The sequence below is a fragment of the Moschus berezovskii genome, chromosome 9 (assembly GCF_049115385.1).
Source record: "Moschus berezovskii isolate FMDL1 chromosome 9, NW_MosBer_1.0, whole genome shotgun sequence".
NCBI classification, from domain to species: domain Eukaryota; kingdom Metazoa; phylum Chordata; class Mammalia; order Artiodactyla; family Moschidae; genus Moschus; species Moschus berezovskii.
Window position 1 is genome coordinate 29,649,846 of NC_142468.1, and position 63,513 is coordinate 29,713,358.

A 63,513-nucleotide genomic window follows, 5' to 3' on the forward strand; every position below is an offset into this window, starting at 1 on the left:
TCAGTCATGTTTGACTCTTTGTGACCCCATGGACCACAGCTCGCCAGGCCTCCCTGTCCATCACCAACTCCCGGAGTCTACCCAAACTCACGTCCACTGAGTCAGTGATACCATCTAACCATCTAATCCTCTATCGTCCCCTTCTCTTCCCACCCTCAATCTTTTCTAGCATCAAGGTCTTTTCAAATGAGTCAGCTCTTCGCATCAGGTGGCCAAAGTATTGGAGTTTCATCTTCAACATCAGTCCTTCCAGTGAACACTCAGGAAATTACCCATGACATTTTTCACAGAACTAGAACAAATAATCCTAAAATTTACATGGAACCATATGTTTTGATTTGCAAATTTACAGAAGACTTGGAAGAATAGTACAAAGAACTCCTAGATTCACCAAATGCTAAGATCTGGCACATTTTCTCTCCTTTCTTGTATAACACACATACAAGTGCTCACATACACCTGAACATTTTTCTCCTAAACCATTTGAGATTTTGTTGCAGACATCATGTCCCTTTATCCCGAAAGACTCCAGTCTCTCCTAAGATGGTCCCTTCCAAACTGCAGTAAAAACATCCTATTTAAGGAATTTAACACTGATACAAGGCTATTTTAATGGCAGAAAGTAAACAGGAACTAAAGAGCCTCTTGATAAAGGCGAAAGAGGAGAGGGAAAAAGCTGACTTAAAGCTCAACTTTCAAAAACTGAAGATCATGGCATCTAGTCCCATCACTTCATGGAAAATAGATAGGGAAACAGTGGCAGATTTCATTTTCTTGGACTCCAAAATCACTACAGACTGTGACTGCAGCCACGAAATTAAAAGATGCTTGCTCCTTGGAAGAAAAGCTATGACAAATCTAGACAGTGTATTGAAAAGCAGGGACATCACTTTGCTGTCAAAGGTCCATTGAGTCAAAGCTATGGTTTTTCCAGTAGTCATGTATGGATGTGAGTGTTGGACCATAAAGAAAGAGGAGTGCCAAAGAATTGATGCTTTCGAACTGTGGTGCTAGAAAAGACTCTTGAGAGTCCCCTGGAAAGGAAGGAGATCAAACCAGTCAATCCGAAAGGAAATCAACCCTGAATATTCATTGGAAAGACTGGTGCTGAAGCTATGATACTTTGGCCACCTGATGTGAAGAGCCAACTCTGGAAAAGACCCTGATACCGGGAAAGACTGAGGAGAAGCGGAGACAGAGGAGGGTGACAGAGGATGAGATGGTTGGATGGCATCACTGATTCAATGGACATGAGTTTCAGCACACTCCAGGAGATAGTGAAGGACAGGGAAGCCTGGTGGGCTACAGTCCATGGGGTCACAAAGAGTCGGACATGACTTAGTGACTATACAACAATGAGGCTATTATCCAACATACAATCCATACTCAGAGTTCTCCAATTATCACAGTATTGTCCTTGGTAGCATTTTTTCCTGATTTGGGTCTGATCCAAACCATCGATTGCATTTACTTATCTTTTTAGTCTCCTTCATTCTAGAATAGTGCCTCGCCATCTTTTATGACACTGACTTTCGTGGAATGTCTCCAAATGTGGGTTTGTCTGATATTTCCCCCTGATGAGAACCAGAGTACCCATTTTTGGCATAAGTAACTATCCTTCTCAAGGTTTCAGATCAGGCAGCACAGGTTACCAGCTTGCCCTATCACTAACTAGTCATGCTAACTTTGATGGTTTGGTTAAGGTAGTGAACCCCACGTTTCTGCACTATAACATTACCACTTCCCCTGTGCAATTAATAAGAAATATGTGGGGAAATTACCCCAAAATGTAAATATTCTGGTCTTCAGGTTTTCACACAATAGTTTAGCATCCATGGATGATTCTTGAATGAATCAGCCATTACTATGATGGCTACAAGGGCTTCCCTTGTAGCTCGGTTGGTAAAGAATCTTCCTGCAGTGCAGGAGACCTGGGTTCGATCCCTGGGTTGGGAAGATCCCCTGGAGAAGGAAATGGCAACCCACTCCAGTATCCTTGCCTGAAAAATCTCATGGACAGAGGAGTCTGGTGGGCTGCAGTCCACAGGGTTGCAAAGAGTCAGGTACAACTGACCGACTAACACTTACTTATGATGGTGGCAAAGTAGTCATTTTCTAACTCTTTTTGTCTCTGTTTTTTAGTTGGCATTATTTGTAAGCTGTTTAATAATAATTATGAGTGTAAATAATTTTACTTAAGAATTTGAGTTCCTTTTCACTAAAATCAAGCAATTTCCTTTTAAATACTCAACATCCTAAGTCCTAAACATCTTGAGTAGCTATTTGGCAGAGCTTGCTAACCTTCACCTGTGTAGGGCCTAAATTTGATTTTTCCCTCTCCTGCTGTCTCTTCCTTCTATCCTCCAGGACTAGTCACAGAGTGGAAATCACTTCTGGGATAAGTAGGATGGGGAAGAAGTAAAGTGCTGGTTGTTGACCAGTAAGCAGGAGGAGGAATGGCCTGTGGGATAGTAACCTGCAGATATACCCAGCCAAAATGATACACAACCAACCAGTAAACCAGGAGCAAGCAGATGGGGACTAGAAGTTTTCCTGATGAAACCAAATATTCATCCACAGCAGCCCCAAAGATCCATCTGCTCAAGAAGGGCCTGAAATTGCCAGGGCATAATACAATTACATATTTCCAACATTGCCCAAATATGCCTGGCTGTTCCTAAGAAATTACACTAAACAGATTACAGTGACTTTAACAATAAAGACTCATAAGGGCAAGCACTAATAATGGAACAAGTGACACAAACGGAAGAAAAAGAGAAAAATACTTCACTATGGTCTGAAAACACAAAACTACCTGGAATACTTGTTACTGAGAAAATCAAGAAACATAGGTCAAATAAGTACCACCACTTTATACAATAACCAAACTGCTCATACTAACAGAGTTTGGGTTTGTTTTTTTCTCCCCTACTAGTCTCCTTTTTTATCTATTATAGTTCCTCCCAATTGTTTCAACCTTTTAAGATCTCATAAACCTGAGTTATACAAATAAAAATATGAATTGCCCAAGGGGAGTTCAGTTTGATGGTCTCAAAGATCCTTCCCATTTCACCATACCTCTCTGAAAACCAAGATGAGGCCCTCAGAGCCTCCATTCTTCCTCTGGAATCTGCCCTCAGAGGGCATGTTGTCTGGGCATTCTTCTTGAGAACATTGTAAGTTGCCAGGCAAATATCTTTAAAATATCTGTGTATTTTATATACATTTACATACCACATTAAAAAAAAAAATGTCCTTCTGGATTACTTCCAGGAATGACTGGAGAGGATTCTGGTTTTGCTCAACTTCAGAACCAATTTTTCTCTCAAGAGTAAATTTCTTTGGGGACAAAAATAGAGAAAGCAGTCCACTGTAGCCCAAAGGTAACACTGCCCAGGTTTGATATATGTTCACTGTACCTGCTGCACATTGACAGGACTGAAGAAGTGACCGTACCTGTCATTCCCATATCTACAGAGAGAAGACAGGGAGCATAGTAGCTTCAGTAACACCTGAAGCGTGATAAAAACATCAATTCTCAGACTACAACACAGATTGCAGATTTCGGAAGTGGGGGCCAGCAACCTGTGATAACAAGCCCTCCAGGAGCTTCTGATTCAGATTAAAATCTGAGATATATTACTTTAAAAAAAATAAAAATACTGATGCTCAAGGATTTTTGAAAGCTCTGGGAGTAATTCTAAAATGCAGGCAAGCTGAGAACTGACCAAAGAACTCTGCATCTAGGAGAAGCCCTTTCCAGGATCACCTTTACACTAACAGTACAGGAACTGTGGATCTTTAAGCTACAGACATGGTCAAGATCTGGAGAGAATTTTTCAAGACACTGGCTGAGAATACTTTCTTTTCATTTCCCTGGTAGGGACACACAGTAAGTCTCTTACCCTACTTCTGAATAAGAACAAACTAATTATCCTCTACATTCTGGAAACCTTTCATAGTTTCAGGTCCATGCCAACTGAAAACAAACATAATTAAGGTCGTAATTAAAAATCAGCTCAAAAGCTAAGCTGGTAGAAAATCATTACCATTTTTCCATAAACAAAACCAATGGGCTAAAGTTTTATTCTTCAATCAGTAGAGTTGAATATGGGGCTTCCCAGGTGTCCTAGTGATAAGGCATCTGCCTGCCAATGCAGGAGAAGCAAGAGACGCCAGTTCTATCCCTGGATCGGAAAGATCCCCTGGAGGAGGAAATGGCAACCCACTCTAGTATTCTTGCCTCGAAAATTCCAAGGACAGAGGAACCTGGTGGGCTACAGTTCATAGGGTCGCAGAGTTGGACATGACTAAGCACACACACGCATGCACACACACACTCCCTTTGAGGCTCCACTAATACGCATCCAGCTTCTGACACATCTAACTTAACCAGCTTTCGTAGACGTGATTCCATTTCCAAAAGCACTACGCCAATAAAGCAGTGATGCCAAGATGCCCAAAGCAGGCCAACCCAGCCTCTTCCAACACTTCCATTCAGTAGTTTTAACCTGACATCCACGCGCTCACCTGGTTCGCTGTCCATGGTGACCAGATAAGGTGTCTGGCCCCTGGGAACATGGCCCGAGTGGGCACATGGGGCAGCCGAGCAGTCAAGCCACCCTCATCCCCAGAAGGCGAACACGCAAAACCAGCCCCAGAACTCGGGGCGAACCTTAAATTCAACGCTAAAAGCCCCCGGCGCCTGGATGTCAAGGTTCCCCAAAGGCCGGCTCTGGGCCCTGGGGCACCCCCACAGGGGCAGCGATGGCAGGGCCCGCTGTCCGCGGCATCGAGCGTCCCCTTCACCTCGGCGCCCGCCGCTCGCCCCTCCACCGCATCCCTCCAGGACCGGGCTGCCAGGGCCGCCTGCGCCTCTCCGATCCTGCCGGCTGCAGAGGGTGATGGGCAGAGGGGCGCGGGGGCACCCGGCAGCGGCCCCCGCGAGCCCGGCACAAAGGCGGGCATCGCAAAGAGGAAAACTTCCCGCCCCCGGGCCCCGCGGCCTCCCACCCGGGGCCCCCGCCGCCCGAGCGCACTTACTGTCGGTCGCCATGGTCCAGCCCGGGGCTGCGGGGCGGCCGCCCGCGCCTGGGGTACCGGCGCAGAGCCGGGCCGGCGCGCTCCTCGCCAGGCCCCGCGCGCTCGGGGGCCGCGCCGCGCACAGCCCCTCCCGCCGCGCGCCCCCGCCGCGCCGCCCCGCGCCCCGCCAGCGCCCCGAGAACCCCAGGCTAGCTGGCAGAGCCGGCCGAGCCCCTGCGCCCGGCCGCTGGCCCACCCTTCTCCGCCTCGAAGTATCTGTCTTCCCTCCTGGACCCTCTCCCTAAGACAATGAGGGTAGCCACTTGGATAAATGCTCCTGGCCACGCTCCTTTCCCACTGCACTCCCCGCTATGTTCTTGTTTTTGTCTCTCCTGTTCCCAGTGGCCACCTCATCCTTGCCTCGACCTTCCTACCTGTGGCTTGGGAGCTCCAGCCACCAAAAGGTGCAAAGAGGAAGAGTTGAAGAGTGGGAAGTGACGCTCAGCCAGGTGCCTGACATTGATCTCCAGGCCCCAGTACTCCTGAGAATCCGCCCAAACCAGCCTGGTAGGTTTCAAGGGTCCAGTGTTCCTTGTGTTATCATCCGTTTTGTCTCCTGTGTGAAGACAATGTCTGGCACTTAGTAGGCTCTCAGTAAATATCTGTTGGGTGACTGGTTCTGTGACAGAGGCCTGCAGGAATAAATGAAGGATTGAATAAAATGCCCAACTAACTGGATGCCACCTGGGTGAGCTGATTAACTGATGACCACTGGGAACATAGCCCTACCAGCTGACTGCGTGGATCCTTGAGTCCTGAATCAGCCTGAATGAGGGAGCCAGTGAATGAGTTTTGTGCCTCAGGGACCCTTCCTAGTTCAGGAGGGCTCCCAGCTGAAGCCACCTGTAAGAGCTGTATACATGCCCCTGAAGTGCAAAAACCAGTTTCTGATGGACTCGATTTGTCAGAGGGAGTGGTACACGAGACCCCGGAGCCCTGATGTAAAGAATCAAAATGGCTCAAACACGTGTTCTGAAGCATTGTGGTGGCTCTTGACTTCTTATAGGTACATCTGTTTGTTGTATTTGGGAAGCATCCTCCACCCAATCATAGGGAACCCAGTAGGCTTCATTCCAGCCCTGGGCTGGACACCAGGAAGACCATGGCGTAAGGCAGGGCAGAGCAGCTCCTGTTTGGCTGGGCAGACACAGGAAGCAACTGGAGAACAAGGCAGGAGTCCCCTCTGATCCATCCACAGAGCACAGATGAGGGAGCCTTTGATATTGATTGGGCCCCACATTCAGAGTAAGCCCATCTGAGGTGGGACTGGGGGCATCATTTTTAGGTTGTTTGTTTTTGATCTTTGTGTTTAACACAGGTGATTCTGAAGCACACTTTTAGTTAACAACCACAGAGATCTGACTTACTGGGCTTTCACTTACTTACCCTCTGTGGTAGGCCTCAAAGTAAAGAGACTTGAAATGAGTTAGATGGAGATCAGGATGTGGGAGGGGATTAAAGGTGACCCAGGAGTTTTGACCTTGTTGGAGGCTCACAGACCAGGAGGTTAAGCTGATTGTGGGGCCAGGGGGAGATAGTGATTTGGGTTTGGACTCATTTGAAGGGTCAGTAGAACATTGGTGAGGTTCTTTAATCATCAATTGAACCTACTTATGTAAGTCAGAAAGAGGAAAAGTCATAACTCAAGATATAAGTTCAATAATTGTTTTCTGAATGACTGACCAGTTTGACTAGACAGACCTTTGTTGGCAAAGTAATGTCTCTGCTTTTTAATATACTATCTAGGTTGGTCATAACTTTTCTTCCAAGGAGTAAGCGTCTTTTAATTTCATGGCTGCAATCAGCATCCGCAGTGATTTTAGAGCCCAAAAAAATAAAGTCTGACACTGTTTCCACTGTTTTCCCATCTATTTCCCATGAAGTGATGGGCCAGATGCCATGATCTTTGTTTTCTGAATGTTGAGCTTCAAGCCAACCTTTTCACTCTCCTCTTTCACTTTCCTCAAGAGGCTTTTGAGTTCCTCTTCACTTTCTGCCATAAGGGTGGTATCATCTGCATATCTGAGGTTATTGATATTTCTCCCAGCAATCTTGAGTCCAGCTTGTGCTTCCTCCAGCACAGTGTTCCTCATGATGTACTCTGCATATAAGTTAAATAAGCAGGGTGACAATATACAACCTTGATGTACTCCTTTTCATATGTGGAACCAGTCTGTTGTTCCATGTACAGTTCTGACTGTTGCTTCCTGACCTAAAGGAGATCATTACTGGGTGTTCATTGGAAGGACTGATGCTAAAGCTGAAGGTCCAATACTTTGGCCACCTCATGCGACAAGTAGACTCACTGGAAAAGACTCTGATGCTGGGAAGGATTGGGGGCAGGAGGAGAAGGGGATAACAGAGAATGAGATGGCTGGATGGCATCACTGACTCGACGGACATGAGTCTGAGTGAACTCCGGGAGTTGGTGATGGACAGGGAGGCCTGGCGTGCTGTGATTCATGGGGTCACAAAGAGACGGACACAACTGAGCGACTGAACTGAACTGACCAGTTTGACAGCAAGTTTATTAGCCTGGAGCCAGATGTCAGATGAGGAGGGGTTAAGCAACAGGTAGATCTCAAAGAACAGAGGCGCCAGTATAGACCATTTTCTCCGTAAGTTTGGCAGTTCAGAGAAAAAGGGATGGAGAGCTACAGAGGAGAGTCGGATTGAGGTGAGAATGGTTTTTTGTTTTGTATTTTGAGATAGAGGATTGTTCAGAAGGAAAGGTACTTCTGTCCATATATTCAAATATGTAAAAAAAGAAATAATGTGCTTTTCTATGTTAGCTTTCTGGGCCACCTCCCAATTCCACGTATTGTTGAGTCAGTTCAGGGTAAACTCCCTCAGTTCACAGGCAATTCTGAGATTACCCTCCCCACTTTCTCTTGCGGTCATGTCCATGTTTAAAGGAAACGATTGGATTGCTTCAGGGATGTGAAGAGGTATTGGCACATCTCCCCGTGAGGGACAGCTTGTCTGGACTTCAGAGCTCATCAGACCTTCTCAGTCATGACTGGCCCCTACTTATTCGTCCACAAGCGTGGCATCCACTGCTCTGTCCTGTCACCCACACCCAAAGCCTCTCCAGGTCTGACTTTTTGTCCTTGAGGGGAGGGATGGCTATGTGCCCATGCCATTCTGAAATCCAAAGGTGGGTGGCCCCATGGTTAATGTAGCATCTCCACAATGTCAGGGGAAACTCAGACTCCTTCCATCTGTCACCTGGAGTCCCTGGGCAGCAGTCACCCCTCATGATCACAATAATATAAAATCTCATATCCTCAAATGACAACTTTCCAAAAGTGTGGAGGAGGAGCTATTCCTTCTCATCTCTCTCTCTGCAGACAGTAAGGACACTCTTTGTAAAAGCTCCCTCCATCAACTCTTTCAGGACAGGGAGGAGACTGGACCAAGCATTCATTCATAAAATGCTTTAGTTAGATTTCTAAAGTATGAGGGCTTTTCTGACTTTGCTGTAATTGTGACTCAAACATCCCCATCCATGTTGCTTGAGTTCATTTCCAGGATAAGAAAGGACAAATACCTCTTAAATACACACTGCATGAAAACCACTATATAGTCCCTCTGACCCTTGACCTGTGACCACATCCTATTGACTTTATCACCACCCTGGCTATAAACAAACCTGAGGGCAGGGAGTGGGGAGGAGCTGCAGCCACTTGCTGTGGGTCTGCATCACAATAGAGGTTATTTTTGGTTGAAATAGCTATTGCTTTGTCTCTTTGTTAGAGTAGATAAAAGTAGAAAAATTATTTTAACTATGACTTGTGCATGTAGCCTGTGAGCTTCTAAGCAATTTATCTGATAAGAGCAGAGAGGAGCTTTATTTTATATAAAATTTGCCTTTGATTTTCATTTGGACTCTGCATCTGTCCTAAGCATCTGAACTCAAATACCTCAGAACATTCAGATATAATATGGATGATGCTAACAAACAGCGTGGAGAAGGAAATGGCAACCCACTCCAGTATTCTTGCCTAGAGAATCCCATGGACAGAGGAGCCTGGTGGGCTGCTGTCCATAGGATCGCACAGAGTCGGACACGACTGAAGCGAATTAGCAGCAGCAGCAGCAGCAACAACAAACAGTGAAAGCTTTTTCAAAATAGCTGTTAGGTAATAAACATCATGCTCTCATTTAACCCTTGAGGGTCACACAGGGAAGGGCAGAAGAGAGACAGGGCTAATAGGTACAAGTCTGGTCCAGAAAAGTAGAGGGCAAGGGCCTGGGGCTTGGCCCCACTGGTGATTAAGTTTCCAGCAGTCATTGGAGAGAATCAGTGGCTTAAAATTAGAAAATTAGGTTAGGGAGAAAAAGTAAGGAAGAGTCTGGGAACCAGGAAAACAAATAGGTCAAAATGGTGGCTTTGCTCTTCAAAACTCTTATGAACTCAACATTAATTTCTTTTTCTTAATAAGGATAAAAGGCAGCATATTTGTTAAAGAACATTCTAGCAGTTATTTTTCTTTAAAGTAAAAAATACACAATTATAGAAATAATACTAAAAATCTCAAGCCATATATGCTTACCCTACAATCAAGTAATCTTGGAGTAGGAGGAGGCAGGGGCCAGGGAATGCAGCCTTGTTGTTATTCAGTTTCTAAATCCAGTCCGACTCTTCAGGACCCCATGAACTGCAGCACACCATGCTTCCCTGTCCTTCACTAACTCCCTGAGTTTGCTCAAATTCATGTCCATTGAGTCAGTAATGCCATCCAACAATCTCATCCTCTGATGCCCGCTTCTCCTCCTGCCCTCAATCTTTCCCGGCATCAAGGTCTTTTCCAGTGAGTTGTCTTTTCACATCACATACCCAAAGATACAAGACGCCGACTCCGGCGGCGCAGATGCGAGAGGCGCCAGCTCCGGCGGCTGCGGCGGAACCGACGGCGCAGAAGGGCGGCCAAGAAGAGCTACCCAACGCCGGAGGCCAGGGGCGGCGGCCAAGAGGAGCTACCCCACGCCCGAGGCCAGGGGCGGCGGCCGAGAGGAGATACCCCTTGTCCAAGGTAAGGTGCAGCGGCTGCGCTTTGCTGAAGCAGCTGTGAGGATATCCCACGACCAAGGTAAGAGAAACCCAAATAAGAAGGTAGGTATTGGAGGGGGCATCAGAGGGCAGACACACTGAAATCATAATCACAGAAAACTAGTCGATCTGATCACATGGACCACAGCCGAATGTGGTCCACTGGAGAAGGGAATGGCAAACCACTTCAGTATTCTTGCCTTGAGAACCCCATGAACAGTAACAAAGGGCAAAATGATAGGATACTGAATGAGGAATTCCCCAGGTCGGTAGGTGCCCAGTATGCTACTGGAGATCAGTGGAGAAATAACTCTAGAAGGAATGAAGGGATGGAGCAAAAGCAAAACCAATACCAGGTGTGGATGTGACTGGTGACAGAAGCAAGGTCCGATGCTGTAAAGAGCAATACTGCATAGGAACCTGGAATGTTAGGTCCATGAATCAAGGCAAATTGGAAGTGGTCAAACAGGAGATGGCAAGAATGAACGTAGACATTCTAGGAATCAGTGAACTAAAATGGACTGGAATGGGTGAATTTAACTCAGATGACCATTATATCTACTACTGTGGACAGGAATCCCTTAGAAGAAATGGAGTAGCTATCATGGTCAACAAAAGAGTCCGAAATGCAGTACTTGGATGCAATCTTAAAAACGACAGAATGATTTCTGTTCGTTTCCAAGGCAAACCATTCAATATTACAGTAATCCAGGCCTATGCCCCAACCAGTAATGCTGAAGAAGCCGAAGTTGAACGGTTCTATGAAGAACTACAAGACCTTTTAAAACTAACACCCAAAAAAGATGTCCTTTTCATTATAGGGGACTGGAATGCAAAAGTAGGAAGTCAAGAAGCCCCTGGAGTAACAGGCAAATTTGGCCTTGGAGCACGGAATTAAGCAGGGCAAAGGCTAATAGAGTTTTGCCAAGAGAATGCACTGGTCATAGCAAACACCCTTTTCCAACAACACAAGAGAAGACTCTACACATGGACATCACCAGATGGTCAACACCAAAATCAGATTGATTATATTCTTTGCAGCCAAAGATGGAGATGCTCTATACAGTTAGCAAAAACAAGACCAGGAGCTGACTGTGGCTCAGATCATGAACTCCTTATTGCCAAATTCAGACTTAAATTGAAGAAAGTAGGGAAAACCACGAGGCCATTCAGATATGACCTAAATCAAATCCCTTATGATTATACAGTGGAAGTAAGAAATAGATTTAAGAGACTAGATCTGATAGAGTGCCTGATGAACTCTGGACGGAGGTTCGTGACATTGTACAGGAGACAGGGACCAAGACCATCCCCATGGAAAAGAAATGCAAAAAAGCAAAATGGCTGCCTGAGGAGGCCTTACAAATAGCTGTGAAAAGAAGAGAAGTGAAAAGCAAAGGAGAAAAGGAAAGATATACGCATCTGAATGCAGAGTTCCAAAGAAGAGCAAGGAGAGATAAGAAAGCCTTCCTCAGCGATCAATGCAAAGAAATAGAGGAAAACAACAGAATAGGAAAAACAAGAGATCTCTTCAAGAAAATTAGGGATTCCAAGGGAATATTTCATGCAAAGATAGGCTCGATAAAGGACAGAAATGGTATGGACCTAACAGAAGCAGAAGATATTAAGAAGAGGTGGCAAGAATACACAGAAGAACTGTACAAAATAGATCTTCACGACCAAGATAATCACGATGGCATGATCACTCACCTAGAGCCAGACATCTTGGAATGTGAAGTCAAATGGGCCTTAGAAAGCATCACTACAAACAAAGCTAGTGGAGGTGATGGAATTCTAGTTGAGCTATTTCAATTCCTGAAACATGGTGCTGTGAAAGTGCTGCACTCAATATGCCAGCAGATTTGGAAAACTCAGCAGTGGCCACAGGACTGGAAAAGGTCAGTCTTCATTCCAATCCCAAAGAAAGGCAATGCCAAAGAATGCTCAAACTACCGCACAATTGCCCTCATCTCACATGCTAGTAAAGTCATGCTCAAAATTCTCCAAGCCAGGCTTCAGCAATATGTGAACCGTGAACTTCCAGATGTACAAGCAGGTTTTAGAAAAGGCAGAGGCACCAGAGATCAAATTGCCAACATCCGCTGGATCATGGAGAAAGCAAGGGAGTTTCAGAAAAACTATTTCTGCTTCATTGACTATGCTAAAGCCTTTGACTTGTGGATCACAACAAACTGTGGAAAATTCTGAAAGAGATGGGAATACCAGACCACCTGACCTGCCTCTTGAGAAACCTTTATGCAGATCAGGAAGCAACAGTTAGAACCGGACATGGAACAACAGACTGGAAAAGGAGTACGTCAAGATTGTATATTGTCACCTTTCTTATTTAACTTATATGCAGAGTACACCATGAGGAACGCTGGGCTGGAAGAAGCACAAGCTGGACTCAAGATTGCTGGGAGAAATATCAATAACCTCAGATATACAGATGACACCACCCTTATGGCAGAAAGTGAAGAGGAACTCAAAAGCCTCTTGAGGAAATTGAAAGAGGAGAGTGAAAAGGTTGGCTTGAAGCTCAACATTCAGAAAACAAAGATCATGGCATCTGGTCCCATCACTTCATGGGATATAGATGGGGAAACAGTGGAAACAGTGTCGGACTTTATTTTGGGGGGCTCCAAAATCACTGTGGATGCTGATTGCAGCCATGAAATTAAAAGACGCTTACTCCTTGGAAGGAAAGTTATGACCAACCTAGATAGCATATTAAAAAGCAGAGACATTACTTTGCCAACCAAGGTCCGTCTAGTCAAGGCTATGGTTTTTCCAGTGGTCATGTATGGATGCAAGAGTTGGACTGTGAAGAAAGCTGATCACCGAAGAATTGATGCTTTTGAACTGTGGTGTTGGAGAAGACTCTTGAGAGTCCCTTGGACTGCAAGGAGATACAACTAGTTCATTCTAAAGGAGATCAATCCTGGGTGTTCACTGGAGAGACTGATGCTAAAGCTGAAACTCCAATACTTGGGCCACCTCATGTGACGAGTTGACTCACTGGAAAATACTCTGATGCTGGGAAGGATTGGGGGCGGGAGGAGAAGGGGACGACAGAGTGAGATGGCTGGATGGCATCACCGACTCGGTGGACATGAGTTTGAGTAAACTCTGGGAGTTGGTGATGGACAGGGAGGCCTGGCATGCTGTGATTCATGGGGTTGCAAAGAGTCGGACACGACTGAGTGACTGAACTCAACTGAACTGAACCCAAAGAATTGTTCAGCTTCAGCACCAGTCCTTACAATGAATATTCAGGGTTGATTTCCTTTAGGATTGGCTGGTTGGATCTCTTTGCTGTCCAAGGAACTCTTATCAAGAGTCTTCTCCAGCACAATTGGAAGGCATTAATTCTTCGGCGCTCAGCCTTTTTTATGGTCCAACTCACACCTGTACATGACTACTGGAAAAATTATGGCTTTGACTATACGGACCTTTGTCGGCAAAGTGATGTCTCTGCTTTTTAATAAGCTGTCTAGGTTTGTCATAGCTTTCCTTCTAAGGAGCAAGTGTCTTAATTTCATGGTTGCAGTAACTGTTCACAGTGATTTTGGAGCCCAGGAAAATAAACCCTGCCACTGTTTCCAGTAATTCACCGTCTCAATATGGCAGTGGTTGCAAAGCTGAGAGGCGGTGGGTTAGTGCTTCTCTTTGTGTGTGTCTGCCCTCCCAGGTCCCTTGGCCCTGCTTCTGTCTCTTTCAGGCCTTCTCTTGCAGGTGTACTTTCTCTTGGGGAATGAAACTGCATGGCTACAGAGAGAACTAGGCAAAGGCAAATGTTTTTCTTTATCATTGTTCCTTATAATGATGCCCGATTGGTCTGACTCATCTGCTGTCCCTGCGCCTGTCACTGTGTCCATCCCCATGGAAAAGAAATGCAAAAGAGCGAAATGGCTGTCTGAGGCCTTTCAAATAGCTGTGAAAAGAAGAGAGGTGAAAAGCAAAGGAGAAAAGGAAAGATATAAGCATCTGAATGCAGAGTTCCAAAGAAGAGCAAGGAGAGATAAGAAAGACTTCCTCAGTGATCAATGCAAAGAAATAGAGAAAAACAACAGAATAGGAAAATCAAGAGACCTCTTCAAGAAAATTAGAGATTCCAAGGGAACATTTCATGCAAAGATGGGCGCGATAAAGGACAAAATGGTATGGACCTAACAGAAGCAGAAGATATTAAGAAGAGGTGGCAGGAATACACAGAAGAACTGTACAAAAAAGATCTTCACGACCAAGATAGTCACGATAACATGATCACTGACCTAGAGCCAGACATCTTGGAATCTGAAGTCAAGTGGGCCTTAGAAAGCATCACTACGAACAAAGCTAGTGGAGGTGATGGAATTCCAGTTGAGCTATTTCAAGTCTTGAAAGATGATGCTGTGAAAGTGCTGCACTCAATATGCCAGCAGATTTGGAAAACTCAGCAGTGGCCACAGGACTGGAAGAGGTCAGTCTTCATTCCAATCCCAAAGAAAGGCAATGCCAAAGAATGCTCAAACGACCGCACAATTGCCCTCATCTCACATGCTAGTAAAGTCATGCTCAAAATTCTCCAAGCCAGGCTTCAGCAGTATGTGAACCGTGAACTCCCAGATGTTCAAGCAGGTTTTAGAAAAGGCAGAGGCACCAGAGATCAAATTGCCAACATCCGCTGGATGATGGAGAAAGCAAGAGAGTTTCAGAAAAACATCTATTTCTGCTTCATTGACTATGCCAAAGCCTTTGACTGTGTGGATCACAATAAACTGTGGAACATTCTGAAAGAGATGGGAATCCCAGACCACCTGACCTGCCTCTTGAGAAACCTGTATGCAGGTCAGGAAGCAACAGTTAGAACTGGACATGGAACAACAGACTGGTTCCAAATAGGAAAAGGTGTACGTCAAGGTTGTATATTGTCACCTTGCTTATTTAACTTATATGCAGAGTACATCATGAGGAACGCTGGGCTGGAAGAAGCACAAGCTGGAATCAAGATTGCTGGGAGAAATATCAATAACCTCAGATATGCAGATGACACTACCCTTATGGCAGAAAGTGAAGAGGAACTCAAAAGCCTCTTGATGAAAGTGAAAGAGGAGAGTGAAAAGGTTGGCTTGAAGCTCAACATTCAGAAAACAAAGATCATGGCATCTGGTCCCATCACTTCATGGGATATAGATGGAAAAACAGTGGAAACAGTGTCAGACTTTATTTTTTTGGGCTCCAAAATCACTGCAGATGCTGATTGCAGCCATGAAATTAAAAGACGCTTGCTCCTTGGAAGGAAAGTTATGACCAACCTTGATAGTATATTAAAAAGCAGAGACATTACTTTGCCAACCAAGGTCCGTCTAGTCAAGGCAATGGTTTTTCCCGTGGTCATGTATGGATGTGAGAGTTGGACTGTGAAGAAGGCTGATCGCCAAAGAATCGATGCTTTTGAACTGTGGTGTTGGAGAAGACTCTTGAGAATCCCTTATACTGCAAGGAGATCCAACCAGTCCATTCTAAGGGAGATCAGTCCTGGATGTTCATTGGAGGGACTGATGCTAAAGCTGAAACTCCAATACTTTGGCCACCTCATGCGACGAGTTGACTCACTGGAAAAGACTCTGATGCTGGGAAAGGTTGGGGGCAGGAGGAGAAGGGGACGACCAAGAATGAGATGGCTGGATGGCATCACTGACTCTGTGGACATGAGTTTGAGTGTACTCCGGGAGTTGGTGATGGACAGGGAGGCCTGGCGTGCTGTGATTCATGGGGTCGCGGAGAGTCGGACACGACTGAGAGACTGAACTGAACTGATTTGTCATGAAGTGATGGGACCAGATGCCACGATCTTAGTTTTTCGAATGCTGAGTTTTAAGCCAGTTTTTTCACTCTCCTCTTTCTCCATCATTCAAGAGACTCTTTAGTTCCACTTCACTTTCTGCCATTACAGTGGCATCATCTGTGTATCTGAGGTTGTTATTTCCCCCAGCAATCATGATTCCAGCTTGTGTTTCATCCAGCCTTACATTTTGCATGATGCACTCTGCATTTAAGTTAAATAAGCTCTGTGACAATATACAGCCTTGAGGTACTCCTTTCCCAATTTTGAACCAGTCCGTTGTTCTATGACCAGTTCTGCTGCTTCTTGTGTTGCATACAGGTTTCTCAGAACGCATCCTAATAGCTCTCAATTTTTGCCAAAGGTAAGCATATACTATCATTCACCAAGTATGGGCCTCAGGGCACCTGGTCTAGAATCACTTCAAGAACTTGCTAAAAATGCATATCCTCTGAACCTTATCAACACTTGCTGGATCAGAAGCTGTAACAATGGGACCCTAGAATCTGCCTGTTAAATGAGGTACCCTGATAGTGTTTCCAACACAGTCTAAAATTGGAGAACCTCTAACTCAAGAAAGAGTAGTTCTTCACAGGGTAATAAAACTGTCTGAAGATCTAGAACTTCAGACCCGGGAATTTCTGCTTTGCTCTTCTCTGACAGTGAAGAGTGGAGATATTGGTAAGCTACTAAATGCTGAGATGAGCCACTAAGAACTGCTTTTTGTTAAATGAGATCCAGCCTAACAAGCCTACAAGGAAACCTCTCCAAGTTCTAATGCTCTGCTCTAATTTAACTGCCTTCTAGAACAAAATTCAACACTCTGGAGGTAGATAATAGAATCCAGAGTCTCTAAGATGCATCTTCATACAATAAAAATAATTACTAGACATAAAAAGAAATAGAAAAATGTACCCACAGTCAACAGGGGAAAAAAACAGCCAATAGAAACACATACACTGATGACCCCAATATTGGACCTAGCAAAGGTGTCAAAATATGAATAACTAGCTAAGTGTATACTGAATAATCTGTAGTAAAAGATGGATATAATGGGCAAAAAAAAAAGGAGAACTCCAGTGGAGATATAAAAACCATAAAAAAGAACCAAGAAGACTCCTAAAATTGGTCAGACTCCTACTGGATGAGATTAACAGCAGACTGAATAACGAAAGAAGGGATTTGTGAACCTGAAGTCAAAAGGAATTCTTCAGTTTGAAGCACAGAGAGAAAATTAGTAGGGGCAAAATGCCACAATGATGGGACAGTACAAGCAGTCAATACACATATACCCGGAGTCCTGGAAATAGAAGAGACTGCTGCAGAAAAACACAGATGATACACTGAGAAAATAAGCCATGATAGGCACATATCAAACTGCTGAAAACCAAAAATAAAGAGAAACCTCAAAAGCAGCCAGAGAAAAAGGGCACATCATACACAAGGGAAAAGATGAATGAAAACTGGCTTCTCATCAGAGACAATGCAGGCTGAAGATAAAAAGTAGAATAGTCTTTAAAGTGCTAAAGGAATAAAAAGGAAAAAAAAATTTCCTACCTAGGATTCTAAACCCAGTAAAAATATCTTTCAAAATAAAAGGTGAAATAAAGACATTTTCAGACAAACAGAAGCTGAAAGAATTTGTCTCCAACAGAGCTGAGATACAAGCAATGAATATTAAAAGAAGTTCTTCAGGCTGAAGGAAAATCATTCCACAGGAAAGCAAAGACTTGCATGACAGAAAAGAACAGTGCAAAAGTTCCCATCTGGGTAACTGGAATACGCTTTTTTATGTTTTCTTTGTTTAAATCGAGAAAAAAATGTATAATGAGATTTATAACATACAGAAGTAAAATATGTAACAGGACGACAAAGGATGAAAGGGGGCTTTAAATGGAATTATACTGAGTCAAAGATCCACATCCCTAACTTATTACAGGCAGGTTCTACTAATTCACAGATGCATATTGTAATCCCAGAGCAAACCCAGGTTGTCTGGCCCCAGAGCAGCTTCTCTCAAGTGCTGTGCAATGCTGCTATTTGTCAAGTGTACATTTTGCCACTATGATTTCTTCCTGAAATTGCAATACTGACAATAATGGAGAGCTTCATTATCATTTTATTTTTTTTTAATTTTTTAAAATTTTTATTTAATAAATGGTACAAAGCACAATGCCAAAACCATTAACAGTTAAAATTTCACCAAATGGAAAAAAATACTATAGAATACACAGTTGCAAAAAGTTACATTAAGTTATTTTACAACTGCCTCAAGCTGCAAAAAGAAAAAAAACCCAATGCTATACCTAAGTTATCCCTCTCTCAAAATAATGCCATTTATATTATGAACCATGAGCTCCCCATCAAAAGACAGGAACTGCTTTTGTTAATTCATATATATATATATGACTGTATCACTTTGCTATATACCTGAAACAAACACAACACTGTAAATAAAATATAGTACAATATAAAATAAAAATAAATAACAGATCTTTGGGGCTTTACACTGAGTTAGAGTTCCTATCAGAGGGATAACAGCACCACAGCCGCACTGGATCCTCATGAAGGAAGCACACAAATGACTGGGTTACAAGAGTTACAGGAATGAGAGCCGCTCACTTCCCAGAAACTACAGCTCACAGAAAACCAACAAAGGCACGAAATACAGACCATTCACTTATGAATGTGTAAACTCAAGAAAGTCCACCACATCACTCCGACAATATGTCGAAAGTGCCTCAGAATTCACACAATACCAACTTTCTCATGGTTCTGGTTAAATTACATATACCAGTTAATAACAAATGCAAAATCTGTAACTCTGTTCAAAGTTTTAAAAGATTACTTAAGAATAGTTTCTTGTATTTCTATGCCACCTTTATAGTTCTGGTTTCTCATTTCTTAATTAGTAAATTCAGCATGCAGGTTCTATCCCAGGCTAATTTATATACTTCCGGAAGGAACGGCCTCTTAAATCCACAGAGTGTTGAGGTGGGGAGCCCCCAACCACGTCAGATTCGTTTCACATATGATAATATACATGTTTCAATCCATTCTCCCAAATTATCCCACCCTTGCCCTCTCCCACAGAGTCCAAAGACTGCTCCACACATCCGAGTCTTTGCTGTTGTCTCGTATACAGGGTTATCATTATCCTCTTGCTATATTCCACATATATGTGTTAATATACTGTATTGGTATTTTTGTTTCTGGCTTACTTCACTTTGTATAATAGGCTCCAGTTTCGTCCACCTCATTAGAACTAATTCAAATGTATTCTTTTTAATCGCTGAGTAGGACTCCATTGTGTAAATGTACCACAGCTTTTTTATCCATTCATCTGCGGATGAACATCTAGGTTGCTTCCATGTCCTGGCTATTATAAACAGTGCTGTGATGAACATTGGAGTACATGTGTCTCTTTCAATTCTGGTTTCCTCAGTGTGTATGCCAGCAGTGGGATTGCTGGGTCGTATGGCAGTTCTATTTCCAGTTTTTTAAGGAATCTCCACACTGTTCTCCATAGTGGCTGTACTAGTTTGCATTCCCACCAACAGTGTAAGAGGGTTCCCTTTTCTCCACATCCTCTCCAGCATTTATTGCTTGTAGACTTTTGGATAGCAGCCATTCTGACTGGCGTGAAATGGTACCTCATTGTGGTTTTAATTTGCATTTCTCTAATTATGAGGGATGTTGAGCATCTTTTCATGTGTTTGTTAGCCATCTGTACGTCTTCTTTGGAGAAATGTCTGTTTAGTTCTTTAGCCCATTTTTTGATTGGGTCGTTTATTTTTCTGGAATTGAGCTGCAGGAGTTGCTTGTATATTTTTGAGATTAATCCTTTATCAGTTGCTTCATTTGCTATTATTTTCTCCCATTCTGAAGGCTGTCTTTTCACCTTGCTTAGAGTTTCCTTTGCTGTGCAGAAGCTTTTAATTTTAATTAGGTCCCATTTGTTTATTTTTGCTTTTATTTCCAATATTCTGGGAGGTGGGTCATGGAGGATCCTGCTGTGATTTATGTCGGAGAGTGTTTTGCCTACGTTCTCCTCTAGGAGTTTTATAGTTTCTGGTCTTACATTTAGATCTTTAATCCATTTTGAGCTTATTTTTGTGTATGGTGTTAGGGAGTGTTCTAGTTTCATTCTTTTACAAGTGGTTGACCAGTTTTCCCTGCACCACTTGTTAAAGAGATTGTCTTTTCTCCATTGAATATTCTTGCCTCCCTTGTCAAAGATAAAGTGTCCATAGGTGTGTGGATTTATCTCTGGGCTTTCTATTTTGTTCCATTGATCTATATTTCTGTCTTTATGCCAGTACCATACTGTCTTGATGACTGTGGCTTTGTAGTAGAGCCTGAAGTCCGGCAGATTGATTCCCCCAGTTCCATTCTTTTTTCTCAAGATTGCTTTGGCTATGCGAGGTTTTTTGTATTTCCATACAAATTGTGAAATTATTTGTTCTAGCTCTGTGAAAAACACCGTTGGTAGCTTGATAGGGATTGCATTGAACTTATAAATTACTTTAGGTAATATATTCATTTTCACAATATTTATTCTTCCAATCCATGAACATGGTATGTTTCTCCATCTATTAGTGTCCTCTCTGATTTCTTTCACCAATGTTTTATAGTTTTCTATATACAGGTCTTTTGTTTCTTTAGGTAGATATATTCCTAAGTATTTTATTCTTTTCGTTGCAACAGTGAATGGAATTGTTTCCTTAATTTCTCTATTTTCTCATTATTAGTGTATAGGAATGCAAGGAATTTCTGTGTGTTGATTTTATATCCTGCAACTTTACTATATTCATTGATTAGCTCTAGTAATTTTCTGGTAGAGTCTTTAGGGTTTTCTGTGTAGAGGATCATGTCATCTGCAAACAGTGAGAGTTTTACTTCTTTTCCTATTTGAATTCCTTTTATGTCTTTTTCTGCTCTGATTGCTGTGGCCAAAACTATGTTGAATAGTAGTGGTGAGAGTGGGCACCCTTGTCTTGTTCCTGACTTTAGGGGAAACACTTTCAATTTTTCACCATTGAGGATAATGTTTGCTGTGGGTTTGTCATATATAGCTTTTATTACGTTGAGGAATGTTCCTTCTATTCCCGCCTTCTGGAGGGTTTTGATCACAAATGGATGTTGAATTTTGTCAAGGCTTTCTCTGCATCTATTGAAATAATCATATGGTTTTTATTTTCAATTTGTTAATGTGTATTACATTGATTGATTTGCGGATATTGAAGAATCCTTGCATTCCTGGGATAAAGCCCACTTGGTCATGATGTATGATCTTTTTAATGTGTTGTTGGATTCTGTTTGCTAGAATTTTGTTAAGGATTTTTGTATCTATGTTCATCAGTGATATTGGCCTGTAGTTCTCTTTTTTTGTGGCATCTTTGTCAGGTTTTGGTATTAGGGTGATGGTGGCCTCATAGAATGAGTTACCTTCCTCTGCAATTTTCTGGAAGAGTTTGAGTAGGATAGGTGTTAGCTCTTCTCTAAATTTTTGGTAGAATTCAGCTGTGAAGCCATCTGGACCTGGGCTTTTGTTTGCTGGAAGATTTCTGATTACAGTTTCAATTTCCATGCTTGTGATGGGTCTGTTAAGATTTTCTATATATTCCTGGTTCAGTTTTGGAAAGTTATACTTATCTAAGAATTTGTCCATTTCTTGCACGTTGTCCATTTTATTGGCATATAATTGCTGATAATAGTCTCTTATGATCCTTTGTATTTCTGTATTGTCTGTTGTGATCTCTCCCTTTTCATTTCTAATTTTATTGATTTGGTTTTTCTCCCTTTGTTTCTTGATGAGTCTGGCTAGTGGTTTGTCAATTTTATTTACCCTCTCAAAGAACCAACTTTTGGCTTTGTTGATTTTTGCTATGGTCTCTTTTGTTTCTTTTGTATTTATTTCTGCCCTAATTTTTAATATCTCTTTCCTTCTACTGACCCTAGGGTTCTTCATTTTTTCCTTTTCTATTTGCTTTAGGTGTAGAGTTAGGTTATTTAGTTGGCTTTTTTCTTGTTTCTTGAGGCATGCCTGTATTGCTATGAACCTTCCCCTTAGCACTGCTTTTACAGTATCCCACAGGTTTTGGGTTGTTGTGTTTTCATTTTCATTCATTTCTATGCATATTTTGATTTCTTCATTGATTTGTTCGTTATTCAGCAGCGTGTTTTTCACATGTTGGAATTTTTAATAGTTTTTCTCCTGTAATTGAGATCGTCTTACTGCATTGTGGTCAGAAAAGATGCTTGGAATGATTTCAATTTTTTTGAATTTACCAAGGCTAGATTTATGGCCCAGGATGTGATCTATCCTGGAGAAGGTTCCGTGTGCACTTGAGAAGAAGGTGAAATTCATTGTTTTGGGGTGAAATGTCCTATAGATATCTATTAGGTCTAACTGGTCTATTGTATCATTTAACTTTTGTGATTCCTTGTTAATTTTCTGTTTAGTTGATCTATCCATAGGTGTGAGTGGGGTATTAAAGTCTCCCACTATTATTGTGTTATTGTTGATTTCCCCTTTCATACTTGTTAGTATTAGTCTCACTTATTGTGGTGCTCCTATGTTGGGTGCATATATATTTATAATTGTTATATCTTCTTCTTGGATTGAGCCAATGTAGTGTCCTTCATTGTCTCTTTTCATAGCTTTTGTCTTAAAGTCTATTTTATCTGATATGAGTATTCCTACTCCTGCTTTCTTTTGATCTCTATTTGCATGGATTATGTTTTTACTTTGAATCTGTATGTGTCCCTCGTTTTGAGGAGGGTCTCTTGTAGACAACATATATAGGGGTCTTGTTTTTGTATCCATTCAGCCAGCCTTTGTCTTTTGGTTGGGGCGTTCAACCCATTTACGTTTAAGGTAATTATTGATAAGTATGATCCCGTTGCCATTTTCTTTATTGTTTTGGGTTCGAGTTTATACACTCATTCTGTGTTTCCTGTCTAGAGAAGGTCCTTTAGCATTTGTTGGAGAGCTGGTTTGGTAATGCTGAATTCTCTCAGCTTTTGCCTGTCTGTAAAGCTTTTGATTTCACCTTCATACTTGAATGAGATCCTTGCTGGGTACAGTAATCTGGGCTGTAGGTTATTTTCTTTCATCACTTTAAGTATGCCCTGCCATTCCCTCCTGGCCTGAAGAGTTTCTGTTGAAAGATCAGCTGTTATCCTTATGGGGATCCCCTTGTGTGTTATTTGTTGCTTTTCCCTTGCTGCTTTTAATATTTGTTCTTTGTGTTTGATCTTTGTTAATTTGATTAATATGTGTCTTGGGGTATTTCACCTTGGGTTTACCCTGTTTGGGACTCTCTGGGATTCTTGAACTTGGGTGATTATTTCCTTCCCCATTTTAGGGAAATTTTCAACTATTATCTCCTCAAGTATTTTCTCATAGTCTTTCTTCTTGTCTTCTTCTTCTGGGACTCCTATGATTCGGATATTGGGGCGTTTAAAATTGTCCCAGAGGTCTCTGAGATTGTCCTCATTTCTTTTAATTCGTTTTTATTTTTTCCTCTCTGCTTCATTTATTACTACCATTCCATCTTCTCACTTATTCTGTCTTCTGCCTCCGTTATTCTACTGTTGGTTCCCTCCAGAGTGTTTCTGATCTCATCTATTGCATTATTCATTGTATATTGACTTTTTTATTTATTCTAGATCCTTATTAAACCTTTCTTGCATCTTCTCAATCCTCGTCTCCAGATTATTTATCTGTAACTCTAATTTGCTTTCAAGATTTTGGATCAATTTCACTATCATTATTTGGAATTCTTTATCAGGTAGATTCCCTGTCTCTTACTCTTTTGTTTGGGTTGGTGGGCATTTATCCTCTTCCTTTATCTGCTGGGTATTTCTCTGCCTCTTCATCTTGCTTATACTGCTGTGTTTGGGGTGGTCTTTCCGTCTTCTGGCAGTTTGTGGAGTTCTCTTTATTGTGAAGTTTCCTTGCTATGGGTGAGGTTGGACGGGTGGCTTGTCAAGATTCCCTGGTTGGGGAAGCTTGTGTCAGTGTTCTGATGGGTGGAGCTGGATTTCTTCTCTCTGGAGTGCAATGAAGTGACTAGTAATGAGTTATGAGATGTCAATAGGTTTGGAGTGACTTTGGACAACCCGTATAGTCACTTCCAAGGTGGTTCCCTCTGTTTTAGCTTCTGTTTGCTGGTCTCTTGAGTGTTTAATTTCCGCTCTGACACTAGGGGGTTGTGGTGGACTTTTTAAAGCTCACTTGTTCAGTCCTGTTCTGGGAAGGGAGGAACACTGCAGAGAAATATCTCTGGAGTCTGTGGGGAGTGCTCGCAGTGTCCCAGCCACACTGGGTTTGCCCCCACTCACGGCGTGTGTGCTGTCCTAGTCTACACTGCACAGGCTCTAAGTTGCTCTGCCGATAACTGTCTGAGGCCGGAGCTGGGTTGCATGCACGTCCCAGGTCTAAGCCACTCAGGTTCAGGTACTCGGGTACTCCACAAAGGCGCAGACTTGGTTGGGCCTGCGTTTTGTGCCTTCCCTGGACCGAGCAGCTCAAGTGACCAGGTGTTTGGCAAGTGCAGTCACTGCGACTTATCACCTCTCCAGTCCCTCCTGCTCGGTTTTCTGTGTATACAACCGGTGCACCTTCTCAGGCGGATGTTAACCAGCCAGAAACCCAAAAAGTCTTGGTTAACACTGAAGCCTGCCTGCAGATTGGTATCGGATGCCTCTCTGGGACCGCGATTGCCCCCTTCTGGCTCTGACTGCCCTCCCCTGCCTGTCTCGGCGGGGGATGGGCCGTCTGCAGCCGGCTAGCTCTGCTCAGTCTTTTGTTCTGTGAGTGGGGCTGGCAGAGTCTTAAGTTAGGGCTTTTCACCTTTTCGCGGGGTAGCTACCCCACAGTCTGCTCTGCTATCTCCAGTCAGCTCCCCCAGGCGGCCCTCGCGGCATTCAGGCCCGGTCCTCTCTCTAAGCAGTTCAGCTGGCTCCTCCCTGCCCAGGCCCTGCTTGTTAATGGCGGATGCGGGCGTCTGCCCTGCTTCTCCGCTGGGCGTTACCTTTGGACTCGTAAGCTGTGAGGTTTAATTATTTATTTTTCTCCCGGTTGGTTGTGTTGTCCTCTGAGGGTCCAAGGCTCGCCACAGACTCGCCTGTGAGAGTGTTTCCTGGTTTCAGAAACTTCTCTCTTTTTTTATGCCTCCCTTCCCGGGATGGAGCTCCATCCCTACTTCGTCTCTCTTTTTATCTTTTATGGTTTTTCCTACCTTCTTTTGAAGACAATGGGCTGCTTTTCTGGGTGCCTGATGTCCTCTGCCAGCATTCAGAAGTTGTTTTATGGACTTTACTCAGTGTTCAAATGTTCTTTTGATGAATTTGTGGGGGAGAAAGTGGTCTCGCTATCCTATTCCTCCACCATCTTGTTCAGCCTCTCTTCATTATCATTTTAAACTCATCATGATTGCACTGAGAAATCCATGATTTTCTAAAGGCCTGCCTGTCCTGCTCACAGCCTCTTTAAGGAAGGCTGTCTAGGTTGGGTCTTTCCACATAATTGGCTGTGCCCTCTGGCTTGTGGGGCTTCCCTGATAGCTCAGTTGGTAAAGAATGTGCCTGCAATGCAGGAGACCTGGGTTCTGTCCCTGGGTTGGGAAGATCCCCTGGAGAAGGGAAAGGCTGCCCACTCCAGTATTCTGGCCTGGAGAATTCCATGGAGTGTATAGTCCATGGGGTCGCAAAGAGTTGGACACAAATGAGCAACTTTTACTTTTCCGGCTTTGACCTATTACATTGGCCACAGTCAGTTGTACCTGGGGTCTCTGCCCTAGTTAAGGGCAGCCATCCTTTGGCTGGACATGACTTAGAAGGCCAGAATGATTTAGAAGAAAAGAGTCAGGAGGCTCTCTTTTGGATTATAAGTAACAATCAATCAGAACCTCTTTCAGGAACAATGGAAGCTGCAGAGGGAGAAATGTGCAGGGAGAAGTTGGGAAACACAAGTAAGAGTAGGTACATGATGACTACTGAGCAGTGGACATAGATCTCAAAGTTGAGGGCACTACCCAGCTATGAGAGCTGCTGTGCCCACTACAAGACAGTTATTTTCCCAGCCATGCCTTCGATGAGGCCTTACTGTCCTCTGTAGTCTTAAAATAAGCCTCCAGCATTTAAGATAATATGAGTGTGCCTTGAAACCTAAAGGAGTATGTCTAAACTGTTCTTTAAAAACTCCAGGCCTGCAGTATATAGCATATTAAACTGAATAATCCAAGCATAAAAAATACCACATAAAAGGAGGTTATACAGCCTGAGACTGTATTACTTTAATACAGGGAATTTTTTTTAATATGCAATAAAAATTACTACACAGTTGTTCAAAAGATAAATGAAAATGTGACTAGTTAAGCACCCACAGTCTTCTCAATGCCATTTAAAAAGCAGGCATTCTTCAAACTGTAATTTAATTCAAGAATCAAGGGTGGGTTGGGAAGCCTTTAACAACACTGCTTATTTTCCTAGGCTCTTATGTGAAACCTAGAGTAATTTTCAGTTCATTTTTAAAGATACCTAAATGTATTTGCTCTATATATATTAATATATAGGCTTGTATATCAAGCCTTTATGTTATCCCTGAAATAGGTTATTAGAAGAGCCTATATAAGGAAAGCTGAGCGCTGAAGAATTGATGCTTTTGAACTGTGGTGTTGGAGAAGACTCTTGAGAGTCCCTTGGACTGCAAGGGGATCCAACCAGTCCATCCTAAAGGAAATAAGTCCTGAATGTTCATTGGAAGGACTGATGTTGAAGCTGAAACTCCAATACCTTGGCCACCTAATGCGAAGAGCTGACTCATTGGAAAAGACCCTGATGCTGGGAAAGACTGAAGGCAGAAGGTGAAGGGGACGACAGAGAATGAGATGGTTGGATGGCATCAAAGACTAGATGGACATGAGTTTGAGCATGCTCCGGGAGTTGGTGATGGACAGGGAGGCCTGGCATGCTGCAATCCATGGGGTCGCAAAGAGTCTGACACGACTGAGCAACTGAACTGACTGACTGATACAGTGTACCTAATTCAACTTGAAAAAACTAACTCTTCCTTGTCAGTTGAGTCATGAGAGCTTTGTTTCACATCAATCTGAAGATCTGTGTAAACACATAAGCTTTCAATTATTACTTCTTAAGAAAATCACCTCAAAAATCATCACATTCACCACTAATAATCACTTTCATTTCCTTGACATCCAAATACTTTCTAAAATCTTAAATTTCTAAAATTTCCAGCTGTAATTATTTTGAAGTTCAGTATTCATATCTTTGCATTTCTCAATATTTTGAAGTTAGTAAATGGTTCTCAAGTATCTTGAATTTACAGCTAAGAAAAGGATTTAAACATAATGAATTTATTAAGGACAATGAATCAATGGCAGAACTAGGATAGAAATGTTTTACTTTCTAGCTTTTAGATTGAAGAATTGTAAGTTTTCAAACCAGTTGGATAAAGTTGTTAATGCATTTCCTTATATGTTCAAACTATCGTACAGTTATGCTTATTTCACATACTAGCACAGTGATGTTCAAAATCCTTTAAGCTAGGTTTCAACAGTACGTGAACCAAGAACTTCCAGATGTACAAGCTAGATTTAGAAAAGGCAGAAAAACCAGAGATCAAATTGCTAAAATCTACGAAGAGTTGACTCATTGGAAAAGACTGATGCTGGGAGGGATTGGGGGCAGGAGGAGATGGGGACGACAGAGAATGAGATGGCTAGATGGCATCACCGACTCGATGGACATGAGTTTGAGTGAACTCCAGGAGTTGGTGATGGACAGGGAGGCCTGGCGTGCTGTGATTCATGGGGTCGCAAAGAGACAGACACGACTGAGCAACTGAACTGAACTGAACTGAACTGATTAGATCATAGATAAAGAAAGGAAATTCCAAAAGAACATCTACTACTGCTTCATTGACTATGTTAAAGCGTTTGACTATGTGAATCACAACAAACTGTGGAAAATTCTAAAAGACGTGGGAATACAAGCCACCTTACCTATATCCTGAGAAACCTGTATGCGAGATAAGAAACAACAGTTAGAACTGGACGTGGAAAAACAGACTGGTTCAAAATTGGGAAAGGAGTATGTCAAGGCTGTATATTATTGTCCTGCATATTGAACTTATATGCAGAGTACATCATGTGAAATGCCAGGCTGGATGAACACAAGCTGGAATCAAGACTCCAGGAGAAATATCAACTACCTGATATGCAGATGACACCATCCCAATGGCAGAAAGTGAAGAACTAAAGAGCCTCTTAATGAGGGTGAAAGAGGAGAATGAAAAAGCTGGCTTAAGACTTAACATTCAAAAAACGAAGACCATGGCATCTGGTCCCATCACTTCATGGCAAATAGATGGGGGAAAACTGGAAACAGTGACAGATTTTATTTTCCTGGGCTCCAAAATCACAGTAGACAGTGACTGCAGCCATGAAATGAAAAGATGCTTACTCCTTGGAAGAAAAGCTACGGCAAACCTGGACAGGTGTTCAAAAGCAAAAATATCACTTGGTCCATTATAGTCAAAGCTATGGTTTTTCCAGTAGTCACATAGCTATGGTTTTTCCAGTAGTCATGTATGGTTGTAAGAGTTGGACCATAAAGAAAGCTGAGCGCCAAAGAATTGATGCTTTCAGATTGTGATGCTGGAGAAGACTCTTGAGAGTCCCTTGGACTGCAAGGAGATCAAACCAGTCCATCTTAAAGAAAATCAACCCTGAATATTCACTGGAAGGACTGATGCTGAAGCTCCAATACTTTGGCCACCTGATACAAAGAGCCAACTCATTGATAAAGACCCTGAGGCTGGGAAAGACTGAGGGCAGGAGAAGAGGGCAACAGAGAATGAGATGGTTGGACGGCATCACTGATTCAATGGACAGGAGTTTGAGCAAACTCAGGGAGATAGTGAAGGGCAGGGAAGCCTGGCGTGCTATAGTTCAGGGATCTCAAAAACTTGGACACGACTTAGAAGCTGAACAACCATCATATCACTATTCTGGAAATCTCTATAGAAGACAAAATCTTTGCCTAAAGCTCGTTCCGTATCTCTCCCTTGGCAGTATAAAATAACTTACAGATGGTACAACTCTGTCTGTCTCTTTAACTGGGTATTAAGCACTGAGAAACCTGTATGCGAGATAAGAAACAACAGTTAGAACTGGACGTGGAAAAACAGACTGGTTCAAAATTGGGAAAGGAGTATGTCAAGGCTGTATATTATTGTCCTGCATATTGAACTTATATGCAGAGTACATCATGTGAAATGCCAGGCTGGATGAACACAAGCTGGAATCAAGACTCCAGGAGAAATATCAACTACCTGATATGCAGATGACACCATCCCAATGGCAGAAAGTGAAGAACTAAAGAGCCTCTTAATGAGGGTGAAAGAGGAGAATGAAAAAGCTGGCTTAAGACTTAACATTCAAAAAACGAAGACCATGGCATCTGGTCCCATCACTTCATGGCAAATAGATGGGGGAAAACTGGAAACAGTGACAGATTTTATTTTCCTGGGCTCCAAAATCACAGTAGACAGTGACTGCAGCCATGAAATGAAAAGATGCTTACTCCTTGGAGCACTTTAACTGGGTATTAAGAAGATTGGGAATGTTTCCTCATTTTAAACGTACATCCACTCACAGTTAGAACATTTGAGGCATCAAGAGAAAAGGGTTATAAACCCAGACGGGATCTTAGATGGGCTTGTTGTTGCTATTCAGTCGCTCATTCATGTCTGACTCTTTGTGACCCCATGGACTGCAGCACACCAGGCTTCCCTGTCCCTTCCTATCTCCCAGAGTTTGCGCAAACTCATGTCCATTGAGTTGGTGATGCCGTCCAACCACCTTATCCTCTGACGCCCACTTCTCCTCCTGCCCTCAATTTTTCCAAGCATCAGGGTCTTTTCCAATGAGTTGGCTCTGCATCTGGTGGCCAAAGAACTGGAGCTTCAGCTTTAGCATCAGTCCTTCCGATGAATATTCAGGCAGGGTTGCTTTCCTTTAGGACTGACTGGTTTGATCTCCTTGCTGTCCAGGGCACTCTCAAGTCTTTTCTGGACCACAGATCGAAAGAATCAATTATTTGGCGCTCAGCCTTCTTTATGGTCCAACTCTCACATCCATACATGACTACTGGAAAAACCATAGCTTTGATTATGTGGACTTTGGTCGACAAAGTGATGTCTCTGCTTTTGACTACACTGTCTGGGTTTGTCATAGCCTTTCTTCCAAGGAGCAAGCGGCTTTTAATTTCATGGTTACAGTCACCGTCCGCAATGATTTTGGAGCCTAAGAAAATGAAGTCTGTCACTACTTCCATTGTTTCCCCATCTATTTGTCATTAAGTGATGGAACTGGATGCCAAGGTCTTCATTTTTTAAACGTTGAGTTTGAAGCCAGCTGTTTCACTCTCCTCTCTCACTTTCATCAAGAGCATCTTTAGTTCCTCTTCCCTTTCTACCATAAGGGTGGTGTCATCTGCATGTCTGAGGTTATTGGTATTTCTTCCGGCAGTCTTGATTCTAGTTTGTGCTTTATTCAGCCTGGCATTTCACATGATGTACTCTGTACTCCAATTTTGTTACTTTTTATCTGTCTTTCTACATTTTCTGCTCTTAAGATTCTGCTGCATTCAATTGACAAAGACTGATAATCAACGTAATGGAGAAAGTGTTAGTCATTCAGTCATGTCTGACTCTTTGCAAATTCATGGACTAGTTTGCCAAGTTCCTCTATCCATGGAATTCTCTAGGCTAGAATACTGGCGTGGGTAGCCACTCCCTTCTCCAGGGTGATCTTCACAACCTAGTGACTGAACCCAGGTCTCCTGCACTGCAGGCAGATTTTTTACCATCTGAGCCACCAGGGAAATCCAAGGGTCCTTTGCAAATACTGTTAGTAGGAATGTAAATTGGCAAGCTTTTTACAATTCAATTTGGCATAATTACCAAAATTTTATATATACACAGTGTTCAACAAATTCATGTGTAGATCAGATTGATACGGCAGAAACACCAGTGTAAGTGAGTCAAGATACATACACAAAGATCAATGCAGCATTGTTTGAAATAGTGAAAAGTGAACCTATGCATTAGAGGTAACAGAGCAGGCCTGAGACTACTGTCCTAAAAAGGCTTGCTTTGCAAGGTTGCCCCTCAGTTGGAGTCTGGGAATCCAGCAGGTAAACAGTTCTCCACACTGATATAAAGCTTTCCCTAAAGATCCCCACCTGGGTAAATGAAGCCATCATGGCACTGAGACACGACATAACCCAGAGCCACCATACTGAAGGTCAACTGGTTTCAAACAAACTTTCCTTACCGTTTAAGCCATCTCAAGTGGGATTTTACTGCTTTCAGTCCGTCTGGATTTCCACCTGTGTTGGCTTATATAAAACTGACTCTGAAATTATAAGCCAGAGCCCTATATATGGATCGCAGATGCATCACTAACTTTGTGAATGTGGGCAAGGTGTTTATCATCCACAGGTACAGTTTTATCATTGTATAACTGACATCACACCTCTTAAAAGTACTGTAGTGAAAAAATAAGAAGGAAACTCACTGTTTTGGTTATACAATGTTTATAAAGTTTAATGATCAGAAAAAGCCTAGCAATAACCTGGTGTATAAGTCGCCAGGTAATGGATCCACATCTCTGCACGCCCCAATGCTAGAATATTTAAACCCTAGCAGCTCTGTCCAATATACACATCATAGAAACTGTCCATCAATAATCAGAAAAATTTGAAATCAGCCAAGGGGAACGATTCTGTTTCACAGCTAACATTATAGCACAGATTCTAATAAATGAAATTTTTATCTGGGCTAGCATTAGTTATTTTCACTCACGTAGCATTTGCAGAATTCCTGAACATACCACACAGGAAAACAACATGGAATATAATCAACTTTAAGACAGGCTGAGGCAGCCACATGATGTGGAGGTGGTCTGCTACTGGCAGCAATTCAAACGGTATTGCTGAAGCAATCTCCATCTAAATCTCTCAAATGAGAAATTAACAGAGAGGCACATTCACAAAGCTACAGAATTTTTTTGTGAGTACCAACTTTCTGTACCACAGATATGTTCTGAAATATATATTACCACTCTTAAAGGTTTTACTAGAAAAAATCAGTATTTAAATGTTGTACCCAGTGTATTGACTAATCATATTATATGCATAAATGGACACATACATAGATGTATCTATACATACACAAACATATTACATACTGACATGTTAGGCCAAAGGGAGTTTTAAAACAAACACCAAAGGATACTTAATTGATTACAGAAGTAGAAACTGAGGTTCCTAAGTTATCAATCATATAAGTTACTGACCATATATGTCTCAAATATTAAAAAATAAAGCAAATAAGGCAAAAACTTTAGTGTACTTTACAACATAATATATAAAATAGTTAACATACATCATAAACTAATCTATTACCCAACTGTAGATATAAAATAACTAACCATTTACATGTGAGTAAGTGAGTAGGTCAAAGTCGCTCAGTCGAGTCCGACTCTTTGTGACCCCATGACTATACAGTCCATGGAATTCTCCAGGCCAGAATACTAGAGTGGGCAGCCTTTCCCTTCTTCAGGAGATCTTCCCAACCCAGGGATCGAACCCAGATTTCCCGCTTTGCAGGTGGATTCTTTACCAGCTTAGCTACCAGGAAAGTCCAAGGAAGCCTAGCTTTTTGTTCTCTGTTTTCTTCTCCTCTTGGGTGCAGTGAACTCTAAAGACAAAAAAGTAAGGTGCCTGTCAGATCTAAAAAAGAAAACTTAATTGATAACACACATTAAACTAAATAGGTTGGTATAACAGTAAGAACACCTTCACCACAAAGATACAAGGAATCTTAAACATGACATATACATGATTTTTTCCCTTCAAAATGACATTGCAGTTATAGACTTACTAATGTAGATCCCTATCATCCTAAATGCTACTTGATAATAAGCTACTCGGAGCTTGTTTCCTATGGGTATGCCCTCCCTATAGTTAGTATGGGCCCAGCATGCCAGATCGGAACAGTATCTGGGCCAGTGCTAACAGAAAGTGACTGAGGTGTCAACTGCTTTCCAACTGACATCTCAGTCACTTTCTGTTAGCACTGGCCCAAAACACTAGCACCATACATCTTTTTGGCTACCATAGCACATGCCATGACCAATATCCAAGTTAAGTCTCCATCTAGAAACAGTCGAGAGCCCAAAGTCACTGATTATTAAAAACAAAGCAAATAACAAAAGATACAGAACATGAAAATTATGGAAGACATAGAAGAAAGAAATATTCCCCATCAATGAAAACTAAAAGAAGATGACAGAAAAAGGAATGAGAAAAGACAAAGACAAAATTAAGAAGAAAAAGAAAACAGATTCCTGGAAGGTGGCAGCAGCATCAGGCCAAGGGTATATAAAGCAAGCCTGAGACCTGGTGGAGACCTCCTTAAAAAGCTGACAATGATGAAATGCCTAATGTGCTCAAGCGTTTCAAGGGGAAGGCTTATACACTGAGCAGTAGTCTGAGGATAAATTAGTGATAAGTACATAAAGAAACAAATTAATAAGGCAAAAAAATTATTAACTCTCTAAGGCCAACAATAAATGCTCAGATTAAGGAAGAATCACAGATTACGTTAGATGGCCCGGCTGCTAACAATGTTTCACAAATGCTGAATACTCATGTAACTAAAATAATGACTATACTTGGAGGGTGGGGGATAGGAAGTATCAAGTGTTTGGGTTGGGAGGTGAAGAATATATAAAATTACTATACTGTAACATCTTTGCATGGTAACAGAGGTAACCAGGCATATATACATATATCTCTCTCTCATGGTGATCGCTTTGTAGCATACAGAAATAGCCATTATGTTGTGCACCTGTTACATTAAGGAGAACTAAATCCTCGCCCGCCTCAGTGTGGAAAGTCAACAGGTAATTCATAGCACTGAAATGTGAATGAGTGACAATATAAACATGCTATTTAGAAACATGGAGGTCAATACCAAAATAATTATGAAAGAGTCAAAAGTGGTTGTCTCAGGGAACAAGAAATGGGAGTCAGAGTCAGAAGTCCATGGTTTCTTATAATCAGTATTATAAAATTGTTAATTATTAAATTATATGCTTATGTATTTAATAAAAACCAAATTTTGAAAACTCACACTCTGATAGATTTTAGAATGTGACTCACCAGGTAGCCATAAAAGTGTACATGTGTTTGTTTACTTGCAATAAAAGCCACTAGACCCAACTAGAAAGCAACTATAGTCTGAAACTATACAGGACTATATAGGATTATAAAGAACTCTTGTATGCTGACACAAGCAACTCACAGAAGCACTCAAGACTTCTGAAGGAACAAATACTCTCTTGGCTTTGTCTTCTGTATGGTTCCGTAGCACCCTGTCTCTTTACCATAATGTACTGGGTCATTTTTTTTTTCACACTAAGCCATAAGGTTCTTTGGGGCTTGGACTGATCTGATTTATTAAATAGTAACTTAGGCCCAACAGGACCCACTCACTGTCCTCAGATCTATTCACTGTGATCAAAATAAAACAGTTCTTAAAACTCTTGTACTATATATCTTTATATTCCCATACCGAGCTAACTACTGTAAACATAATAGGCACTAAATAAATGTTTGCTGAATGAATACAGCACCAAAATGGAAAAGTCATTAGGCAGATTCTTGAAATGTATTATATTCATTATCATTGATGGATTACCATAAATCAAGCCTAGCCAGCTAATTATGACTTATTCTCTGTTACTGTAATTATTATTAGAGATAGTTAAACTACTGTTTAATAAATATTAAAAATTATGAAAACTACAGCAACACAAAAAGATACAGCCATTTTAACTCACACTGCAATTTACCACTTAGTTACAATCATCATCGCATAGGTGAAAATTTTACGTTGACTAGAATTTGAAATGAGAAATTTTTAGCAATAAAATATTTTTTTAATAGTTATATCCAGTAACTCACTTGGTGAACTTTGCCCTTTGTTAGGGATACATTTCAGAAACCCTCACGATTACAGATATTCACTTACTAACAACGATGTATTCCCTCTCCTTCGCTGACCACTGCCGCTCCATGTCTGTTCATTTACTGCATTATCACTTACTTTCAAGTGTCAGGATTAATGGTGTGATTAATGGTAAAATTCTCCAGTGTACCAAAGATAAAAACATCACAGGGACACACAGTTGTCATGCTCTTCTGGGTTCTAAACCTTGATGCTCTACAAGGAGTCTGACAAAATTTCATCTGTACCTGTTTCACTAAAACTTTCATTCTCCTCTTCCTCTTCTGTAACCACAGGCATGCTCAGACTTAAAGATTTATCTTCCATATGTATCTTCTGCAGGTCACCTGGAAATAGTTAAACAAGTAATTTTATATGAAAACAAAGAATGTTAATCTTTGAGAAAAATTTTACACAAATTATGACAATACTATAATAGCACATATTAGGTGTTTAAAAGCTAAAATTGTAATGGTGAACAGAAATATGCATTTTAAAATACATATCATTTTTTAAAGTATTAATATATTTATACCTATGTTTTGAAAATAGCCTCTAATTCTTCCATTAAAGAAAACAGAGGAAAAGGGAAGAAACAAAATTAGCCAGACACTGATACAGGATTCAATCCTTATCACACACAGCATGGGTTATATCTGCAGACACCACGGAATAATCATGTGTTACTTCAAGTTAATCACAAATGTAATCATAAAGTTAACAGTCTTTTGTACTTAAGACTGATAGGAACTTAATGACAAATATTCTATATTGGTTGCTGAACACCAGAATGCCGTCCAAGAACCATTATTAAATAAAACAACCTGAAAATAAGGCAATTCTCACATACACAAGCACACACACAAAACCTGTTCCTTTTAGGATCATTATTCACTAATTTAACAAACAATTGTTAAGACCACATTATAGTGAAGGAAAATGTGCACAAACTTCAGAAACACAGTTAAGATTGGAGGTTTTCTATAGCAACCTCTGTTGCCTGAAGAAATATCCTCATCAAATTATCAAATACCATTGTCATATCAGGTCTCATTCAGCATATTGTTTTCTGGTCATGGCAACCCCTTGACAGAGTCACTCTTTATTTCTTATGCTTCCTGATTCTTCTCCACAACACTTATTCCACCTATTATCTGTAATAATTTATCTCTTTATAGCCTGCCTCTTCCCACTAGAATGTAAACTTCACAAGGACAGATTCTGGTTTGTTTAGGCTGATGTATCCCCAGCACTTAGAAAAGTGCCTGGCATAGAGGAGGGCCTCAATAAACCGTGAATAATCAAATATGGATTCAAGTATTTTATAACACAGTATTTCACAGAGTATATATGTTACTAAGTATCTGCCAGTACAGAAGGCAACAAATTCAATGAAAATGAGTTTAAGGTTTCTGCTCTGAACACACATAATGCTGGCATCTTAATGGGATGCAGATTTTATGGAATGAAGAGACTGCTCTAGATGAAGTTAACTAGTAAAAAGCTTCCATTTTAAACACAATTCAAACCAAGATTATAATCAGTACAATCTATCCCAAATTACTAATACTCTTCTTAACAATCTTGCGCCACGTCCATCCATATCAACTATTAATGATTTTTTCAAACCCACATTTATAACCTATGAGAATCTAGGCAACAATGTCAAGGGAAGGATTTCTGAGTTTACAACTGTCAGCTGTGCAAGAAAACCTTCATCTAGTCACATGATGATTAACTACATTTTTACAAAATAAAATGCTTCATCCAGTTATGCAGCTAGGAACCAAGAAGTGAACACACAAAACTTCAGGATGTTTATCTCAAGAGTCAATAAAGTAAATAAAAGCTATAAAAGCTCACGATATGTTCCTCAGGCCTTTATCCAAAACCTAATTATTTTACAAAAAACTGAAACAAATAGCCAACCTGCTTCTTAAAACCCACTAGTTAATGAAGCAGCAAAAGGGAAAAAAACTGCTATGTTTGCACACTGAGAACATAAAGACACCGACCACAACAAAGGTGACAGAAAAATAAGGACAGTCCTGCATCCCGAAGCCACAGTATAATGATCAACTCAAGATATCTGATAGGATTACTATATTACAAATCCAGTAAAAAGAATATGCTCATGATGAAAACCCTGAATTATAAAGCGAAAACTAAATTATGTCCAGTATACACTGTTCAAGAAAATAGCATAAAATACATGTAAAAATGATAAATGCACGCTGCAGAAAACAAGACCCATATACAGAAGCATGCAGTATGCTTTAGAAAGATATCAACCAGAATAATGAACTGTTTAAAAAGTAAATTTTGACATTTAAATCATTAACCTCAGTTATCCACAAAACTAACTTCCTAGAGGGTGTCAGGTTGATAGTTTTCCTCTGCTCCAAGCTCATCACGTGGGATGCAATTATAAGTCACAGATTATTGCTCCATCTCAACACATATGATTACAGGACATGCAGCTAGAATATGACAATTACTTAAGTGCATGTCTAATCTGAGCTCCAGAGCCACATTTCCAATTACCTAAGAGATAGCAAGTATGGCAGTTAAGGACTCAGGCTTTGATTCAAGCAGACTGCCACTCAAGTCTCAGCTCTAAATGTTAGTTATGTGACCTTGGACGTGGGAAAAAAGTTCAGCAGAAAATGAGTGTTACACTGCTATATTTAAAATGGATAACCAACAAAAACCTCTTGTATAGCACATGGAACCCTGCTCAATTTTATGTGCCAGGATGGATGGGAGGTGGAGTTTGGGGGAGAATGGATACATGTATATGTATGGCTGAGTCCCTTCACTGTTCACCTGAAACTATCACAACACTGTTAATTGGCTATACCCCGGTACAAAATGTTTTTGGTGTTAAAAAAAAATTAATTAAAATTTTTAAAAGATTAAAAAGGAAGAGTGTTACATAAGTAATAGTTGTTATCATCTTCACCATCATGTATCGCCATTACTATTAACTGATGTTCTTCCAGAAGCCTGCATGTTATGTTCTAGGAATGGTGAACAGGTATAGCTAAAGCTTAAATAATACAAACGTGGGTAAATCCAATCAATATACGTGAGCACCTATTTATGCACTAGACACCCTTTACAAGAATTGAGCCTGGAAAGGCAGATTGCGGCAAATTCTTCCCCCAAATGAAATCTTCATCCTGTGATCCCTACTCTGTTAAAGTCACCAACATTCCCCCAGTTGCTGAGGCTGTAAGCGTCCCTGTCTCCTCTCTCTCCACCAGCCTGTGTGTGTGGTTACCTGGAGATATCCACTGGCTCTCCTAATTGTCAGTCTGCTTGTCTAATTCCTACAACCAGCTGGCCAGATCCTCATTACTCCTCAACAGCCTTTTACTTAGAGCTCCTATTTTCAGTTTGTTCCCACCTAACTACCATACTACTCCCAGACTGATCTTCTTCAAAGAAAATTGGTCATACCACTTGCTTGCTCAGAAGTCTCACAAAACTCCCTTTGGCCTACTACATGAAGTCCAAATTTCTTGGTTCCACACTTCAGGCCTGCTCACAATCCAATTCTCAATATATCTTTCTATATTAATAGTAACTCTTCAATACAGCCGCCATAATCCACATAAAATGGAACCTTCGTATCCTGTACTTCCAACCACCTTGCCTTTTTTCATGTCAATCTTGTCTTAGTCTAAGGAATTATTTTACATTTGTTTGCTTTTTAATCTTTGGATTTTTCCTGATTACTAAACATGGTTATCATCTAAAAGTCAAACATCATGGAAATTTCTAAGTAAATTTCCATGATCCCATCCCAGAGAATTAACCTCTGTTACATGCATCCAGTTTTCTTCAAAGATAAATATATATATATATATATAAAACTTCTGTCTACATATTTTTTATTAAAGTATAGTTCACTTACAGTGTAGTTTTTCGTATACAAAAAAGTGATTTAGTTTATACATATATATATATATGTGTGTGTGTGTGTGTGTATGTATAGTGTTGTTGCTCAGTCGTGTCCAATTCTTTGCAACCCCGTGGACTATACAGCCTGGTACGCTCCTCTGTCCATGGAATTCTCTAGACAAGAATACTGGAGTAAGTAGCCATTCCCTTTTCTAGGGATCTTCCTGACCCAGGGATCAAACCGGAGACTCCTACATTGCGGGCAGATTCTTTATCATCTGAGCCATCAGGGAAGCCTTGATTACTTGATTACACATATTACTCTTGTTCAGGTTCTTTTCTATTATAGTTTATCATAAGATATTGAATATGCTTTCCTGTGCTATACAGTAGGACCTTGTTGTTTATCTATTTTATATTATAGTAGCTTTGTGTCTACATATGTATTTATTAACAAATGCATCATACTCTTCTTTAAAAAAACATTTTCACTAAGCAATGTATCAATATATTTTGGACATATTTCCATGTCAGTATAAAGAAAACTTTCTCCAGCTTTTTAGGAACAGCAAAATATTCCTTTATATGGACAAAAATTTTATGTACCCAATTTTTCAATGTTACACATTTGAGTTGTTAACAGTCTTTGCCATTTCAAATAATCCTGCACTTGGACAAATCCCCAAAAATCAAAAATACTTTTCTACTTTAATGAACTTTTTGATTAAAGAGAATCTTTTTAGTAAGCACTTGAATCTTTCTTAAGGTGAAGAATAACAAATTACCTCTGCTTCAAAGTATTTACAATACCTGCTGAGCTACAAAGCTGGGGTTAGCTGGAATAGCTGAGTTATAATTAAAGATCTTAATTCAGATCACATTTTACTGTACTTTCTTTTTCATGGATTAAATCCTCCCTAATACACCCAGGTAAATTCAATAACAAACCTCAGCCATCTTTAAAAGTTAATTTCAGAGTTTATAAAAATGTTTTAGATAACTACATGAAGTAAAAAAAAAATATGGCTAGTGAAGGAAGTGATCTTTCACAAATTACATGTGTCAAACGTTTCAGATGAAAAGGTACTTTCATTTAATTTCTTTCCTAGCTTGCATTTGGCTCCTTCTTTGCTCTTCAACTGCATAAAAAGACTGTTTTCCTGAAAGGAAAGAATATTATATTTTTCCACTGATCTATCTATCTTCCCACTTTTCTGGGTCTGAAGCTGCTGTCTCTAATAAAAATGCCATCTCACTGTGCTTTCCAGCAGCTAGTGCTGGAGAAATCTTCAATAGTTTATGTACAAAACTGTTTTAAAATTTTATTTTGGTGAGGTTTCAGTGAGATCTACTAGGTATGCATCCTAAAGCTTAATTTGCTTAAAATGGACTCTCCTTTGGTGTGGTCTCTTTGGAGGCTGATTGAGAGAAAGAAAAACCAAGAAACTAATTGTTTTGATCTGAAAATTGATGTGTCTTTGTCTTTCTGAAATAAAAAAGCAGTCTCTCCAAAAAAAAAAAAAAATTGCTTTCCTGATGTTTAAGAAAGTAGCTTGACCACTCTGCTGCACTTAAATGAAATAAGATCAACTATTAATAAAAACTGCCTGTGCAGGCTTCTAAAACTAAGTATCTTTGCCGATACCTTACAAAAAGCAATCAAATCTACCAAAAGTTAACTTTTTAAGTATAATCAAACGAATCCATCTTTATCTCATGTCCTCTGCTTTGATTTGAATTAATACATAATAAAATTCACCATTTTTAAGGTAGTACAGATCTAGTTTAGATAAACAGTCATGTAAGTACCACTGCAATCAAACTACAGAACAGATCATCACACCAAAAATTTCCTTCGTGCCCTTTTGCAGTCATCACTTCTCTCCACCCCTGGTTCCGAGGAATCAACAATCATTTTTATGTCCCTGTAGACTCACCTTTTCCAGAATATCTTATAAATGGAGCCATATTGTATACAGCTTTTCTTGTGTCTCACTTCTTTCACTTAGCACAGTACACTGAGATTTATCTGTTATTAGATGCATAGATAGTTCTTTTATTCCTGAGTAGTAGTAAACTGTATGGTATATCACGTTTGTTTACATAATGTCCAGCTGAAAACATTTAGGCTGATTGCAATCTTTTGTAATTTGAATGAAACTGCTATAAACTTACATATACAAATTTTTGTGTGAATGTAAGTTTTCATTTCTCTTGGGTAAATATCAAGGAGTGGGACTGCTGTGTCATATGGTCAGTATATGTTTAACTTTATGAGAAACTGACAGTTTTCCACAGTCAGTATATGTTTAACTTTATGAGAAACCGCCAGTCTTCCAGAGTGACTATACCATTCTGAATTCCCACAAAAAATGTATGAAAGTTCCACTTAGCTCTAAAATATTTACTGTCTGGCCCTTTGCAGAAAGTCTGTTGACTCCCAACAGCTAGAGAATATTTTTTTAAATCAAGAATGGATGCTAGATTTAATGAAATGTTTTCTTGGGTAACTATTAAAATGAATTCACATCTTCCCCTTTAACCTATTTACACAGCAAATCATATTGACAGATTCCCAACTGCACGATCCCTGCATCATAGAAAGAGTGTGCACAGTCAAGCTGTTCTGTATCTGAGATTCTTCTGGTACATATAACTTAGAAGTTTTTCGTTAATACTTATGAGACTGGCCTAACAGCTTTCTTCACAATACATGCTGGCCCTGTAAAGAAAACTTAAAAAAAAAAATTCTCCTTCGGAAGTATTTCTTAAATTATCCTTAACAAATGTAGTATTTCTGCCTCTGAATTCTCAAAGCACTTCATGCATTAATTGATGGAACTTATCATATCTAAACTCTATTAAAGGTACTGAACTTTAATTCTCCCTCTACTATCTCAATATAGGAAAAAAACATGCTAAAAGGCTATTAACATATCTTCATATACTGCTGCAGTGGCTTTCTGTATGCTTCTTATATTAGGTACTAAATATTTAGTATGTTTTTAATACTTTTTTTCCCTTGAGCCTCCTAATCAGATTCCAACTTTATGTATGTTGAATATATTTCTGCAGTGCTTAAAAATTAAACTACTTGAGTACATATTCATGTTTTTAAAAACCAAACAGCAAAGTTAACTTTATAGATAAACTATTTCAAAAGAAAAGCAGGTACAGCTTAGTTAGTACATCTAACGCAAAATATGTTTTATAGAATGTGCTACTTATCATAACTTATTCTACATGTAAGTTTGATTCACACACAAAAATTACTAATGAAGTATAATATGGATAATTCTAAACTGATTCTATAATTAACCATATCACTTGGACAAGTTATTTAATCTGTACGTATCTAAACTTTATGTTTAATTTAATCTGTATGTTATCTAAATTTTATCATCTTTGAAATGACCGATTTTATGACTTCTAGGGTCCCTTTCAGTAGTAAGACTCCAAGAATCTAAGATAATTTATTTTTAATATTAATCTCACAAGGTTCTTAAACAAGTATCTAATGCTTTTTAATAAAGAAAACAGGGTGAGGGAAGACAGTACATAAGACCCATTCTCCCTTTTTAAGGTTCTCAAAAGGTACCTCTGTCTCTGGAAGACACTTTCCTTCCTGCTGGTTTCAATGTTTCTTTGTTTCTTCTTTTCCTAGTTGTTTTGGTTTGTACTTGGCCGGATTCAGAATCAGAAAAGTCAACTTTGACCTGACGGTGCCTTCTTGACTTCGATGCCTAAATAGTTAGAAATCTAATTAATCACAAAATGAATCCAACAATACGTCATTTAGGGAATGGCAAAACATTACTGCTTGGCAAATAGAAGGGGAAAAAGTGGAAGGAGTGACAGACTCCCTCTTCTTGGGTTGTAAAATCATTGCGGATGGTGACTGCAGCCATGAAATAAGAAGACGATTGTTTCTTGGCAGGAAAGTGATGACAGACCTAGACACTGTGTTGAAAAGCAGAGACATTACTCTGCCAACAAAGGTCCATCTAGTCAAGGCTATGGTCTTCCCACTGGTCATGTATGGTTGTGAAAGCTGGACCATAAAGAAGGCAGAACACCAAAGAATTGATGTCTTTGAACTGTGGTGCTGGAGAAGACCCCTGAGAATCCCCTGGACAGCAAGGAGATCAAACCAGTCGATCTTAAGGGAGATCAACCCTGAATATTCACCAGAAGGACTGATGATGAAGCTGAAGCTCCAGTCCTTTGGTCATCTGCTGTGAACAGACGACTCACTGGAAAAGTCCCTAATGCTGGGAAAGATTGAGGGCAGAAGGAGAAGAGGGCGTCAGAGGATGAGATGTCTGGAGGGCATCACCAATGCAACAAACATGAACTTGGGCAAGCTCAAGGAGATGGTGAGGGACAGGGAAGCTTGAGGTGCTGTAGTCCATGTGGTTGCAAAGAGTCAGACATGACGGGGCAACTGAACAACAGGTCATTTAGGGAATGACAAAAGAGATAGACAAAGATGAGGAAAGATTTACGGAAATACTTGTCATAAAGTACTTTACCATGATACTTGCTTGCTTAATATTTGTCACAGGTGTATATACCCTTTTATCTTTATAACAGGAAGAGGTCCCTGCAGCTGTCATCATCATCTATTCAAACTGGGTTAAAATTTCCTTATTGGGTTAAACTGTTGGAGATGCATGGTTAGAAGTGGAGGTAAAAAGGACAAGTATATTTTTCCCAGCTAACAACCTATTCTCCTTTTCTTCTAAAAACATTTTATTTTCCTTTGTTAGCACCACGTATTTCAAGTGAAACTACTTTATGCCTGGCTCTCCATATGGTCATGTGGTCCCAATCTAGTCAAAATAAGCTTCACATCCCCAAGGCCACCAGGGGATGGGCGTGTGATCTGCCATACCTGATATAACTCAAGTTTTGAAATCTGTTTAACTATTAGAAAGAAAAATTCTCCCTTTCCACTGAACTGAAAGCTGGGAAGGCTGGAGTTGTCACGAATAGCACTTGAAGATAGTGAAAGCAACATAAGAGATGAGAAATAGAGGTAGAGTCCTAGGACTTTTTAGTTACGTCAGTCAATAAATTCCCTTACTTGCTTAAGCAGAGCACTAACTATCAATGTCATCTATGTAGTACATGTATTATCAACAGTTTAAAAGCTAGCTTGTACTACATGTTAACTGTACCTCAATAATTAAAAAAAGAATCACAACCATGCAATGACACCTTCATATAAAACCTTATGGGGATTATAATTTAATTATTTAATAATTTTTAAAGTATTTCATAATATCTTAAGATATTCAACAACAGCTATGGAAATAGTTCTGGTTTAAAAGAATTTGGAATAATTAATTTATTGTCCTGATGCTTTCATTCAAAACTGCAGTAAAGCAAATTGATAACACTTAACTAATATATAGTCACTTTCAGTTTTTCCATTTATTCCTTTTTATTTCAACAACCAGAGAATTATAGTAGTTTCCCACAGAATAAAGACACTTTCAGATTCATGAGAAACCCAAGAAAGAAATCCCAGGAAAAAATATGAGATGAAGCACATAAGTTTATCGGTGCTCCTTCCTGAAACCTCTCTAAAATTAAAGGAGAGGAATAAAAATGAATGAACTCACAGAATGGAGATAATAGGAAACAATATAGCTCTAAACAAAACAACAGTCTGGAGGTGGAAAAGTGACGGCTGACTTAGAATGAAGAAAGGTGAACAAGGAAAGCTGGTCCACGTGGATCAGGAACTGGGGTCATTAAAAAATGTGTAGATGTGTGGAAAATGTACAGAAGGAATAGTATACCACTTTCCAGCCTCAAAGCTGAACAACTGACCTCTTCCTGTACAAAACAGGTGAGCTCTCTGGAAAGACCAAGCCAGAGCAGTTGAAGGCTTTTGACAGCACTTGAAAACCTAAGGAAGGGGTAAAGCCTCTTACTGGAAGCAGGGGTGTTGAATGAAGTCTCTGGAAGGAATGAATGGTGAGCTTGTCAGTGGATTCTCTGTAGGCACCCAAAACACTGCCAGCTGGGCTTACGTTCTACTTTCCTCCCCCAGCTTGCTCTCTGATAAAAATGGCTAGATTCAGGAAAAACATGGAGGCTAAAAGGCTGTATCTCAATATGGTGGTTTAGTCACTAAGTTGTGTCTGACTAATGCGACCCCATGGACTGTAACCCACCAGGCTCCTCTGTCCATGGGGCTTTCCAGGCAAGAATATTGGACTGGGTTGCCATTTCCTTCTCCAGGGGATCTTCCTGACCCAGGGATTGAATCCAGGTCTCCTGCATTTGCAGGCAGTTTCTTTACTGACTGAGCTACCAGGGTATCCCTATATGACCACTCTTAAATATGATCTCAAGATCTTCAAATGTTTGCAAAAAGTCACCAAAATGAAAGACAGAGAACAAACAAAAATAAGAACTCTGGGGGAAAAGGAAGAAACCTCAAAAAACTGTAATTAACATCCTCAAACAGATAAACATACTGCCGCCAGGGGAAAAAAAAATAAGAAATCCATTTTTTAATTAATAACAGATTCAGAGAAAAGAAAAAAGAATCTTAGTAATGAAAAAATGTCAGCAGAAATTTTAAAAGTCCATTATAATAGTTCAGAAGATAAAGCTCTCTGAAAATAGATAAAAACAAAGAAGAAGAAAAGTTCCAGAAAATAAAAAAAGCAAAACTGCAGCAAAGAATTCAATCAGAGAAGCATTTATAGAAAAATACCTCAGAACTGAAGGCTATCAGATCAAAAGGACGTCAATCATAAGAGCCCAGGGGATTGGTGGGAAAAAAAAGACCTAAACCAAGGTACATTATCACGAAAATCCAGAGCTCTGGGGATAAAGATAAAATTCTAAAACGTTTCATAATTAGGAACACTAGAAGCTGGAAGACTACTAATAAAGAACAATGGCATCAAAATTCCAGGTAAATACCAGGAAAAAAATAACTAAAAGAGAAAAAGGTGCAGATAGCTGCCTTTTGAGATCACAAGTCCAGGGGCAGGAAGTGGTGGAGCAGGACTGCTGAATTGTATAAGCTACATAGTATTATTAGATTTTTTAAATTATGCAGAGGTGTTACTCTGATGAAAAAATAAAAATGTGATTAAAAGAGCATCAAGTAAATTTCTAAATTACCTTATTAAATAAATAACTTACCTGAACAACAACTGAAAAGGCCTTTGATTTTATTTTCGCTAATGATTCTGCCCTTTCACATCTCTGGAAGTAAAAACAAACCGGAAGGGGACAAAGTTAAAACACACAAACATTACGTAAAATTACAAATAATTAAGTATTTTTTTTTTATCAGAAATAACATTCAAGACAGAAGGTAGGGTAAAAGAAACTAACATTTATTGGACACATATTAAGTAAAGACACATAAACATGCTTTCTAACATGGGCCATGATAACAACCCCATGGCAACTGATTGTTTTCATTCAAGATTTAAAAAGGGTAAGAATGAAAGCCCTGAGCCCTAGTGCCTATGCCACTCCCTCTTCATCTGCCTATGCCCAAAGATGGCTCTTTGCCTCATCCACTGAGATGGATGAAAACCTTGAAGGCAGAAAGCAGTAAATAGTAGCTTAACCTAGGTGAAAGGCTGACAAGCAGGGAGAAAAGACACAGCATTACAACAGTCTCCCTCTGCCCCTTAAGGACTGAGGGCGCCTTCCACCATCATCCCCCTTTCCCACTGAAAACGGTGAACATTCTCCTGCCCAGTCTATACCTGACGTGGTCTTTCACAAGGTTTCCAGTAAAGAACAGACTAGCTCTTCACAGAACCCATGTTACAGAATTTTCTAATGTTTATGTATCAATATTATAATATTGACCATAGGATGTTATGGTCAATACACAGAATCACAGCCACACATAAAATGAAAAGAAGCTAACCAAACCTTTGCCCCGTAAGCAAGCATATAATGAATTTTTCTGACCTCTGATTGTTGTGAATTTCTCTCACTCTTTTCTTCTCCACCTTTAATTTTCAGTTTCAAGGGTGGATTCTAAAAGATAAAGTAAGTTATATTTACACATTTACAATTCAAACCAACTAAAAATTAACTGAAAATTATTTTCAGAACAATGGAAATCATTTACTCAATTACTAAAAAACTAAAAGAATATTTCACACGTATTGAAGCATGGCTTACAACCAGACATTAAGATCATGGTTAGGTTTCATCAGAATTACAAAATCAATAAAAATTAATCCTAACTAATGAAAGATAATATGCAGATTTATGTGGTAGTGAGAAAACTGGTTTATTCTCCTTTCCGTAAGGTTTTCAAAGGTCTTAGTCATGATCATTAAAATGAGTTATTAAGAGAGTGCTACAAAAGATGTTTACATAAGTGCCGAGGTCATCGTGCAACCCATTTGTAGCACTTAAAGTTGTCAAACATTAAAATAAATGTCCATAGAGGAAGCAAATTAATTCCTTCTTCCCAAGGCTGTCATCTCATCACTTTCCTTGTTCATCTTTTGTAAAATTGAGTTTTGAGCCATTATCCTTTATATAAGCCAAAAAGTAGCAACAAATCTCTCTGATAAATAACTCATAATGATGAAAGATAACATGCAAAAATGCCTTTCTAGCATTTGTGAAATAACACATTATCAAACACATAGTAAGTAATAAGAAGTTACTTGTTTTTTTCTTTTATCTTTTTCCTAGAAGTATTTAGTAAAATTAGATGGAGTAGTGGTTTCAAAGGGAAATTTAGCAAGGTTTCCAGAGTTAAGTTTCTCTAGCTGAAAAGACTAACATGGAATATGGGCGGCTCTAGCATCAGCATTTGGGTCAGAAAACTAAATGGAAGATATGCATTGATGAGATTTGTAAACAGTTAAACCAAGGCAGACGGAGCACTGGTGAACAGAGAGCATGCGCTCGGTCATAATGGGAGAAGGCACCATGAGGTCCAGCTGTCCGCTGCCATGCAGCAAAGCAGGACCGGTGTGACCAAACCTCTCACCTTTAAGAGAAGTCAGACGTCTGGAATCTTAAGATCACAAATATTTAAATGTTGGGAATTAGTTCAAGTTTTTAAAACATTAGGAACAATGCTATGCAAAGAAAAGAAAAAGTTATGTGTAGGATCTGGCTTAAAGACAGCCTGGGTGCAACCTCCAGATAATGCTAAATTATAAAGACTGTACTAATTCCATGGTACACCAAGATTATTTATTTCCCTATAATTATGTATACTACATAGTGTGTATATATATATATATTAAATGGATATTATTATTTAACTATATATTATATAGTTGCAATTATAATTATATATATTATTACACATAAAACCCATTTGTAAGGTTAAATAACATCACCTAGCTAATAACTGGTAAAGCTGAAACTAAAGAAATTAAGCCCTCCAGATCTTCGTTTCACAGGAGGTAGCCACTAAAGGAGGCTGCCTCTCAACACCCTCACCCATGTCCAGCCAGTCACATGCGATGCAAATGCAAAGCTGACGTATCAGTTACAAACCTTTCTGTCCTTGTGCCACTGCTGATGCTCCAAAACTATGTCCTTGATATTGTCAAAAAAATCATCTTTTATCAAGTTGAGGGATTTTTCTGGATTGGATTTGTCAGCTGAAATTACACGTTTCATTCTCTGATAATGGTCATGAACGTTCATCATTTCCTACAGGTGAAAAGATGAGTCCTTTTAATTCAGTTTTCGAGGAGAAATGCACCAAAACAAAATAAAATCACCTTCCAAAGTGACAGAGTTCAGAAAGAATAACTTATTACTGTATATTAAAAAATAACATAACTATGCAAACCAGTACATTATTAACGAAGAGTCTGCTTTCCAGAAATATGGAATCACTGAATTCAACTCAATAAACATTAATTAATATACAATATATGGAGAGATGATGGGGAAAGTCTAATTAATATAGGATTGCATTCCTGGATGTAACAAAACTTATTTGTAGCACAGCATATCTTTAAATATTACTCCTAATAATTAAGATCACATTTTTATTTCATATTGTCACACAAAGGATATTTACACAATTCTTTATATTCAGCTGGGAATTCCTGTCTCATGACTCTCACCTAATCCTCCACAGAGATGTGCTGATTTCAGAAATCTCAAAGCTCTTGTGTCTGTCTCCATAAGCTTCTTCATTACTTCAGTGATGAGATTCAAGATTAAATGAAATAGTGATTTATGACACCGTTTGAGGCATAATTATTAGTTAGACCTCAGAAACCTCCAGACAAATGGGTAGGTCTATAGGGTAAACAGAAAGACAGCCTATGGCCAGCAGACTTAAGAATCACATAAAACCAGCACTGACACTCAGCTCCAAGACCAGCAGAAAACTATCCCTCACTGATTGTTACCATGTCCTCTGAGTCACCCCCAAGACAGGCTAGTCAATGCATTTCTAGGAGATTTTTATGGACTTGATCAACATCTGTTCAAGGAATTCAAAACTGCTGAGGAGTGCTGAGTGCTTACATATGCGGGATCTTCAATGAGGAACAGTGTCCTGACATGGGGAGCCCCTAACATTTTACATGGTACATTGTGCTGTATTCCCATTATTTTACATGCACTACAATACAGGACAAAGACAACTAGCTCGGGGCCTGAGACTGTCACTTGCTAGATTGTGACCTTGAACAAATCCCTCAGTCACAATCATGTTCCACGTTTGGACAAACACAATGCAGATGTATTAAGTGACCTAATACAAGTGGAAGTATTCTGTAAAACACTAAACAAAATCAAAGAATTAAGAAATAAAAGGTAGTGAAGGGCTTTGGTGCTTTACACACTTGGACATTCAAATCCAGTGTCTGTACCTTATGCTATGCAAATTACTTAACTTCTCTGAGCCTCAGTTTCCTTGCTTTTAAAACTGGGAAAACACTACCTCCTCTGCAGGACTATTATGATAATTAGTGAAATAACATACAAAAAACCTTCAGCATAGTTCCTGGCACACAGTGAATACTCAACATGTAATGTCATTATTATAATTTTATAAATGAAGAAAAGAGGTTCAAAAGTGAAATGACTTGCTAAAGGGCATATTTAAGTAACAGAGTTGGAATTAATCAGATGCTTTAAAAAATTGTAATTATGTATGGTGATGGATGTTAACTAAACTTACTGGGGTGATTATTTGACAATATATATAAATATTGAATCATTATGTTATATACCTGAAATTAAGACAATATTATATAACAATTATACCTGAATTTTTAAAAAAAATCAGCTATTTTGATTCAATATTCTGTTCTCTTGTTTTAATTAAACCTCCTTAATCACAAAAGATAACTGAGTGGCAGAATCACAAACAGAATTCAAATATGCTGACATGAAGACATAAGAGCATTTGCAGGAGGAGAAGGAAAATAGAAAAGTATTCAATTTAGGGATTATCAGTGAAAATGGGTAATAGACTATGCTAGAACAGGAAATGGAAAAGGCAATGGCAACCCACTCCAGTACTCTTGCCTGGAAAATCCCATGGGCGGAGGAGCCTGGTAGGCTGTGGTCCATGGGGTTGCTAAGAGTCGGACACGACTGAGTGACTTCACTTTCACTTTTCACTTTTATGCATTGGAGAAGGAAGTGGTAACCCACTCCATGTTCTCGCCTGGAGAATCCCAGGGAAGGCAGAGCGTGGTGGGCTGATGTCTATGGGGTCGCACAGAGTCGGACACAACTGAAGCGACTTAGCAGCAGCAGCAGCAGCAGAACAAGAAAAATAGAGCCAACACAAGTACAGAAGGAAAAGGCCTTCAAAGCAGAGCTGTAGCAAGCCAAAAATGCTAGGTAAAGTCAGCATGGCTTCACACAAACTTCTCCATTCCTAGAAGCTTCCACAAAAAGGCATTTCATAGCCTGGCCCTTCTGACCCTCCTCTCCAATCACAAAAGAATATGGCTTTATGCATCACCCCAGCTCTGTTCTCTAAAACTTCCCATTATCTGATTGCTCACATATACAATTATTTAACAGAGGAACCTTTAATTAAACAGCTTCAAATGAATAAAAAAAATATTTAAGAAGGCATATTGAAAAAAATTAAGGCTCTACCACCAAATTAGTCAACAATCAAAAATTATAACCAACTGGATTCAAATCATCTTTTTTTCATTAAGAGAATACTAATAAGAACAACATCCTGCTGTTCAAAAACACCCTCTGCCCCTCTCTCTATAATTCACATCAGTGCTTCTTGGCAAATCCTTTCTGGTATCCCCAAATCTTTCATTCTTCATGCTACTCCAAACTTTCTCCATTCTCAGCTCCAGCAGGAGGCCCTCTCTTAAAGTTAAGGCTACTGGGTCTATTTACTTTCTGCTTCTCTTCTTCACAATTATGAGTACATTACCACCTCCTTCCCTCAGGTTTCCAAGGAAGAAGTGCCTTCTCCAGCTCAAAGGACTCTCTCCACCGGCTCTTGGTCATCGACCCAGCACCTCCTCCACAAAAGGGACCTCATAGCTTCTTTTCTTCACAAAATCTCCTTCTAATGGCTCCTTACCCCAAACCTAAATATATATTCTAATTTTCTCCAATCTCTAAAACTTTTAAATGATTCCCCTCTCCCCAAAAGATAAAACACAAATTCCCTCTATTAAGAAAAGCTTTTTTCCTATCTTTATTTTTATACATGATCTTCTCCTACTTCTTTCCTGCTCAACTGCTAGAGGGCAAAGATCTTAATTCTTGTCATACTTCACTAGACATCTGCAAATGATACCTTTCCAACCCCAGTCCCAGCTCAGACAAGGTCTTTGCTGTCCAACAGGCACTGCTATAGAACCTTAGCTCTATTGCTTGCTAACAATGCCTCCGTGCCTCAGTTTCCTCAATCTTTAATCAGGGATAAAACATCTTCTGTAAAAAAAAAAAAAATGAACTAAAATTTGTTTAAAGCACGTTGTGCAGGGATGTTGTTGAGGAGTAAAATATTGATAATATACAGAAAACATCTTGGATAGCTCCTGCACTACACCACGTCCAGTCTTAAGATACTTAGTAAATAATTTCCTTCTGTGTAATTCTTAACATTCTAGGTACATGAACACCTTTGTCAATCTGAGGATAGTCTACCTCATTCTCACCAAGTGTCCATACATATGAAAATTTTACGTATAATTTAGAGGGGGAAAAGGATCCATGGACCTGCTCAAGGCTATTCATGGACCCCTGATTAACAGTTCTTGCTCAAAACTAAAGTCGGTATACAGAGCAGACCTAGACAGCTTTGAAAAATCAGTCGACCTGACAGCTGAAGCTATGGGAACGTGGTAGCATCTAGGACACAGAGAAACAGTTGAGCAAATCAAAGATCTGATCACTTCTCACTCCGTATATAGGAAAAGACTGAATAGAGTTGAGGGGGGAGTAGTAACATTTAATATGCATCTACTATGTGCCACAGGCCACACTCAGCACTCTTCAGGAATAATCTAGTCTCAACTCTTACAAGTGGATAAAATAAGTGTTGCAATCATAATATTAAAGAGGAGGAAACTAAAGCTCAAAGAAATGACAAAAACACAAGGCCCCCACCTGCTCACACTCACGCTACACACTTTCTATGTACATAGGAATCTATTCTTTAGAAAAAAGGAACGGATCACTAATTAGAAGGCTGCAACCCTTTAGTGGGGTTTTGTTTTAACCTCGGGGCAACTTTCCCATTCAGGTAAAACTCTCTGTAACTATTTATCAATGCAAAAGATTTTCATGAATACTGCACATCTCAAAATAGGGAAATACATTAGATTGAAAAGCTGTTTTAAGACTGTAACTCTTATCCATGATTCTTGACTTCTAATTTTTGTTTTATAAAAATAAACTATTTTCAATAGTGTGTTTTTACTCAAGCATAGTTAAGGAACTTAGGAAATGAACATATATTGTTTTTAAAAAATAAAGTCACTAAATTCTTGTTTTATAATAGTGGGTTTTTACTCAAGCGTTGTAAAAAGGAACTTAGGAAATGAACATATATTGTTAAAAAAAAAAATAAAGTCACTAAATTCTTGTTTCATAATATATCTAAAGTCAAAAACAAATGGTAGTTTCAGTATTTGAATCCCAATCTCCTTAGTCCAAGGCCAGTCTTTTACATCTATTTCTTACTCTCTCAAAATTTATTCCAGAAATTTTGATATATTTAGGGTATAGTATTCCTGACACTTGACAGAAGGTAACAGCATTCTATGATTAGAAAAATTTTTAGTATCTAGTAGATGAAGGTAAACTCAATATATACTTAACAACAAAACAGTTTTTAAAAAATTTTAAGAACATAAAAGCAAATTTACCTCTAATACATCAGAAGTGATAAGTTTTAATACACGATCATTTGGGTCCTTAAATTCTTCAGTAATTTCAGCTCGTTGCATTTTTTTCTTCATTCTGTATGACAGCTAAATAATAATGTCTTTTAAAATAGATGTTTTAAAAGATATATTTTAAGTACTGAAATAAGTAAGCCAGCAATAAAAAATCATCTGTAAGTAAATATGGACCAAAAAAAAACAGTTTTAAGTATGCACTTACTAAATAAGTACATACTTACTCTGAAAAATATATTTTTCAAAGACTGTTAAACAACTTTTGAAATAACCCTTAAGATGCCAGGCCACATGCTTACAAATTCAGAGAGGTTACACAATTTGTCAACTGACAGAACTAGAATCTTTTGATTAAAATGCTCTTTCAATCTAGCATCTGAAAGTGTCACAAGACTGAAGAAATACGTATTAGTGGAAGTTTCAACTTTTCACTATCTGGCATTAAAATCCCTTAGTTCTCTTTCAGTGGCCTCTCTGATGTCTGAATAAAGGCATAAGCAAATGCAGATACCCATCTAACTTCTTCTAACCATGTACTTAATGGACAACATTCAGAAACACTGCATTATTAGGAAAGCCTGAATTTTGCTTTCAAAAAAAAGTAAGCAGAAAGTATTTTTTTCCTCTTTTCTTTTTTTGGCCATGACACACGGCTTATAGGATCTTAGTTTCCTGACCAGGGAATGAACCCAGGCCCTCAGCAGTGATAGCCTGGAGTCCTAACCAGGGATCACCAGGGGATTCCCAAAATTTTTTTCCTACTTTAAGAAGCCTTTTTTCTTTTCTTTTTTTTGGCCATACCACAGCATGTTAGGATCTTAGTTCCCTGACCAAGACCTGGGACTGAACACATGCCCCCTGAATTGGAAGCACAGAGTCTTCACCACTGGACCACCAGGGAAGTCCAAGAAGCCTTTCCTCAAGTATTGGGAATTATATAATACTCTTTCCACTTTCTGGAGACTGAGGCACTTAGGACAATGAAACAGAATTTCTCATTTTGAAAAACAACCTCTTTCAGATAACATACCAATTTAGGCATTGCTGTAAAGTGAAATGCTCTGTCTAGTCGTAGTTTCCTAAAAATATAAGCTGCATCAAAATGTTGTGCATTTATCAAATCTTGCTGAAATTTTAAAATTTCATCCCAATCCTTCAGGGAAACTCTAATCTGAAAACAAGAGGAATAAAAAAATTGTTAGTAAACACAAATCTTTTTTCACAAATCTATTATAATTTTGAAACACTGGCATTTCTCTTTAAAATCAGTTGGCTATGAAAATATTGCACGTGTTTCATATTTCAGCTGGAGGAAAACAACTCACAGATATTACCTTTTGTTTTGGTTGACACAGTTGCATGTTATATAATCCATATAGCAGATACAAAGCACCAACTCTAATCTGGAAGGTGTATGGAGGTAAAAAATATCGCCAAGCCGAAGTCAAAGCTTCTTTTGTAAACGTGTTCTTTTCTAAATTTCTCATTCTACCACTAGAAAACAGAGAGAACCTATATTATGACTGTGAAAAAAATAACAGAAGAGGTTTATACTTGTTTAAATAGCAGCTGCTAGAAAGCAGACAGGCATTCCACACCTGATCCTTTCATGATTCAAGGATAAAGACCTAATTTTCTGCTGTGCTTCTTACACTGAGGCCCTAGATACTCTTGATGCATCTTCCAAAAGCATCAACTTTATTGCTGAATTGGGAGCAAAAGGAGTAGGGTTACAACTAACTACTGGTTTAAGAATTTTAAATATGTAATATATTAAAATAACCATTTAAAATAACCATGGTAATGTTAGAGAATAAAATGCAAAGATCATGTGCATTTTGACAAAATGGATTGACCTACAGGGTATTAAGCTAAGTCAGACAAAGATAAATTCTGCATAATCTCACTTACGTGTGGAATCTAAAACACAAAGAAACAAACAAAACAGAAACATATAAACAGAGAGCACGGTGATGGATGTCAGAGGGGAAGAGGGTAAATGGATGGGCAAAATAGGTGAAGGGGATTAAAAGATACAAACTTCCAGTTATAAAACAAGTAAGTCACTGGATATAATACACAGCATAAGAAATAAAGCCAATAAAAATAATACTTCAGTAATTTTGTATGGAGAAATATCAATAATCTCAGATATGCAGATGACACTACCCTTATGGCAGGAAGTGAAGAGGAACTCAAAAGCCTCTTGATGAAAGTGAAAGAGGAGAGTGAAAAGGTTGGCTTGAAGCTCAACATTCAGAAAACAAAGATCATGGCATCTGGTCCCATCACTTCATGGGAAATAGATGGAAAAACAGTGGAAACAGTGTCAGACTTTATTTTTGGGGGCTCCAAAATCACTGCAGATGCTGACTGCAGCCATGAAATTAAAAGACGCTTATTCCTTGGAAGGAAAGTTATGACCAACCTTGATAATATATTAAAAAGCAGAGACATTACTTTGCCAACAAAGGTCCGTCTAGTCAAGGCTATGGTTTTTCCCACGGTCATGTATGGATGTGAGAGTTGGACTGTGAAGAAGGCTGATCGCCGAAGAGTTGATGCTTTTGAACTGTGGTGCTGGAGAAGACTCTTGAGAGTCCCTTGGATTGCAAGGAGATCCAACCAGTCCATTCTAAGGGAGATCGATCCTGGGTGTTCATTGGAAGGACTGATGCTAAAGCTGAAACTCCAATACTTTGGCCACCTCATGTGACGAGTTGACTCACTGGAAAAGACTCTGATGCTGGGAAAGGTTGGGGGCAGGAGGAGAAGGGGACGACCGAGAATGAGATGGCTGGATGGCATCACCGACTCTGCGGACATGAGTTTGAGTGAACTCTGGGAGTTGGTGATGGATAGGGAGGCCTGGCGTGCTGTGATTCATGGGGTCGCGGAGAGTCGGACACGAGTGAGCGACTGAACTGAACTGAATTTTGTATGGTGACAGATGGTTACTGAACTTGTGGTTGATCACTTGTAATGCATTTGACTGTGGAATCACTTTACTGCACATCTGAAACTAACATGCTGTAACTCAACCATCAGTCAGTCAGTTCAGTGACTCAGTCATGTCCGATTCTTTGTGACCCCATGGACTGCAGCAAGTCAGGCTTCCCTGTCCATCACCAACTCCTGGAGCTTGCTCAAGCTCATGTCCATCGAGCTGGTGATGCCACCCAACCATCTCATCCTCTGTTGTCCCCTTCTCCTCCTGCCTTCAATCTTTCCCAGCATCAGGGTCTTTTCAAAATGAGTCAGTTCTTTGAATCAGGTGGCCAAAGTATTGGAGTTTCAGCTTCAGCATCAGTCCTTCCAATGAACATTCAGGACTGATTTCCTTTAGGATGGACTGGTTGGATCTCCTTGCAGTCCAAGGGACTCTCAAGAGTCTTCTCCAACACCACAGTTCAAAGGCATCAATTCTACTCAACTATACTTCAATTTAAAAATATATGTGCATATTAATATATAATGGAGATTTTTCCCCAGTAGTCTCAGGGGGTCCTAATGTGTTCTTGAGACATTGGGGTGAAAAAGTTGGAGAACCACAGCACAATGTAACCCTCCTCCTCCTCCTCCCAATTCTGCAGGGAAAAAGTTCACCAATGTAAACAGCAGGGTAACAAAGGAGACCCCACTATAATCCAAAGCCTGGGCTCTCTAAGTAATGAATACTACAAGAATGAAAAATACCTATTATAGTACTGGCAACCAAAGCAATTTCTAAAGAAAATCCACCACTCCTTAAATCATCTCTACTTGTTTTCTCATTTTAGTTCCTTCTTCATTAAATTAGAAGTTGGGGCAACCACAGCAAAATTTTTCTAAACCACCACTTCTCCCAAGAGGGATACAGTGAAAAAGATCACAGGTTTCAGAAACAGTAAGACATACTGGTTTCAGTACCTGCTGCACCACCTACTAGTTGTGTGATCATGGAAAAATTACTTAACCTTTTAAAAGCTCAATTTCCTTATCTATAAAACAAGGATAATTACTGATCTCAGAGTTTGTCTATGGATTACATACAGCTATAAATGAATTACATTTAGTACCAGTAAAAAACAATGAGTTCCTCTCCTTCCATTAACTGTACAACAAACGGTTCTCCATTCTCCATCCTCTACAATGGACAAACTACACAGGTACTTATTTTACATCAACAAGGAGAAAAAAGAGAATGTTCACATTTTATTCAGAACATAAGAGTTATAAACACAAGGACTCATTCATTTTATTAATTTAGCCTTTTAAATATTTTAAGTATTATGCTAATGGATACCAGATCCATCCTGTCACTGCCCTCACAGAGCTAAGTCTAGTGGGAAAAAAATTAAAAATAATAATAACGAATATTTTGAGCACTTAAAAGTGCACTTATTATCACAATCAGTAGAGGACTCTGACCACATTCAGGGAGTGGGGCTCCATAATCCATGCTTCTCACCTTTACACTATACTGCCTTCTGAGCTGCACAGTTAAAATGTGATTATGTCAAGAGATAAAATAAGCACAAAGTGCTACAAGGAAAAGAGCATAAACACCTTTTCAGTCCAGAAGGGCTAAGGAATGTTTCCCCGAGGAACTGTCACAAGAGCTCAAACCTGAATGAAGAATAAGGTAGCCAGGCAAAGGCAGCTGGGGCAAAGGTCCAGACTGAAGAAATGCATGTAGAGAGCCACGGAGTGGGCTGGTAGGTGAAGCTGCAACGCTGGGCAAAGGCCAGTCACGAAGGGTCTTGCCAACCCTGTTAGGGAATTTGAGCTGGAAATGGCAACCCACTCCAGTGTTCTTGCCTGGAGAATCCCAGGGACAGGGAAGCCTGGTGGGCTTCCGTCTATGGGGTCACACAGAGTCGGACACGACTGAAGTGACTTAGCAGCAGCAGGCAACGGAAACCATTTAAGGGTGGTATAGAAGGCCGTGACATCATCAAATCTGCACTTTACAACTTCAGCGGTTGTATGAAAAATGAATTCAATCATGCAGGGTTTTGTCTTTGCTGGTGTGTTTTTTTAAAAACATGGAGTTCTAAGAAAACAAGACTAGAGGGAGGGCACGCGACGGTGATCTAGGTCAGGGTGAGGTAGTGGAGGTAGAAGAGTTCAGAAGGGCAGCCAGGTAGAGCTATAAATATCTGGGAGGAGGCCGCAAAATGGATGGATGAAACCCAAGCCAACGAAATCGCCCAGGGAAAACGCGTAGCCAAGCACAGATGACGGCCCAGGAGAGACGAAGGCAGTGTTCAGACTGCCCCTTTGCTCAGCCCTTCCCAGGCGCCGCAAAGCGAAAGGGATGATACTTGTTACGCCGCCCCTGAGCACAGAGATAGGCGGGACAAGAAACACCCACCAGAAGATGGTTCCAAACTTCATACTTCTCCAGAGCTCAGTGAAGTCCTCGAAGCGCACGCTATCCATCTCCTGGAAGCGGCTGAGCAGTGCCTCGCAGTCCTCCTTCAAGGCTGCAGGAGCCCCCATGTCTGCAAAACAAGCACGCCACGCGCGGGGTAGCGGCGGGCGGTAGCCGAGGAAACGGGGCTCTGAGCCCCACCCACTACGACCTGACGCACACGCCCTCCGTGACGCGTTTCCGGCCGCTTCAACGCCACCTCCAGCCGGATCTACCCGAGCTGTCGCGATGTTTTCTGCGCCTGCGTAACCGTCTGCCTCAGGCGCTCAGATCTCTTAAAGAAGTAAGGCTGGCGCGATTAATTTCAGTAAATAAGTTTACTTCTCAGGGGACCTGTGAGCCAAAGAATGATTTTAGATCTATCTTATACCTTATACCAATCATTATTACACTTCCCATCTCTCCCCTTTAAAGTGATCCTAACTAGGATCCTAGCTTTTACACCTAAGAAGGAACATCTCTCAACCTCAACCACTGCCACGTGGAAATAGGATCCAAAGAGGGTTTACTGAGAAGTAGACTGGACTTCAGAGGCGGGCATGGCAACCCACTCCAGTATTCTTACCTGGAGAATCCATGGACTGAGGAGCCTGGCGGGCTACAATCCATAGGGTCGCAGAGTCAGACATGACTGAAATGACTGAGCACACCCACGGCAGACTGGACTTAACTCTCTTGTAGGCTGTAATACCCGTGCTTAATGTGTGGCTCTCTGGTTGTAGCCTTAACACCCTTCACTCTTGAGAAGCTCTTGTAAATATCCCCACCACCACCACGGTCTAGCACATTACTTAGCAAAAAGTACTGTATCTGATTTTGTTGTGTTCCGTCGCTAAGTCGTGTCTTTTTTTGACCCCGTGAACTGCATTACTGCCAGGCTTCCCTGTCCTTAGCCTTTGACTGTGTGGATCACAATAAACTGTGGAACATTCTGAAAGAGATGGGAATCCCAGACCACCTGACCTGCCTCTTGAGAAACCTGTATGCAGGTCAGGAAGCAACAGTTAGAACCAGTCATGGAACAACAGACTGGTTCCAAATAGGAAAAGGTGTACGTCAAGGTTGTATATTGTCACCTTGCTTATTTAACTTATATGCAGAGTACATCATGAGGAACGCTGGGCTGGAAGAAGCACAAGCTGGAATCAAGATTGCTGGGAGAAATATCAATAACCTCAGATATGCAGATGACACCACCCTTATGGCAGGAAGTGAAGAGGAACTCAAAAGCCTCTTGATGAAAGTGAAAGAGGAGAGTGAAAAGGTTGGCTTGAAGCTCAACATTCAGAAAACAAAGATCATGGCATCTGGTCCCATCACTTCATGGGAAATAGATGGAAAAACAGTGGAAACCGTGTCAGACTTTGTTTTTTTGGGCTCCAAAATCACTGCAGATGCTGATTGCAGCCATGAAATTAAAAGACGCTTGCTCCTTGGAAGGAAAGTTATGACCAACCTTGATAGTATATTAAAAAGCAGAGACATTACTTTGCCGACCAAGGTCCGTCTAGTCAAGGCAATGGTTTTTCCCGTGGTCATGTATGGATGTGAGAGTTGGACTGTGAAGAAAGCTGACCGCCGAAGAATCGATGCTTTTGAACTGTGGTGTTGGAGAAGACTCTTGAGAGTCCCTTATACTGCAAGGAGATCCAACCAGTCCATTCTAAAGGAGATCAATCCTGGATGTTCATTGGAGGGACTGATGCTAAAGCTGAAACTGCAATACTTTGGCCACCTCATGAGACGAGTTGACTCACTGGAAAAGACTCTGATGCTGGGAAAGGTTGGGGGCGGGAGGAGAAGGGGACGACGGAGAATGAGATGGCTGGATGGCATCACCGATTCTGTGGACATGAGTTTGAGTGAACTCCAGGAGTTGGTGATGGACAGGGAGGCCTGGCGTGCTGTGATTCATGGGGTCGCGGAGAGTCGGACACGACTGAGCGACTGAACTGAACTGACTCCCTGTCCTTGATTATCTCCCAGAGTTTGCTGAAACTCATGTCCATTGAGTTGGTGATGTCATCCAACCATCTCATCCTCTGTCGACCCGCCCCCTACTTCCTCGCTTCTCCATCTTTCCCAGCATCAGGATCTTTTCCAATGAGTCAGCTCTTGCAGTCTGGTGGCCAAAGTATTGGAGCTTAAGCTTCAGCATCAGGCCTTCCAATGAGTATTCAAGAGTTGATTTCTTTTAGGATTAACTGGTTTGATCTCCTTGGTGTCCAAGGGACTCTCTAGAGTCTTTTCCAGCACCATGGCTGAATCCGTCTTCTTTGTACATACCACCTTCTAGCTTCTCTCAGGAGCTGGCTATCAAGTAATATTTTGTACCTTTCACTATTTCTGTGATTGCAAGTCATGCTATTCGTATGCTTTTGGAGAAAAGTATAAGGGCTCTCTGTAACTTTCCTTATCATTCATCTTTTTTTTTTAAGTTATGTGATAAGCATTATAGAAAAACTTATGTAACATGTCTGAATAAGAAGCATAGCAGAAACATGAACACCTGTGTACCTTCTACATGTATAGGAACTGGAACTAACACCTGTCACATAAATCTCTGAATTCCTCCTCTATTTTCCTGCCTCTGCCATTAATAACAACTATCTTGTTTTGTTTCTCATTCTCTTGTAAATATTTTATCACGTGTTCAGATCTCTACACAATATATTGTTTACTTGTGGTTGATTTTGAGCTTTATTGTAATGGTGTTTCAATTTCTAATACATAGTCCTTGAATTGCTTTTTAAGTTAAATAGTATTTCTGAGATTCATTTATATTATTTCTCATAGCTGTAATTCATTTATTTTCATTACTTCCGAATATTCCACTATGTGAATATACAGTTTATTTCCTCAATGAAAATTTAGGTGGATTCCAGATATTGCTGTTATAAACCATGTTTTATGGACACTTTTTCCTGTCTTAATTGTAGGATTGCCAGATAAAATACATGAGAACAAATTAAATTTGAATTTCAGGCCAACTAAAAGAATTATTCATTGTTCATTTTAAATACAGTTTCACTGGGTACCCTTTATTTTTGTTGGTTTAATATGGATTTCTACTTATATGTTGCAGGAGTGTGGAGTATATATATCTGAGAGGAATTATTAGATGATAAAGAGTGCAAATGTAAAACTTAACAAGATTTATACTTTACTATCAGTGAATAAGCATTCTCACTTCAACCTCAGAAACTTCATATCTAATTCTGGTCTTAAAATGCCTTTTCCTTACAAAGCCAAAGGAGCAATGGAACTCTGGAGCCTCTTTTAACAAGGGCACAAATCCCATTAAGGTTTTATCCTGAAGACCTAATCACCTCCCAAAGTCCCCACCTCCTAATACTGAACTGTCATCTTGGAGGTTAGATTTCAACATGAATTTTGTGGTGCCACACACACACAAAACATAACAAACACCTTGGACTCAAGCCTCAGAAACTGTTATTTGAATAGATTTCACTGGAAGAGCTAGAAAATAGTCCTGTTTCCCCCATGCTTCTGGCCATTTCTTCTCCGGTCTGTGTCACACGAGATCCTCTCCTACCCTCAATCGTGTGTGTTGTCCTTGTGCAAGCAAAGTGGAAGGTTTAAGGAACAATCAAAGATGAATCAGATGGGACCCTTGCTCTGAAGGAATTCAGTTTAATAGGGGAGAAAAGACATACATAAATGATCATAGAAGACTGAAAAATAATCAGAAGTAAGCAAGGGCTTAAGGTGATATTCATTGGGCCAAAAAATATTAGCAGCTGAATTTGCCTAGAAAGAGGCAAAGCGCCTACCCAGGCTCTCCAGGCTCCTCTCTAATTGGTGATTGTCTCTAATTTTACCTGTTAGGTTTTTGCTTTAAATAGTCTACCTGCAGGCTGGGCAGTCAGGCAAGTTTATAAAGGCTTACCCCAAAGCTTGTCCAGTAGTCCTGTTCAATTAATCATAAGCAGTTCTGCGTGGAAGCATTAAAAAAATTTTTTTTCAAAGAGCCAGTAATATTGCCCAGAAATATATGGAAAAGATCTCTACATAAAATAGTTTCTTAATGTTTTAATATTCCAGAGATTCCCTAAAGAATATTTGACTTGACAGTATTCTAGCCTACTTGTCAGGCTACATATGCAATTTTAAAAAATGCTTTTGTGATAAATATTAAAGCATACCACTCCCCCAAACCTCCAGCCTGCTCGCCTCTGTAAAGAATCACCAGTTTACAGTGATTAAGCATCCATAAGATGAAAAGAGTTGTAGCACTCTCCCTAAAGGGCACTTCTCTAATTAAACACACACAGAGACTGAGGCTACAGATCAGTTTTTATTAGGAAAAAAATATTCACAACACCTCAGTCACATTTTTTTAAATGTCAAATAAGAGAACGTTTAATGTCCTACTTTTTAGGGAATTCTATTTGAAAAAGAAATAGTGAATTTTCCTGAAGAAAACAAAATATAAAACGTAGTCAGCTGCGGATATACAGAGGGTCATTTATTCTAATACCTCGCCCCGCACTTTACAACAGACTGCGTAATCATAAACTAATTACAGATTAAAGTCCCGAGCTTTTCCACTTTCCCTAAACTCACTACCCTTCTGTCCAAAAATATTATCTTCTCCCAAAGGATTCTCAGGGTGCAGTCACACAACAAATTCAAAAAACAGGACAGGCAAAAAAACCAAACCAACAATAAAAACCCACCCGGGGAAGCTAAAGTTTCTATTAATCAGGCATATCTCAA

At 40.1% G+C, this 63,513-nt stretch overlaps 1 protein-coding gene across 2 annotated transcripts; it reads right to left on the reverse strand.

Moving 5' to 3' along the window:
• Window positions 1–31,318: 31,318 nt before the first annotated feature.
• SNAPC1 (small nuclear RNA activating complex polypeptide 1) lies at window positions 31,319–58,903 on the reverse strand. Of its 2 annotated transcripts, XM_055436664.2 has the most exons (10): window positions 58,714–58,903; window positions 54,692–54,851; window positions 54,388–54,528; window positions 53,325–53,429; window positions 48,496–48,654; window positions 46,936–47,004; window positions 46,147–46,209; window positions 42,575–42,719; window positions 35,319–35,417; window positions 31,326–32,757 (listed from the first exon to the last, which is right to left on the reverse strand). In XM_055436664.2, exons 1-10 carry the CDS (start codon window positions 58,839–58,841, stop codon window positions 32,711–32,713), a joined length of 1,116 nt encoding a protein of 371 aa, XP_055292639.2. In that variant the 5' UTR covers window positions 58,842–58,903; the 3' UTR covers window positions 31,326–32,710. The 2 variants fall into 2 exon arrangements, with proteins under 2 accessions (XP_055292640.2, XP_055292639.2); XM_055436665.2 differs by lacking the exon at window positions 54,388–54,528 and having other exon boundaries at window positions 31,319–32,757.
• Between the last annotated feature and the right edge of the window lie 4,610 nt (window positions 58,904–63,513).

What these genes read in the sequence shown, in the direction of transcription:
- SNAPC1 (XM_055436664.2), bottom strand. Translation starts at nt 58,841, where the DNA reads ATGGGGGCTCCTGCAGCCTTGAAGGAGGACTGCGAGGCACTGCTCAGC. An exon ending in AAGTTTGGAACCATCTTCTG is followed by an intron (nt 54,852 to 58,713) that starts GTGGGTGTTTCT and finishes TCTGTTTTCTAG; the next exon opens with TGGTAGAATGAGAAATTTAG. An exon ending in TTACAGCAATGCCTAAATTG is followed by an intron (nt 53,430 to 54,387) that starts GTATGTTATCTG and finishes ATTATTATTTAG; the next exon opens with CTGTCATACAGAATGAAGAA.